Source organism: Rattus norvegicus, chromosome 3 (assembly GCF_021556685.1).
Source record: "Rattus norvegicus strain SHRSP/BbbUtx chromosome 3, alternate assembly SHRSP_T2T, whole genome shotgun sequence".
NCBI classification, from domain to species: domain Eukaryota; kingdom Metazoa; phylum Chordata; class Mammalia; order Rodentia; family Muridae; genus Rattus; species Rattus norvegicus.
The window spans coordinates 131,349,059-131,418,765 of record NC_141536.1 but is presented as its reverse complement, the minus strand read 5'-3'; the positions used below and the strand labels follow the sequence as shown (position 1 = coordinate 131,418,765).

Below are 69,707 nucleotides of genomic sequence, written 5' to 3'. Positions count from 1 at the left end.
CCCGACTGCTTTTCCAGAGGTCCTGAGTTCAATTCCCAGCAACCACATGGTGGCTCGCAACCATCTGTAAAGAGATCTGATGCCCTCTTCTGGTGTACTTCTATATAATAAATGAATAAATCTTTTAAAAAATATATCCTTTATAGGTGAGCCACCATGTGGTTGCTGGGACTTGAACACACACACACACACACACACACACACACACACACACACACACACACACACACTCTAGCGCCCCCTGGTGCTTTGTGTGATCCGTGAGGGCATCAGTGAAATGGTAAACCTTTCTGTCTCTTGAGACAAGGTCTTACTAGTCAGCCCAGGTTGGCCTTGAGTTCATATTCCTGCCTTAGCCTAGTGCTGGGATCACAAATGTGTGCCACCACACCCAGCTTACAGATTACTGTAGTGCGCCAGTCCAGGTGCCACTGCCGATGCCTTTTTTGAGTCAGGGTCTTGCTCTGTTGCTCTCTCTGGCTGGCCTGGAACTCACAGAGATCTGCCTGCCACTGGCTTTGAGTGCTAAGCACTGGGAGTAAAGGTACATTCTGAGATCTTCTGTAAGAGCTACGATACCATGTACAGCCCATACTCTAGGAAAGGAAGCTCGCCCCTTCTGAATGGGGGAATGGTTCTTGGTGAGCTTATGAGACTGTGTGTGTTGTAGTAGCCATTTTTATAAAACATAATTTGTTCTCCTTAAGGAGAAGAGGGTCTGACATAAAGTGGAAATAGTGATGGGGACTGGGTACATTTGACCTGAAGGAAATGAAGAAGCCCTGGGGCTACCTTAGGAACTCCTATTTCTGTCAGAGGGGACAGCAAAGACACAGGCCAGGAAGGCTGAGCTATAGTGTGTGGGATGAGAAGAAAGGGGAGCCATGTAGACAGATGGAAGCAGATTACTGCCATGGACAGACTTCAGTCTTCCTTCTGGATGAATCAAACTATTAACAGCCTTCACATTACCATAAGGAAATTCCCGAGACACTTAATTTACCAAGTAGAGAGGCTTTGCCAAGCCTGGTGGTTCATTGCTGCAACCTTAGCTCTTGGGAGGCTGAGGCAGTCATACAGGCTTGCCTGGGCCATATAGTCAATTTCAGGGTTGGGAGCAGGTGATGGCGCAGGTAGGCAGGGTATAGTGATTTAGGTCGTGCTCCAAGATAAGGTGGGCCCATTTAGCTGGGCCTTGGGTGGAGTGTTGTTTGGGAAGTATGACCAACACAGCAGAGCAAATAGTTCACCTCACAGCCAGAAGCTAAGAGAGAAAGAAGACCGGCAGGGTCCTACAAGTCCCCTCAGGGCACAGCTTCAAGGACCTAAGGATCTCCCACAATGTTTCATCTCATATGAAACATCCATAAATGTTTCATCTCACTATGTTGGGGACCAAGTCTTTTTCCTTTGTGAGGGAACACTGATTCAAACCAGAGCCCAAACCATGGAATGCTCTGAGCAGAGGGCTAACGTGTTCTTGTTTATGTTTTAGGGGACTTGCTCTGGATGCTGAGAGAACAGATTTGGGGGTAGGAGGCAAGGGTGGAAGTGGGGAGACCAATTAAAGAGCCTTTGCAAAAAATAAAGCGGGAACAATGGGTGCTTGGACTGGACGGATGCTGGAGGAGGTGAGAAATGGCCGGATGCTGGCTGTGTTCTAAAAATAGGACCCACTGGGTTTGCTGATGGGTTGAATATGGGTTAATGGATAGACCATACATTGTCTGGGGGTAGTTCTGGTTTATGTAACTGTGCGGTTACCCTGGTTATGAGAACAAGAACTCCAGAGCTTTGGCCTTCCACTGGAAGCTATCCTAGGAACCAAGGCAACATGAATTGAGAGAGAATGATGAGGAGGCAGGTTAGCTGAGGTCAGGAGGATTTCTGAGTTCCAGGCCAGCCTGGTCTGTTGACAGAGAGGCCTACACGGAGAGACCCTGTCTCAAAACAAAAACAAAAACAAAAACAAGGACGAAAAATCCCTTAACTTACATAAAGTCATTTTCTTAGCTCTCCTGTTTCTAGGTAACTCCAGTTTGTGTCAAGTTGACCAAAAAAACCCAACCTGGACAAGAACATGCTTTGTCCAACGATGTCTGCTGCAACAGAGCGTGCACCTGTGCACAGAGCTACTATCTCTTCCTTTTGAATATTTTTTTCTTAAACGTGTGAGAACCCGGAACATAGTTTGCTCTTTTAAATGTGTAACGGAGGGTATAGAGATGGCTCAGCTGTTGAAAGACTCGCTGCTCTTGAAGAAGACCGGGGCTCAGTTCCCAGCATTCCCACTGGGTGGCTCGCAAAGCCACCTGGAACTCCAATTTCACAGGATCTGACACCCTCTTCCGGCCTCCAGAAGCATCAGGCACACAGATGGTGCTCCTGCCTAGGTGCAGGCACTCCACATACACATGAAAAATTTCAGATGCACTATCTTATGTGTGATTGTGAGTAAGGTAACGAACCCAGGTGATAGCACACACTTCAAGCTTGATAGAGGCGGAGGTAGGAAGATTTGAGGCCAGACTGGGTTACCTGATAAGATCCAGTCTAAAAAACAAACAACAAACAAACAAACAAACAAACCGTGTGATGATGGACACAGATGCAAAGTTTTCAGGTCCGACCCCTGAGGTCCCCAGCTGGCTCGCCTCACCTTGTGGCTCTAGATCAGTTGGCTTGGATACAGAGTCTCCTGTTCCCATTTTTGGTTTCTGTTTTTCACTTGCAGGCTGTGCTCCTCGCCCTGGCCCCTCCTTCTCCAGCCAGGGCTTTCCAGGTTATGCTGGATGTTAGCTATTCCTTGCCAGCTTATCAAGTGTACCCGAATCATGTGAATGAGGGTTTGTCCTGTGACCTTTAGACACTGTTTGAATGGCTTCCAAGGCCTTCTCTCTCTTTTTCTCTTTCTTTTGCCCTGCATAATTGCTTACTGGACAGTGCCTTCTGTACAAGCTGAGCAGAACTATAAAAGTCACCCTGTTGCCTCTGAGCTAATTCAGACTGATTCAGTATTGGCTGAGGCCCTTGCGCACACCAAACATTGTGACAGGCTCAGCCAGGCTGACGGAGGTGGACTGGTCAGCTCAGCAGTTCGTCATTTGTTGTGGGCCCACAGACGAAGCAGACAAAGGTCCTTGCCCACTTAGCATTTACACTCTAGAGGGGATAGGCAGATAGTCAACAAGATAGACCCTTAGACTATGTAGCACGTACCCTGTGCAGTAGAGAACGCTTCAAGCAGAGGTATATGGAAAATCACAAGAGTAGGCTGCAGGGGGGTCTCGGGAGGTCTACATGACAGCATCGAGGGTGAGGACAGCGGGTTAAGCTCCCTACTGCTTCCTGCCACACTAACAGTAGCATCTCCTTCCATGGCTTATAGGATCGAATAGTGGATTAAGGCTCACCCGCTTCCTGCCACACTGACAGTAACTCCAGCATCCTTTTCCATGGCTTGCAGGGCCAAAGTGGTCCAGCTCCTGGCTGCCTGCTGAGCTCATCACCAGCTTCTCTCTAGCCTTTGCTCACTCAGCTGGAACACCACTCTTTCCTCACGCATCCTAAGTACATCCTAATCTCAGGCCCTCTTCATACCGTCTTACTGGCTTTTCTCTTTATTCTGACCTCTGGATACACAGCAAAGCTTGCTGGATGGTGATCCAGAGTAAGTCATGGCTTCTAGTGCTCCCTGCCCTGTATGGCTGTCCCCATACAAACTGTAAGGTAGCCCTGTAACTCAATTCAGCCAACGGAATACTGCAGAAGGCAATTCCAGGCGTGGTCTCCAGATGTCTCGGGAGCTCTGACTTGGGAACTGCTAGGTAAGAAGTCTAGCCACTGCCAGATGTGGCTACGCGTGCGTACAATCCCAGCACTTGGGAGGAGAGGCAGGAAGATTGTGAGTGTGAGGCCAGCCTGGTCTAGTGAGATTCTGCTTGTACACATACACACACACACACACACGCACACACGCGCACACACACACGCACTCACATGGAAGTCTGCCTACCGTCCTAGAAAGTCCCCATGGACTGGCCCTGCAAACACGGAAGGCAGCAGGCAGCACAAGGGTCCCCAGTCCCAGCTGAGCTACTTACCAAACATCTCTGCCAATACCTCAGAGGTGAGTGAACCACCAATTAAGATCCAGGTGACGGGCTGGAGAGATGGCTCAGCGGTTAAGAGCACTGACTGCTCTTCCAGAGGTCCTGAGTTCAAATCCCAGCAACCACATGGTGGCTCACAACCATCTGTAACAGGGATCCGATGCCCTCTTCTGGTGTGTCTGAAGACAGCTACAGTGTATTCATATACATGAAATAAACAAAATCTTAAAAAAAAAAAAAGAAAGAAAAAAAATAGAAAAAAAAAAAAAAGATCCAGGTGACACCAGCCCTCAGGTGAGCCCAGTTATTCTGTGGCATCCCGAGATGAGGAGACAGCAGGTTCTCAGACGGTTTATCAGAGAGCACACCAGGGAGTCGGCCCTCTCTGACCACGTCTCCAGATCTAGGCTTCCTCTCCACTTCCTTCCTTACCCTCCTTTTTTCCATCCTTCCCCCTCTACCTTCCCTTTCTTCCTTTTCTTCTAAAGCAAGACACAGTCTCACGTCTTGGTCTCAAACTTGCTGGGTAGGTGAAGATACTTGATTTTAGGTCATGCTGGGGGTTGAACCCAGGGCTGTACGCAGACTAGTCAAGTGCTCTCCCAACTGAGTCACGTGCCCAGCCTGTTTGGCTTTTCTTCACAGCATGTTCAATACCCTTACATCTATAGCTGTATTTGTTAACTCCCGTCTCCTTGCTGGACTGGATGCTCCCTGGGGACGGGGAGCTTAGCCCTGCTTAACCTTGCTGGAGCCCTGGACAATATGTAGTTCAAATATTTGGTGGATGAAAAAAAATGTGTAACTATCTAGTCTAAGATCCAGACAGCCGTGTGTTTAGAATGACCTTTCCCTGGGAGAGAAAACACCAGATTTCTAGTCCTCAGAGTGGACATACATTGACCTAGGGGGCACCTCCTACAACTGGCCTCAAGTTGAGAATTCACACATTTTTACTCAACTACTACAAGAAAGGCTGGCCAGAACACCGACAGGGGAACAAATAGCAACTGGTTATTTAATTTTGGGGCAATAAGGTCTTGATATGTAATACAATTTAGTTTTGAATTCACCATCCTCCTGCCTCTGCCTCCTGGGTGCAGGGGATTGTAGGCCTGTCAATATCAAAGCAAAGCACTGCTCTTGCAGAGGGGCAGGAAGCAGTACCTGAGGTAAACAGTTAGTACTGGGGAAGGACTAAGTTCCCAGGTGCCCCAGAGGAGATGCTGGGAAGGCCCTGAGCCAGCAGCTAGATTCCCAAAGCTCCCTCCAAGTCCTCTCCACACAGGCCCAGGAGAGGCCTCCTGTGCTCCCTCCACCCTCTCCAGAAGGGTAGATTTGTGTTACCACCACTGTCCACACAATTGCTATTTTGGTTTTCTTCTCTCTTCTGCCGGCCTGACATTTCCTCAGCCAGTTCCAAGCCCAGCGTACCATTTTAGCTGACGTGGGTGAGTGTTCCTCAGGGACAGCAGATGGATGGAATGACAAATAGCAGGATGGTGGGGACAGCTGAGAAATGCTTTTTCCTGTGCTAGGACTGTTGGCTGTGCACGTGCTCCTACGTAGTCTAGACACGCTGTGGGAGCAGCCGTGTGTGGCAGGGGACAGCCGGTGGGTTGGCTTGTTCTTTACTGTGAGGCATACTCATCGACGTGTTGAGGCAATAGGCAACCCATTGTATTAGTTTGAGGCTTCCCCAAAGCTAACTGAGTATAGTCATTTGTTTGGTCCCAGGCACTATTAAGGGAAGATTAAGCCACAACAGGTGGCCAATGAGTGGGTCATTGCTGTTGGCACCCTTGGGTGACTACGGAAAGAGCATGGCCCAAAGCTGGTCTGGTCTGGGTCACTGGCTTTTAGTTTTTATTGGTTGAACTTTGTCTATGTGGGCAGGAGAGATAGCTCAGCGGTTAAGAACACTGACTGAGCCGGGTGTGGTGGTACATGCCTTTAATCTCGGGAAGCAGATGGATCTCTGTGTGTCTGAGATCAACCTGGTCTGCAAAGTGAGTTGCAGGACAGACCAAAAAAACCATTGATTGATCTTCCAGGGGACCTGGGTTTGATTCCCAGTTCCCTACAGTGGCTCATAACTGTTTGTAACTACAGTTCCAGAGGATCCAACTCCTTCTGGTCTCTTTGGACATTACATGCATACATATGTACGGGCAAAACACTCATACTCGTAAAATAATGAAATAAAAATAAAAAGATGGGGGAAATGGGCCTGGAGAGATGGCTCAGTGGTTCAGAGAACTTACTGCTCTTCCAGAGGACCCAGGTTCAATTCCCAGCACCCACATGACAGTTCACAGCTGTCTAGTGCCAGAGGATCCAGTATCCTCTTCTAGCCTTCGAGGACACTAGGCACATATGTGGTATATAGACATGTAAGCAGGCAGAACTCCTGTATCAATGAAATAGAAAAGATTAAAAAGAAAATAAAGATCTGGGTGTTGTTGCACACCTGGCACTTCAGAGGCTGAGGCAGGCAGATCTCCGTGACTTCAAGACCAGCCCTGTTTACCTAACAGGCTTTAGGACAGCCAGGATGGTGTAGAGAACATAACAGACAACATAACCATATGTCTGGGGGTACTGATTCCGTGGAACTGTGGCCTTATCTGTACCCAACAGAAGCCCTTCAGTGGAAATTCTTGGGTGCATGGTAAGAGGCTGACATTTGGATTGGTGATTGTTGGTAAAGCATTGTTTTATGTAGGGATGTGTGTGGGGTGCAGCATTTGAATCAGTGGACTAAGGATGATCCACCTTTACTGTGTGTGTGTGTGTGTGTGTGTGTATGTGTGTATGTGTGTGTGTATATATATATAGAGAGAGAGACAGAGACAGAGACAGAGGGAGAGAGAGAGAGAGAGAGAGAGAGAGAGAGAGAGAGAGAGAGGTATAAAATGTGGGGTGGGGTGGGGCTGGTGGATGTAGGGAAGCACTGTCCAGTTGTCTGGATGGCCAGCACAGAGTCAAAGGCTGAGGAAAGCAAGCTCTCTGTCTATCCTGGAGCTGGGAGCTCTGTCCTGCACCATCGCTCTAGGCTCTCTGGCCTTGGGACTGTAGGATGAGTTTCCATGGCCCTGGGTTTCAGACCCTCAGCCTCAGACTGAGTTTCCCTGGCTCTGAGGACTTTGAACTTAAGACTGAGCCACAGTTCTGCCTTGGTTCTCTGGCTCACGGATGGCATACTGTGAGCTTTCTTAACCTCCCACATCATGTGAGCCAGTTCCCCTAACCGATCCTCTCATATGTGTCTATGTGTCCCGTTGCTCTGTCACTCGAGCCAATCGTGACTAATTTCCTATGTAACTCACAAGACTGTGACGTCCAGCATCGTGTCCCTCTGATATCTCTAGTCCGGCACGTACCTTCTAAATCATTGTGTTCACAAGTGATTCATCCGCAGCCTCTCCTACGCACTGACCAGCACCAATCACATGACCCCTGGTTTGTTTGCTCCCTCCCTTGCTCCCTCCCTTGCTCCCCTTCCTTTCCCCTTCCTTCCTTCCTTCCTTCCTTCCTTCCTTCCTTCCTTCCTTCCTTCCTTCTCATCTGCATTTATGCCTGTGCACCACACACATTCCCGGTGCCCTCAAAGGCCAGAAGGGGGCATCTGATCATCTGTGACTGGAGTTACAGATGGTTGTGAGCTGCCACAGGGATGAAGGGAATTGAAGCTGAGTCCTCTGGAAGAGAAGCCAGTGCTTGAAACTCCTGAGCCTCCTCCAGCCACTTTCATTTTTCTCTTAAGATCCTGTTCTATGTAGCTTTTGGCCATGCCAATCCTTTGCTTGACTCTGAACTCAGAATGCACCCAGGTCTTTCATTCATTCATTTATTTTTGTCTTTTAAAAAAAGATTTATTTATTATATATAAGTACACTGTAGCTGCCTTCAGCCACACCAGAAGAGGGCATCGGATCCCATTACAGATAGTTGTGAGCCACCATGTGGTTGCTGGGATTTGAACTCAGGACCTCTGGAAGAGCAGTCAGTGTTCTTAACTACTGAGCCATCTCTTCAGCCCCCAAGTCTTTCGTTTATGACCACCTGTTTCCTGTGACACATTCTGTAGTTATTCAACTATATTTTATTTTTAGTTTCATTTTATTGTTTACACTTGTTTACTTATTTATTTAGGGTAGCAGGTGCACCCTGCCGCAGTTCATTCGTGGAGATCAGAGGGTGATTTTGTGGAGTCAGTATTCTCTTATCTTGTGAATGGTTCTGGAGGTTGAACCCTTCACACACTGAGCCCTCTCAGTTGCCCATTATTCAAGTTTTAGATCATGAGCACACGGACACAGACACACATACACACACAGACACACATACACAGACAGACAGACACACACACACAGACAGACACAGACACACACATGCACACAGACACAGAGACACACACACATACGCACGCTGATTATAGAATAGAAAATGACACACGCACACACACACACACACTGATTATAGAATAGAAAACGACACACATGCAACACATACACTGATTATAGACTAAAAAACGACACATGTGCACACACACACACACTGATTATAGAATAGAAAACGACACACAGGCACACACACACTGATTATAGAATAAAAAAACGACACACAGGCACACACACACTGATTATAGAATAAAAACGACATACAGGCACACACACACACTGATTATAGAATAGAAAACGACACACGTGCACACACACACTGATTATAGAATAAAAAACGACACATGCACACACACACACACGCGCGCGCGCGCGCGCACACACACATGCTGATTATACAATAGAAAACGAAGCTTGCACGTTGGGTAGTGCATGCAGCAAACAGTGCATGTGCTGATGAAACGGTGCATTTACCTAGCCCTGTAGACATTTCCCATGCTTGGGAGGCCTCGTACACACCTGCAACGGTGAAGGGGCAGAGGGTAGAACACAGAAACAGTGTAAAAGCACTGGCATCAGTAGAGTTCAGTGAAGATCCAGCCAGTTCCAAGAAGAAAGGAACACATCTTTTCCCAGTGCCATTCATCTTCCCGTGTTAAATAGATCTCAGCAGCGCTGAGGTCAGAGTCTTCCTAACTCAGCAGTGGGAAAACAGGTACTGAGAGATGAAGTAACCCGGCATCACGGGGCTGGGGTTTGAGCCCCTGCTTCTGCAGCTCCTGCCTTCTGTCCTCCACCATCTTGTTTCCAGATTTGGGGCAGACATAGCAGGTAAGACTGGGCTTTAGGCTCACTCACATCTTACATGGTCAAGAGGTTAATGAACAAAAGGAGGAGGGAAGGTATTCTAGGCAAAGGCACCAGCATGTGGGTTGGAAGGCCAGCTCGGTGGTTAAGAGAGCTCGCTGCTTTTGCATGGGACCCTGGTTCCCAGAACCCACATGGCAGTTAACAACCCAGTTACCAATGGCCCCAAACTGCTGCTTATTTTTCTTTCCTTTACTCAGCCTTTTAGTATCCCATTCATTTAGTCGCAGGACTTAAAGCTTTGTTACGTGAATTTTGGCCACATCACTTTTGACGTCTTACTTTCCATCAATATTTTTGTACAAATCTTTAAACATGTATCTATGGGCCAGCAGGACATCTCAGTGGGGAAAAGTGACTGTGGGCGAACTCACATAGTGGAAGGAGAGAACTGACTCCTCCATGTATACTATGTCACGCAGGTTCATACAGACACTGAACACATACATGTCAAGTGTGTCTGTGCCTCTGATTGGCACCTACCATTTAAGCACTCTTGGATACGTTCAGACTATACGATATGGAAGTCTTTGCAGCAGATAGGCTTGGGCCAATTTGGAAGGGTGTGAGCCGAGCTTCCCTGAGAACACAGCTCCTGCCTCTCCACAGCACTCTTGGCTGTGCCCTACTGGTAGTCTCCCATTTGCAGGTTAGTGGTGCTCAGTGACAGTCCACCCTGGTGGGAGCGGCAGACTCCTGCTGGTTAGGTAAACAGCCTCATACCTAATTGGTTCCTGGTCTGAGCTGTGACCCAGATGCATTCATTGAAGGAGGTCTCACCAGATTTTCAGACAAAACTTCCCTCATCTGAGACTTAGAGGAAAGGCTTCACGTCACCATGGTAGAAAAATGAGAAGTACAGCTTTTTTAAAAACAGAAAAGAGATGACAGAAAACTCATTTAGTTCCTCTTATGCCAATCAGAGAGCTGGTCCTTGTGGTGGATTCAGATGTTTGACACAGAAAGATTAGTAGTTTGAGACTAACCTGAAATACTCTATGAAACAAAACAAAAAGGTAAATAAAACCAAACCAGACCTACATTATCCACCCAGTTACCCAGAAATATCCAAGATCTGCCCATGTCTGGCTCCTGCACCATAATTGCAGTGCAATTTGGCACCACTAGATGGCACCACCATCTAAAGCGGATTTCATCCAAGCAATTCTGTATTCTTCCAAGCAGTTAGTATTTCAAATGGATTGTTCTCAACCCATAAGGTTAGCAACTTTTCTGTTAATGAGAATGTGGAAAGTCAGAAAGCACTAGACTCTGCTTGTGGGTGTTTAGGTTGATAATGCTAGTTGAAAAGAAATATTTTAATTATTTCTTTTATTTTTGAGATTATAATATATTTATAACATTTCTCCCCTTTTCCCTCCAAATATTTTCTTTCTTTCTTTCTTTCTTTCTTTCTTTCTTTCTTTCTTTCTTTCCTTCTTTCCTTCTTTCTTTCTTTCTTTCTTTCTTTCTTTCTCTTTTTTTTTTTTTTTTTTGGAGCTGAGGACCAAACCCAGGGCCTTGCGCTTTCTAGGCAAGTGCTCTACCACTGAGCTAAATCCCCAACCCCCCAAATATTTTCATATGCCCCTCCTTGCTCCCTTTCAAATTCATGGCCTCTCTCTTCATTAATTATTGTTACACACACACACACACACACACACACACACACACACACACGATATTGATTTGTAAATAACCTCAGTATATCTAATGTTACGGGAATGTTTTCAGGACTGTTTTGGATATCTGGCTGGTTATCTTCCCTGGGGAAGACTGTTTCTCCTACTCTCAGCGTTCCTTAGTTGCCTGTAGTTCTTTGTGGAGGGTTGAGGCCTTGTGATCTTTTCTCCCTTGGGAAGAAATGTGACAGTAATGTTCAGTTCGCTTGAGCAAAAACAGGTTTGACCACTGGAGGCTGATGACATTTGTTCCCACTGTGTGGCACTCTGCCCTAAGGGCTTACCTCACCTCATCCTCACAACGGTTCAGTAGTAGTAGTTTCCTTCAGCTCACAAATGAGAACACTGACTGGTCTAGGCTGGGAAACTCGTCCAAGGTTACAGAGCTAGGATTGGACAGAGCCATGACTAAACTCCACTTTCCACCGTTCTGCATGCGCTTTGCATGTACTGGAAAGCAAGTACAGTGTGCTCGCCGAAGCACTGTCGACCCGGTCAGAGATAACCAATACTTCATTAGTATGGCAGTAAATCACGAGTGGCACTAAAGATGTGACATGCACCTTTAATCCCAGCACTCGGGAGACAGAGGCAAACAAATCTCCGAGTTCAAGGCCAGCCTGGTTTATGCGGTGAGTTCCAGGATAGTCAGAGTTGTGTACAGAGACTGTGTTTCAAAAACAAACAAACAAAACAAAACAAAAAAATATGCATTATATACAGATGTAGTAATCCTGGATAGATCTCAAATTGCTAAGGGGTAGGCACTTATGCAGAACGCACAAGGCCCCCAGTTTAATTCCCAACACTGAGAAAAGATTTTTAAAAAAATCTAAAATTGAAATAAAAACACAGCAAAACTTTCTTATTCACAGGGACCAGGACATGTCATAAATCTATAAAAGTATATGCTAGAAAGATCCAAGCATGCTGGCTGGCGTCTGTGTCCTTGAGGAGGGAGCACACTGGACTCGCTGTTACTGTTCTTGACACTTCTCACCTATTATATAAAGACAGCTCTTAAGCAAATGGGAGAACCAACTCAGAATGTCGTTTAATATTTATCGGATGCGTCGGGAGCAGGGCAGAAAGAAGTCAGTTCTGCCCTATACTTAGGGTCGACTGCTTTAGAATGGTTTCCTGTAGGTACCAGCTCTTAGCACCTTAAGGGTTTTTTTGTTGTTGTTTGTTTTTTTTTTTTCTTTTCTTTTTTTCGGAGCTGGGGACTGAATCCAGGGCCTTGCGCTTCCTAGACAAGTGCTCTACCATTGAGCTAAATCCCCCCCCTTTTTTTTTCTTTTTTAAGTAGACATTTGGGTGTTCCTTGCTTCACCTTACTGTGTCTTGGGGAGGGCAGGGTAAGCTGTAATCAAATGTTAATTGCCCAGGTGGAAAACAGCAGCGGTTAGAACAAATTACCCCCTTCTAGTGCCTCTTACAGCGGGTAGGCAAATTGGTTACCTAGAAACAGTCTCACTAACCAACCCTCTTCCTGTATCTGCCAAGGTCAACACATAAAACCACAGGGTCATGTGCTGACAAGTTTCCCTACAATTTAAAATAGCTTCATAGAGGTTAATGTTCTCAGACCATCACGGGCTAATGGCTGCCATGGAGGGGTCAGGTCTGCAGTGGGGGAGAAGTGATTTTGTGCTTAATTAAGCTTGTTTTTTATTCAGTGCCTCCCCTAACGAAATGACTAAGAATGAGTAGAGTTACATCAGGTTGTTTTCATCGTGCTGGGGACCAAGTCTTTAGAGGCTGGGTAAATGCTCTACTATTGAGCTGTGTCACCAACCCTGAATTACATTGGAAAAGGGAATACAGTGAACTTTGTCTCGAAAGCTGAGGACTCCAAAAGCAGCATTCTTGTATTCCTGTAAGGAAGCCGAGATAGCTCAATGAGCAAAGACACTTGCTTTCAACCAGACAACCCAAGTTAAATAAGAGTCCCAGAAGTGGGGCTGGCGAGATGGCTCAGTGGTTAAAGTCACTTTCTGCTCTTGTAGAGGACCCAGGTTCAGAACCCACACTGGGTTTACAACCGCCTACAACTTCAGATTCAAGGCATCCTTTTCTAGTCTCAGTACACTCCTGTGGGTGCAAGTGCGTGACTTGAGTGCACGTGTGTGTGTGTGTGTGTGTGTGTGTGTGTGTGTGTGTGTGTGTGCGCGCGCGCGCGCACACGATTAAATAAAAAATCTTTATATTTTTATTATATTTTTCTATGTGTTTGGCCTGCACATTTGTATGTACACCACATGTGTGCTTGATGCCCGTGGAGCTCAGAAGAGGGCATCAGATCCCCCAGAACTGGTGTTACAGGTGATTGTGAAACACCATGTGGGGTCCAGGAAACCAAACTTAGGTCTCTGGAAGAGGAGCAAAGTGCCCTAACCACTGTGCCATCCCTTCAGCCCCTAAAATGTTGTAGATACTAAAGTTTTAAGTTATTATTTTTTTAAGGGAACCAATGAGTTTATTGGGCTTAAAGAATATGGATGGGGTGTTGCTTACAGGAGTGTGGGTGATCCCAAAGCAGCCACAACCATCGAAATGTCTCATGCCAGCATGGGGGATGATATCTGTGAGACCATGAGGCTACAGGCAAGGAGGACACAATTGTAACTGGCTAGGAGGTGCAGAAGGGAGGATCTGGAATCTCAGATAAGAGTCAAGTGACTCGGGGTTGGGGATTTAGCTCAGCGGTAGAGCACTTGCCTAGCAAGCGCAAGGCCCTGGGTTCGGTCCTCAGCTCCGAAAAAAAGAAAAAAAAGAAAAAAAAAAAGAAAAAAAGAGTCAAGTGACTCTCCCCTTTCCTTCCTTGACTGAAGTTGTTGGCTGTTCCACCCACCACAACACCCAAGGGCTATTCTCACCGCAGAGCCTGCAGCTAGGGGAGGAGCCTGTAGTCTGAGGCCTGCCTGACTTCTTGCTGAGCTACTTTGCCAGGCAGGTAGCTGCTTCCACAGCACTCAAGGTAGCTGCTTGAAAACCGCCTTGATCTAGGGTGTGAAGCCGGTGGATGGTGTATCCAGCACATCTGTCCGCAGCTGGGCTGGGTGCTTCCCTTCCTGCTGCAGCATTTTGGCTGCCCCCAGCAGGATCCGAGCAGCAATGCGGTGGGCCAGGCCACTGGGCATGCCCATTGACGGCACCTTCAGTGAGGGCCACACCACTGCCTCTGAAGTAGTCTTATCTAGGTAAGACTCAGGAACCGCTACGAATTGCCCACAGGTTTCCATCAAGTTCTATAGGAGCCTAGCGTCATCATTCCCAACATGGTGGCCCCGTGTTATCACTATAGCCCCCTCCTGAACTACGCAGGGTAGATTGAGAGAGACTCGCAATACTTGTGTTTGGGGGTGGGGGAAATAGCTCCTCCATAGAGCTCAGAGAGATCCCAGCATCCACAGGTACGATGATGTGCTCAGTGGTGACTACAGGGGCCACTTCTGCCAGAACGGCTGGCAGGACTTGGGGTTTGGTGGCAAAGATGACAAGTGGGCAGTTTTGCAGCACCTCGTGGTTGGAGTGACAACCCAGAGCCCTTAAGTGGCAGAGGTTCTTGTGCACTGGCCAGCACTTGATTAGCTTCTACTTTGCCTGCGCGGCTGAGGTCTTGGGCAATGGCCTCCATCATGCAAACTACACCCACAAAGCCCACACGCCGAGGTTCAGACATCGTAGCCGCCATTGCTTGGAGCTGGCCTTCTCTCCAGTTTTATGTTATTTTGAGACAGGGTCTGGTCTCCCTGTACAGCCAGCCCAGCCTTACTTTGAATATTCTATATAGCCATAACGAGTTGAGTCATGGCAATCCTCCTGTTTCAGTTTCCTGAGGATTACAATTGCAGGTGTGTATTACCATTCCACACTTGTGAAAGTTTTAAAGAAAAACGTGCTATCTTTTAAAACACTGTGTGTGGGATGGTGTCACAGGTGAGGCAGGTACAAGATAGAAGGAGGCCTGTCATTGGACGAGAAGGAAGGATGGGAGGGAGAAAAGTTTGAGGGAAGATGAGGAGACTGGAACAAAAAGGAGGATTAGAGGAGGAGAGAGAGAGTAGCTGCAGGGCAACATGGAGGCTGATGCTAAGATTCCACGCTGTACCTTTACAGGTTGTTATGAATGTTCTTAAAGGATGGATGTGGGGGTTGGGGATTTAGCTCAGCGGTAGAGCGCTTGCCTAGCGAGCACAAGGCCCTGGGTTCGGTCCCCAGCTCTGAAAAAAAGAAAAAAGAAAAAAGGGATGGATGTGTACCGGCCTTTGTATGTTTAGGTGGGCAATTATATCTTACCAATTGGATTAGAAGTTATTGTGTTGTATGGTCTTTTTTTTTTTTTTTTTTTTTTTCGGAGCTGGGGACTGAACCGAGGGCCTTGCGCTTCCTAGGCAAGCGCTCTACCACTGAGCTAAATCCCCAACCCCTGTATGGTCTTTCATGTCACAATTTAAGTGAAAGAAAGTGTGGGGCAGCTAGAAACACTGGGCCACAATGGAGTTGGGATGTGTGTTTCTGGCATGGAAACCTGCCTTGGGAACAAGATAGGTAGAGAGAGTGCTGGCAGGCTCAGAGAGAGGCCTTTGGCAGTGTGATATGGGATGGAGCAAAGTAGGTGAGAGGCTTTGCTGACTGAGACTTAAGATATCCAGCAGATATCTTGGGGCACCGCGGTGCCGGACCTAGTGGGAGATAAAAGACAGCCTTTTATTTTTTATATTTTTACAACAACAACTGTGTTGTATATGTGTGGATGCACAGACGAAATGGCACACACAGAAGGACAACTTTGTAGCATTGGCTCTCCATGTGGGTCCTGGGACTTGTTTTCCTTTTGAAAATTGTCGTAAGCTGACAGTATCTAAATGACAGCTTACAACTGTCTGCAACTCCGTTCCAGGGGATCTGACACCTTCACACATACATACAAGCAGGCAGAACACCAATGTACATAAAATAAAAATAAATGAATCATTAAAAATTAAAACCTATTTTACTGGATTTTAATATATGCTATTTTTAGATTAGTAGTTCTCAACTGGTGGGTTGTGACCTCTTTGGGGCCACCTATTTGATATCCTACATCTCAGACATTTACATTACAATTCATAATAGTAGCAAAATTAGTCATGAAGTAGCAACAAAATAATTTTATGGGGTTGGGGATTTAGCTCAGTGGTAGAGCGCTTGCCTAGGAAGCGCAAGGCCCTGGGTTCGGTCCCCAGCTCCGAAAAAAAGAACCAAAAAAAAATAATAATAATTTTATGTTTGGGGCTCACCACATATGAGGAGCTGTGTTAAGAGATGCAGCACTAGGAGGCTTGAGAACCACTGATTTAGAGGGAAAGGAGGCATCAAAAAATTTGTAATATTAGTTATTCAAGTTTGGCTTTATTGTTCTACGCCTTTAATAGTGATCGCTTCTTCTTGAGCATCTCACTGTTTCCCAGGCTGGCCCCCACCTTTTGGGTTCAAGAGCCTCAGTCTTCAGAGCAGCAGGGACTCTATCAGGTGGTACTATGTGCCATGGTGTCTGTTTTTCAAGATGGGATTTCCCTATATGCTAGAGCCCTGGCTGTCCTGGAACTCCCTCTGTAGACCAGGCTGGCCTTGAAGACACGGAGATCTGCCTGCTTTCTCTGAGCGCTGGGCTTAAAGACTTGCACCACCACCACCACCCAGCAGATTAAAAAATTAAAAAAAAAGTTATGCTTTTGTGCGTGGGTATATACATGTGCGTGCAGGTGCCCTGAGAGGCCAGAAAAGTGCCTCAGACTCCCTAAAACTGGAGTTAGATTAAGGTTAGGTGCCAAGCGTGTGCTGGGAAGCAACCCTGGGTCCTCCTGAAGGGCAGCCACTGCTCTTAACCAACAAGCACTCTCCAGCCCCTCTCCTTGTCTCCTAAAAATGTGTATTTTGGGGCTAGAGAGATGATTCAGTGGTTAAATGCTTCCTGCTTTCAGAGGACCAGAGTTTGGCTTCCAGCACACATGTCTGGTAACTCCTGCTGCCTGTAATTGCAGGTCCAGGGGATCTGATGTCCTCTTCTGGCCTCTGCAAACCTACGGCATATACTCTCAGAGACATACGTCCATCAGATAAATAAAAATTAAAGAAAAAAGTCTTTAAAAGGTCTATTTCCCTCCTGTGAGATTGAGATGGTGACTGGTGTGGTACAAGTTATCAGTACTGTGGATAAGCTGCGGCCTGTACGGAAGGAAGCCTGCCTGGAGTTGTGCTCTCACAGTACTAATTACCAGCACTACCATTTTCCTAGCTGGCCTTCAAACCGGGACTCAACACCAGAACTTTCCAGGGAGCACTGAGACTGTCAGCTCTGACAGGAACCGTGGAGGCGTCAGCTTTTGAGTGAGCAGCTACTGTGCCCTCTGGCCCTCTCGCATGGATCTCTGTTGGGCTACCGAGCCCTGGATTTAAGTCAATCCAGGAAATCTTCTTCTTTTTTTTTTTTTTTGGTTCTTTTTTTCGGAGCTGGGGACCGAACCCAGGGCCTTGCGCTTCCTAGGTAAGCGCTCTACCACTGAGCTAAATCCCCAACCCCCCAGGAAATCTTCTAATACATTTTCTTGTCTCACTTCCTCTAGAGAACCCTGTAGATAGATCTCTCTATCTACATCCTGCTGACTGTCAGGTTAACTATGGTTGAATTCACTTAGGACGCCTTCTTCGATGCATAAAACTCAGCAAACTACTGGGTCTGCGATAAGATTTTGGATTTAAAATCAAAGTGCAATGATCAAGGGGTTGGGGATTTAGCTCAGTGGTAGAGGGCTTGCCTCACAAGCACAAGGCCCTGGGTTCAGTCCCCAGTTCCGAAAAAAAAAAAAAGAAAAAAAAAAGTGCAATGATCAGACACAAAGCATGTGCCAAGGGTTTGATCCCCAGCACCACAGGAAATATTTAAGCAAGTGAAAATCAAGTCCAGCTCTCTCCTCCAGCCGAGCAAGATGCCCCCAAGGAAAGAAGGCCAAAGGGAGAAGGTGGCCCTGCCCCTGCTGTCTTCAAGAAACAGGTCCAAGTTGCCTGGTCCACAGGAAGACATGCACCACTGTTGCCTTCACACAGGTTAACTGGGAAGACAAGGGTGCTCGGGCTAAGCTGGTGGAAGCTATTAGGACCAATTATGACAAATAAGATGAGATCCCCTGCCACTGGGGAGGCAACATTCTGGGTCCTAGGTCTGTGGCTCAAATTACCAAGCTGGAGAAGGGAAAGTCTACAGAACTCTCCACTAAACTGGGTTAAATGTACACTAAGTTTTCTGTACATAAATATAATTACAAAATTAAAAAAATAAAGTCCAAACAATTTTCAGGTCCATGAAATTATCCTATAAGCATTTAAATAAAAACAAGGATTGCAGGGGTTGGGGATTTAGCTCAGTGGTAGAGCGCTTGCCTGGGAAGCGCAAGGCCCTGGGTTCGGTCCCCAGCTCCAAAAAAAAAGAACCAAAAAAAAAAAAAAAAAAAAGACAAGGATTGGGGATTTGGCTCAGTGGTAGAGCGCTTGCCTAGCAACCGCAAGGCCCTGGGTTCGGTCCCCAGCTCCGAAAAAAAGAAAAAAAAATAGTAAAAAAAAAAAAAACAAATACAACACTTTATTACTTTTTCTTTTAAATAAGCTCATTATTGCTCGAAGCATACTGTAGAAGAGGGGGAGAGACTATGGTAGGAGCCAGAGGGGCCATGAACACCACAAAACAGCCCAGAGAATCAACTAACCAGGACTCATAGAGGCTCACAGAGACAGAATGGACAATCAGGGAGCCTGTACCCCTACTAGGTCTCCTGCATGTTTATGGTTGTGTAACTCAGTCTTCTTGTAAGACCCCCTAACAGTGGTAGCAGGGGTGTCTCTGACTCTCTTGCCTGCTTTTGGGGCCCTTTCCTCCTATTGGGTCGCCTCCTCCAGCCTTATTATGAGGGGAGGTGCCTAGTCTTATTGGAACTTGATATGACATGTTTGGTTGATGTCTCTGGGAGGCCAGCCCTTTCTGAAGGGAAACTGAGGAGTGGACCTGAGGGAGAAAGGAGGTGGGAGGGGGGACTGGGAGGAAAGGAGGGATGGGAAACTGTGGTTGGAGTGTAATATGTGAGAAAATAATTGAAGATGAGAGAAGTCAGGGAAAAAGCTTGTTATTCATGAGTCTGTCTGTCTGTCCATATGAGTACAGGTGTCTTCAGAGTCCAGAAGAGGGTGCTGGATCCCCTGGACCTGGCATTATAGACAGTTATGAGCTGTCAGACACACGCACTGGGACAAAACTCTAGTCCGCTGAAAGACGAGGAAGCATGAACTGCTGAGTCAGTTAAACAGCTTTGATATTTTTAATAACTAATGAAAACTGAATGTGATTGTAGACTTACAATCTTAAGTCAGTAGCTGTAACTTAAATGCTACTAGATTTACTTTATACAATAGAAAACCCTCTCCCAAACCCAAGAACAGCCAATGGTTTTTATTACCTATCAAACACAGAAAAAACCAATGGGTTATATCAGTGTTCCTCGGTGAAAAAGTTCCACAACAGTATTTTTTGTAGTGCATGGCCTGCTGACACCAGAAACAGATACCCAAACTTTAATGGTGGTGACTTCCACACTCAGGCTTCCTACTGCTGGGGCTTCTCTGGTAAGGAAAGGGACCCAGCCAGTGATGTGGTGAGTGCCCCAGCTCTCTTGGCAGCCAGCTTTCCTCAGGCCAAATAACAATACCAATGAATTTAAGACATTTCCCCTTAGACACAGAGTCCCAGTATATAAAACACATAGGAAACTGCAGTGGTGATCCCTGATGTGCTTGCTTTCCCTCTGTACACCCTGGGGGTGCAGGACCCTCCCATCCCTGAGAACCCAGGAACACTAGTGGCACATGATGCTTCATTGGCCTTCTGATCTCAGTTCAAAGACTGGGCATCCTTCCAGGGACACGAAAGTTCTGCAAGGGAGTCCAGGAGTCCCTGGGCAGCTGCCAATCTGAGTGCCCTCCTCTCAGGTAAGAAACAGCCAGAGGTCGTGCAGCTGGTGAGTCAAGGGCTGACCTCCAGACTTTCTGGCTTCTTAGTAGGTACGTCCCAACTCACTACACCTTCAGCTTGTGTTAGTGTAAACCTCAGATTCTTGGTGCTCCTCTCTAAAAACTCGGTGGGCAGCAGTGCATCTCCCAAACAGAGGGGCATGCTCATCATTTCCAAGTCATCCTGGCTCTACTCTGGCTTTGGAATGCTCTGGTTCTTCTGCTTTTCTGTGTATTCTTCTAGTCGAAGAAGCCACTTGGCCCAATACTTGGAACAGAGCTCTTCATCCATGAAATGAGGGTGGGCAGGGGACCCGTCCTTATAGGCCACCACAATTAATCCACATTGAACCTAGAAAGAAACACAGTACAGTTCCAGTATTTCCTCTCGTTCCAGGGCAAATTAGCCAGTGTTAAGCATGCTATAGCAGTATTTGCAAATCCATTTCTAAGATGAGCTGGTTAAAGACTGCACCAGGACACAGGAGAGAGAGCACAAAGATGGCAGATAAACACTGAAGAATGGGCTGTGTCATTAAGCAACAAAACAAGGCAGAAACAAAAACCTAACAGCAGCACAGCTCAGGGAGGACAGTGCTCTGTAGTGAGAGAAGGCTAAAGAGCAGTAAGCCGTGCTTTAAATCAGAGTAAAACCCAAAGCACCAAAACAAGCTTAGCATGCAGGAGCTCAGTGTTCTGACCTGAAAACTGTAGTTGGCATCATGGTTCACAGCACCCATGTATGCCACAACTTGTAGTGGGTTGTCATATGTATTTCGAATGAAAGGTTTTGGTTTTTCTGATGTCTTCCAATCGATCACACACAGCTTGCCCCTAAGGAGAATCCAGAGGACTTCTTTGTAAGAGTTCAAATTGAAAAACTCGGGTCAGCAAGATGGCTCCACAGGTAAAGGCACCATGCTGCCAAGCCTGACAACCCAAGCACAGTGCCTGGGACTCACATGCAAACTCCCAAGGTTGTTCTCCAATCTCTACTTGCAAACCATGGTGTGAGAATCTACACATATGTACACACGTAGACACCCAATAAATGAATAGATAGATGTATGCATGTATGTAATTTAAAAATCCTCTGAAACAGAAAAACTCATAAGTTAACTCTTGTCTTATGTATTTTAGTTCTGGTTCCTCCCACTTTCCAAAATAGGCTTTACCTCTCACGGTTAGAAAGCATGGCAGGCGCAGTCTTCATGCCTATAATCTAGCAGCTAGGATGTGGAGGCAGGACAATAACCATGAGCTCAAAGCCAGCCTGGGCTAGAGTGGGCTCTTGCCTTAGGAGAAAAGCCAGGACAGATGGGACTGAGTGTGGCTGAGCAACAGAGAATCCACTACACACAAGGTACTCAGGAGGGGCAGGAAGCACATTGTTGGTTCAAACAATTCTCTTTATTCCTTGTGACTCCTTTGAAGCTAACAGTAACTGAGAGAGATTACACTGCTCATGGTTTTGGGTAATTTTTTGGAAGCAGAATATCTCAGTAGTCAAGAACTCCTTATGGACTGATGCATGTTATGGCTTCAACACAGAAGCTGAGTTCCATCAGCAGGAACCTATGATATGCAGACATATAAGTAAGGAAATCTGGACCCTTGACTAAAGGTTTATATGTACTCAGACTCTACCCATTCTCATGACGCTATATACACTAACTTTATTTATTTATTTATTTTTCTTTTCTTTTTTTCGGAGCTGGGGACCGAACCCAGGGCCTTGCGCTTGCTAGGCCTAGCAAGCGCTCTACCACTGAGCTAAATCCCCAACCCCACCCACTAACTTTATATATTTAGAAGATCAGAGTGTATAGCCAGGCTTGGTGGTGTAAGCCTTTAATCCAGGCACTCGGGAGGCAGAAGCTGGCATATCTCCATGATTTTGAGGTCAGTCTGATATGCACAGTGAGTTCTAGGCCAGCCAAGGCTATGCAGTGTGACCCTGTCTTTAAAAAAACTAAAAAGTGTTGGCAGGAGGAAGAGGGAGGGGGAGGCTGAGGCGGGGGAGAGGAGGGGGGAGGGAGAGGAGATAAGGGGGGCAGGATCAGGTACTGGAGGGGACAAGAGAGGGATACAGAGAGTCAGGAAATCAAATAAAAACATGTATCAGGGGGATGAGGAAATGGGGATAGCCACTGGAAGGTCCCAAACACCAGGGAAACAAGAGGCTCCCAGGACCCAACTGGGACGCTTTTAGCAGAGAAGGGGAGATAGAACCTGTAGAGACCACCCCCAGTAGATAGGCACGGTCCCTGTTCAAGGGATGGGGCCATACACCAATCTCTTTGGTTTTTAACCAAGGGAAGAACAGGGACAAAATGAAGTGGGGACTGAGAAGGGGCCATCCAGGGACCATCCCACCTGGGGGTCCATTCTGTCTGCAGACACCAAACCCCAACACTGTTGCTGTTGCCAAGAGGTGCTGGCTGACAGGAACCCCTGGTGTGGCTGCTCCTTGGGAGGTTCAGCCAACCACTGACCTCAGAAATGACCTCAGTACATGGGCATCCACAAAAGTTAAGTTCAGAACTAGGCATGTGGCACATGCCTTTAATCCCAGCACTTGGGTGGCAGTGGCAGGTGGATCTCTGGGAATTTGAGGCCAGCCTGGTCTATGTAGTGAGTTCCAGGACAGTCAGAGTTACATAGTGAGACTGTGGTCTCGAAAATCTTACTACCAACCAGAGGTTCAAATGTCACAGATTCCGCAGTCTTCCCCCACATCCTGTTATTGCTCACATGCTTTGTCTGGAATGGAGTATCTGCAGACGATAGCAACTCTCGGGATCTGGGGTGACTAGGACGAACAATAGTAGCTGCATCTTAGAAGCCACAGGAGGCTTTGGTTCAGAGTCCTTATCATATCAGCCACTGCCTGGAAGCCAGGAAGAGAGCTGATGCTCAGGGCCAACAGATTACTGTACAATCTTTGGGAAAACAGGAAAAAGGCAGGGAGGTGGGGAGAAGAAAGCCAAAACACAACAGTGAACAAAGAGGAACTAGAGAACAGCATTCAGGAATCACATCAGGTCTTAGACAAGAAAAGGACAGGCTGGCAGATAAGCTGCACCTCTGGTCCCTTTGATTTCCGTATTGGCACAGAGTAGGCGGCTTTCCTCCATATGTCTCTCCTACCTCCTGCTCTGTTCTCACATTTTTGCCTTAAAAAGATGGAGGCCACAATTCCTTAGGCATGCCTTGAAGCAGGAGTTAGGAGAAACCACCCCACAGATATCCCTGCACCCCCCACGGTGGAGGAAGTGCCTGTACTTACTGGTACTCAGCCACACAGTCCAGTAGCCCCACGTACTGCAAGGCTTCATGTTGGACAGCACTTTCCAGAGCTTGAACACTACCGATTTCTTTCAGAATATGCTGGACGCTTTTGATGTAGCCACACTGGGGGTGCTCCTCTCCCCCTTTTAAGTTCTCCTGGGGTGAAAGTATGCTTTCCAAGGCTTCATGGAACTGTTTGCCTTGTAAAAACACATCTAAGAAGAAAATCAAGGAAAAATAAAAACTGAACCAACCAAAACCAAACCAAAATTTAAAACTGAGTACTAAATATTATATAGAATATAACTTAAATTATACAAAATTATCTTTAATTGGAAACCCCTTAGACATAAAATTTCATCTTTTTTTTTATTTTGTAGGCAGGGTTTTGTTTGGATTATAGGTTAGCCTTGAACATGAGATCCTCTTACTTAAATTAAGCCTTATGTGCTGGTATGGACAACTATGCCCAGCAACATTCAGTTTCCTGTGAAACCCAAGAATGTAAATTTTTTTTTTTTTTTTTTGAGGCCTCTCTCATTATGTAGTTCTGGCTTTCCTAAAACTCACTATGTAGACTGGGTTGGTTTTGAACTCACAGAGAACTCTGCTTCCTGAGTGCCGGGATCAAAGGTCTGCACCACTATGCCCTGGCTAATCTTTTAAAAAAACTTTTTTTGGGGTTGGGGATTTAGCTCAGTGGTAGAGCGCTTGCCTAGCAAGCACAAGGCCCTGGGTTCGGTCCCCAGCTCCGAAAAAAAGAAAAGAAAAAAAAATTTTTTTTTGAGTTTAGAAGAAAAAGCATAGGACAGGAAGGCTGTATTTTTTTTTTAAGTGTGTAAGAGTATTTTGTCTAAATTTATATCCGTGTACCACTTGTGTGTACTGTTGCCCAAGTAGACCAGAAGAGGACATCAGAACCCCTGGGACGGGTTACTGATGGTTGTGAGCCACATGGGTGCTGGGAATCCAACCTGGGTCCTCTGGAAGAGCAACACACGCTCTAAAACACTGAACATCTATCTCTCCTGTACCCAAGTTCTAAATCTTGGCCGCTGGCCAGAGGAGAAGATGGAGAGGAAGAGGGAGGGACAGACATTTCTTTCTGAGACAGCCATGGAGGTTTGGCAAGCAGACATGTGGAAAGAGTGAAAAGGCCAAAAGTACCAGAAAAAAACTTACATAGGCTATAGTCAGAGTCCAAAACAGACCAAAAAACAAGTTTAAAAAAAAAAAAAAAGGGAAATTTATGCCTTTAGTCAGGACTCTGAAGGGTGTCAGACCTAACAAAGCCTTATGCTGCTTCAATCCTAATTCTGAGGAGCCCTTGGGCTTCTGGGAAGGAAAAGCAGATCATTTCATTAAAGGGATACTTATTTCTCTCATCTCTTAAGTAGTTAGGTGACTATACCTTCCCGAGGAGCAGTCTCAGGCAGCTCAACTGGACCAACTCTTAGTGTTTTGGCTGTAATATTAGATCTCCACTCAAGCTGGAGGGAAGAGGTCATTCTCTTGAGCAGAAGCAAGTAAGTTTCACTTAGTAGGCCTTAATGGAGCCCTGACCAAGACTGCAATGACAATGTTGGTGAGGTACTCACTTAACCAACTAAGCCATCTCCTTAGGCCTCCTTACATTCTTTAAGGAAACCTAAACACACTCAATAAACACAAGAAATGCTGTATAGCAGAGAGGACGAGGGCAGTGTTAGGCTAGGTAGTGGCCTTGGTACTGTCAAACATTACTCAGTTGTCAAACAGCTCAGCAAGGTGATGAATGTGGCTCCTCCAGCAGCCTTGGCTGTCCTGTTAGTTTACCCAAAGCACAGGCACTCTGGCTCAGGTCGCCTAGCAGCTCAAGGAGTTAAGCTGCGGGAGCATTATCTAGACACACATACAAGCACAGGCTTGCAGACAAACCCATAGGAAAGAGGAAACCAATCTCATCCGAATGGGGTAATATAAAACCATATTATGTTTGCCAAATTTACAAACACTTGAAAGGTCAGTTCTACATTAGCAAAAATTAAAACTGCTTCTGGAAAGTTACTTGGGAATTAAATGGGATTCAAGTTAGGAGGAAAATTGTTCTACTTCCTATATTCTTAGCCCTGTTGAAATTATCTGCATGTGAAAGGCTTAACAGAAATTTAACCCTGCTGGAATGAAAATTTAGAGATGCATGTTAGCCTACAGACTACTTAATGAATCAGAAGACAAAAACTTGTTAAAAATAGGAAGGGGTAGTTAAGTAGCAGAGTACGTATGTGCCTAGCATACACAAGGCTGAGCGCTATCAAGTAATAAAAAATTACTTCACCTGCTGCCATGCAATTTAATTCCCAGCTACAGAGCCATCCTGGCTAGATTCTTCACATGTATGTAACTATGAACATCTAGATTTGAGGACCCCATGTACTCAGGAACAGAGGCAGGCAGATCTCTCAGAGTCCATCCTCGTTTATAGAGTTCTAGGACAGCCAGGGCAACAAAGAGAAACCCTATCTCAAAAAACTAAAAAGGAAAGCAGAGACTAATTTAATACACCTCATGTTGTAGTGACCCCAACCATGAAATTATTTTCATTGCTACTTTATAACTCTAACTTTGCCACTGTTATGAATCGTAATGCAAATTCTCCAATGGTCTTAGGGGACCCTGTGAAAGGGCTGTTGGACTGCCAATATGATCAAAACACACTGTACCAGTAAGAACTGGTAAAACTTTTAAAAATAAGAGAGTTGAAAGTTGAAGGTTATTTAACCAGTTTCTAGTCAAGAACATTTGATCAGTTTAATTTACCAAAATATAAGCAGGGAGTGTTATGGATTGTGGCTAGCAATTGATATTGATTAGTAGAACAATGGGTAATTATTAAATTCTGAGCAAAAAAACTTTAAAAACTAGACTTTTGTCAAGAGATGGAAAAGAGTTGATAGGTTGTTTATAAATTATGTGAGTTTGTCAAATAAATTGATCTCTGTATTTCCATTTCTTTAAATGTACACTACAGTCAACGGTATCCATGAGGAGGACTGAGCAAGTTGGCAGACATGAAATGCTGTTTAATGCTATTTGAAAGTACTTCCTCAGTGAGTTTTTTTTTTTTTAAAGCCCCATTCTTTTGGCAGGCGCACTCATCTCCTAAAAACCCATGACCACATATAACCAGAAGTAAGAGAATTACTTGAAGTATATTCTGCAAATCCATCTTCTCCCAGCTCCAGAACCATCCGCTGTTTCCACCTCTCCAAAAAGAAACTCTGTTCAGATGGCATGGTATGCTGAAGGATGCGGGTCACACTGGGTATCATGTTTCTTTGCAAAGGGATCTTCAAAGGACTTGAAGAACCATTTGTGTGTGGTTTCCCGTTTTTCTCTTCATTGAAGATAGGAAACCAGTGTTGTGGAACTCTTGCCTGCTGCTCTTGCTCTGGAACTTTACACTTACTCACAGGACCATAGAGTACATCATCTTCCTTGAACAATGACTCTGGAGTCTGGACTGGGCCTCTGGACAAGACAGAACGTACTAAACGACAGTACTTTGCTTGGTCTACTGCTTCGTAAGAGCTTTTTTTCTTTTGGCTACACAAATAAGAGGAAGTGGAGAAACTCACAGGAGGGCTTGGTTTTACAGGAAATCTGTTTAAAAGTCTAAGCAGCCTGCAGATGGGCAGAAGCGGTTTCATTTTTAGACTTCGCCCCTCTTACTTTTCTCTAGTCTGTACTGTTTAAAAGTGTGCTGTTCTTATCTAAAAAAAAAAAAAAAAAAAGAGGTGGAGTTAGGTTTAAGACGTTTGATATATCAGAACCATCAAATTGAAAACCACACAAAAACAAACATTTAAAGTGCAGACACTAAACTTTTGACATTTCAAAATACAAAAAATTCATTCCCAAGAAAGATTCATCAAAATCAGAAGCAGCAGCATTTGTTTCTTTCTTTCTTTTTTTTTTTTTTCGGAGCTGGGGATCGAACCCAGGGCCTTGCGTTTGCTAGGCAAGCGCTCTACCACTGAGCTAAATCCCCAACCCCAGCAGCATTTGTTAAACGTTAATGTGTTGGCTGTTTTGGACGTGATACCCTAAATCTTTCATCTAAATATACGTGACAAGACCTGGAGGCATAGGCCAGGAAATTTAGTACTTGGGAGGCTGAGGCAGTATGAATTTGAGTCTTAAGGTTAGCTTGGCTTTGTCTGTAGAAACAAAGCAACTACAAAACCCCCCCAAACAAAACTCACAAGTCTCAATTAACAGTTTACCAATATCTATATACCAAACTCTTTACTAAATATTCTGAATGGGCATCTCTCATCTATTCCTCACACTCTTTAAAATGGGTGCTTCTGTGACCCCGTGTCGCAGGTGTCTGTAAGGCCCATCACCATTGATTCCGGAAAGTTGATCTCTCTGCAGGTTTCTCCCATGGCTGGGACAGAACAACCGTGGCTCTTCGTGCGGGAATTTGGACAGAAAAGAGACTATTTAAATACAAGCTCGGCCTGCTGCAGGGTTCTATTTGTACCTGAGATGCCACCATGCTTTTACACCCACACCGCAAACAACCTCTCGGGACCCGTACTTTTATCAGTCCCGCGCTTTCCCAAAGCGAGGCGGCCCCAGCATGCACCGCGGCGTTCACGTCTCACCCGAGAGGCGCTCTTCCTCTGAAGCAGAAGCGTGGGCACCGTCAAGCCGCGCGTTTTCGCTCTCACGAGATCTTGCGTACGTCACCGCCGGTCGCCATCTTGGACTCTGGCTGAGCAATAAATTCCGCTTGCCGCTGTGCGCGCTCTTTCTCGAGGCGTGCCTCGCTGGGAGAGGGTTCGGACCCTGCGTCCCCGTCCCGGCCCTACAGTGCTGGTGTCCGCGTGGCACGGAGCGAGGGTAGGCCCCGCGTTGCTTCTTTGCCCGGCTCCAAGATGGACGGAGCGGGGACGGGGGAGGCCGCTCTGGGGGAGCACGTGGCGTGCTACTGGCCTGCGCCCGGGGCTGCTGGGATGGTGGCGGAGTCCAGCGGCCTCCAGCCGCCGTCCGGCAGGGAGGCCGGCGGAGGCGGGGCCGCGGCCGCCCCTGAAAGGCGCCCCGGCGGCGGCCCAGCCTCTTCTTTCCTCGCACAGCCAGACGGCCCCTGCTCGAGGCCCGCGTCGCCATGGCCGCGGTTCCCGAGTTACTGGAGCAGCAGGAGGAGGATCGCAGCAAGGTGAGATCCTCCCTTCCTGGTTAACTGGGCTGGAGGTCCTGCTGGCCTCCCAGGGCTGGTTGTCCCTTTTCTGGGGTTCGGGCTGTTGGCGGTCCACAGCAAGGGAAGGGTTTGCAAGACCCGGAGGTTTTCCCCCACCCCTTTATAAATGCTTTCCAGTGGTGTCTCAGTTCACCCTCATTCTCTGACCAAGGAGAACTAGACGAGTGGGACCCCACTTCTTGAGCGCTTGACAGACGCTCTGCCAGTCATTCGACTGAGGCTAATGCTCTGAAATCCTTAGGAGCGTGTTTTTTAAAGGCTCCTAAAACTTAAATCGACTTGGTAATTGCAAAGTGGATCGGAGTTTTGTTTGCGGTTCCTGTCTCCTTTTAAGAAAATGGTTTTTCCGTTTAAAATAGTGGGGAAATTTCAATCGACAATCTGTAGCATGTTTTTTTGCAACTTAGAAAACCTAAATGTGTCTTCGTGGAAGTTGTAATTTTTAGTAAATCCTGTCTGTTGATGTAATCCTCAGGCTGCAGATATCTTGAGGACTAATGCAATAAACGGAGATTGCTATATAGGTAATAAAGGATTCTACTTTTATTGGCCTTTAAATTTGAATTTTCCCATCCGTACAGGTAGGTTATGGGTCAGTTTGTGGGCAAAATTGTCAGTAATGCAGGATAATGCAGGAGTTCTTAGGTTTTTCATAAGGACTGAATTTAGATTTTTAAAAAGTATCTTTGAATGAGCAAACTTTTTATCTAGTAAGCAAATTCGGGTCTGGAGCACCGGTTGGATTGTTCCAACAAGGGTATTGTATTGAAATAGAGCTTTGTGCGAGATGTTTTATTTCTTTACACTAGAATTTTCTTTCCCCTGGCGTGTATAATAGGTACTGGGGAGGGAGAGGCCCTGATGGCTGTTTTTTCCTCCTCCTTTTCTGGTACCCCTGTTTGTGTAGGTTGGAGCAGAATCATTTAGCTATGTAAAATCACTTGATCTCTACATTAACTGCCAGTAGAATTTTTTTTTTTTAAGTTCATCACCGATCAGCAAAAATGGACATTATTACAGGGGAGAAAATTACAACTTTCGCTTTTTCCTTTTGAGTTAAATATTGAGATAAATTACTGGTTTTAGCACATGGTTTCAATTTTGTTATCTGGTCTCTACTAGACTGGCAGATCATGTCTAGATGGCAGAAGTTATTTGAAGGAAATTTGGTATGTGTCAAAAGGGAACTGGAGTCCAACTTGGACAAATTTGTCAACTAATATATTTTGCAATTTTATTTAAATGCTCAGATAGATTATTTAGCTTGGAAGTTTTATGAAGATTGGATTCTTGAGGTTGCTCTAGTGACCAGGATCTAGTCCCTGGAGTTAAGTGATTCTAAAGACTTTGGGGTGGTAGTGGTGGTGAGAATAAAACTCCCTTTATCTCTGAGCTAGCACTGAGGATTTTGAATGCTAGTAATGTGCTTTGGCAAAGTAGGAAGGCCTAGGAGTAGAGAGTTGAGTCTGATCTAGACATTTGAATTACTGTAAAATCTTTTACCCCAAGGTGTCCTCTCTTTATACGGTGCTGGCATATGTGTCTTAACATAGAAAGCCTGTGCACTGTCAGCTCTTTAATTTGGTTCTTAGTTTTCCTTTAGTGTGGTATACAGAAGTAGAGATTTACCAAGTCTAGCTGTGATGAGGTATGTGTGTAGGTAGGGTTTCCATAGACTAGGTTGAGCATTCTCTGACAGTGTGTGTCTTGGGTTGTTTTTTTTTTTTTTCTCCCCCCCACCCCCAGCTGGGGACCGAACCCAGGGCCTTGCGCTTCCTAGGTAAGCACTCTAACCACTGAGCTAAATCCCCAGCCCCATCTTGGGGTTTTTTGAGATCAATTAGTCTAATGACTCTAATTTAGGGTAAATCAAGTGTAACAGCATTGTTTTGTGTTGGTATTCTGATTGTTCTGGATTTTCTTTCTTTTTTTTAAGTTTGAAAAGCTTGAATTTTTTTTTTTTTTTTTTTTTGACTAGATGGAATCCAGCATTTGGAGGGTGGATTTCTGGAGACCATCGTGGTTGTATGTTCCCAGGACAGCCAGTGAGAGACCCTATTAAAAAAAATCCTCTGAAAATAAATTTTCTGAAAGTTGAGCCCATTTTATAGCTCTTGTCTAGGTCTACATAATCCTACTCTAGCCATTTCTTTTTAAACTAGGGATTCTTGTTAGAGGGTTGGTGGATGTAGGAGTGGTAGCTGGTTTGTCCAACTTGAGCCAGACCTTGAACTCAGTCCTCAGTAACTACGGTCATTTGACTTTTAACTTTCACTAGGTGGTTACATGGACTTAGTGAAGGATATTTGCTCAGATTTAGTGACAGACAATTATAAATGTAACTGCTGCTGTTTTTGCCATAGATGCTGCCTTTAAGAGTTTAGACAACAGCCTTGGACTTTGATCAGTACTGTAGAAAGTCTAAGTTTATCTTTTTTGTGTGTGCAGTGAAGTTTTTCACTGTAGTCATATGACTCAGGAAGTGTGGCTTCTCAAAGCTGCCCACGCCTTAGTTCTGGATCAGCAACTTGCACATTGTGTCTTAGTGTCTGTCCCATTTGTGAATACTCTAGCAGGTTATGATGTGTTCAGTTTTTGGCTGCTGAAACTAGCCTACCCACTTAGAGGATTTTCTGGGTTTGATTTACTGTGATCTAAGTTTAATTGTTGAGATTTTGTAAGTGACAAACTCAGGCTTTCTGGCAAACCCAAGCACTGGTGTTTTGGAAGCCTGTTCTTTCCATACTAGACCTCTAACAGTTTTACTGGAGGTGGCAGTAGCCACCTCTCCTCTGTAAACATTGTCAAATGTTTGCACTAAACAGATTTGCCCTTAACGGGCTTTCTAAAATGGGGTGACATTTGCTTGCAAGGGTTTAAGTCTGATAGTTTGTGAAAGGGGAGGTAGTGTGCTACATGAAGTTTCAACTGTTGAGCATCTTTGTCCTTATCCAGATATTATGAGGAACTTTATCAAAGGAGGGTTTCTTCAAGTTCTGTCCACTTAGTGTAGCTGTTAAAACAGTACAGCTGTGTTTACTTACTGTCTTTGGGTGATGTGGGTGGTAAGTTTGGACTTTGGGAACCTGAGGTTCTTTTTGTTATAACATTCACAAAGCATTGTGAGAATTGCTATTCACCTAAAAATAGAGTAATGATTGGGTTTAAAGTCTGGTGAGTTAAAGTTGGTGAGTGTGGCTGCCTGAAATGCCTAGTATACTACTCAGGTATATATATATATAGGTGTTTGATATATATATATCAGCCTCCTAGAATAGTAGCACTGCACCACCCCACCCCACTCCCTTTTAAAATTAAGCTGTCTGAACATTGTGCTGTGTTATCAAACCTGTTGCTTGAGTAATTAAGTTAGAACGGTTTTGTGGGTATCTTGAAATAGTAAGTGTTCAAAGATGTAGTGTGGTTACAATCTTGTGACTATTTCAAGTGTTTGAGAAGACAGTTTTCATTCTTTGGGATCAGAAGGGAACTATAGGACAGTTGTAAGCTTAAGTGTTATCTAATGGAAACATTTTCTGTTTGATCTGACTTTCCAAAAGTGACTTTGTTGTTAACATATTACCCCCCCTTGGTTTCTGTTTGTTTTCATTTTTAAGTTTGTGTTGACACTTAAGGGAGTTTGTCTTCCATGTGAGTCCTGGGGATCTAAGCAGGCTTGGCCACAAGTGCCTTCTTGCTGGCCCAAACACCTATTTTCTTTTTTAAAAGATTATGAATGAGTGCTCTAACTGCATGTACACCTGCATGCCAGAAGAGGGCATTAAAACTCGTTATTGATGGTTGAACTTAGAACTTTTAGTCCCTTCTCTTAACTCTTCCCTTGGGGACCCCATTCTGGAATTGGGATATTTTATGATTATTTGAAAATAGTCCAGATAGCTAAGATCTCTTGATTACTTAAGTCAGCAATTCAGCATAGTACCCGGGCTTGCAGCCTTGTGAAATGATGATTCTGTTTATCCATTCGCTGAGTACGCTGCACTGACCTTCTTCCCAGTCCCAGTTCCTGTTCTGGGAGCTTGGGGCTGAGTAGCCTCCAACCCTGCAATCTGCAGTGTTCTACTGTGGATTGCTTGTGTGTTGGCAGACTACTACTGGTAAGAATGGCTAGTGTCGGCAGGGATGGCTCCCTCTCTGGGTTCCATCTCACCAAGATGAGTGGTGCAAATCTGATCACTTCCTGCAGCCCTTCTAGTTCCTTGTTCAGAAGTTATTTTTCACACTTATCTATTGTGTGAGTTTGCACTTCCCACTTGTTGAGGTGCAAGCATAATGGCCTGACTTGCTGAGCCATTTAAAGGGAGAGTTAAAGGACAGGGAAGGTTAGGTAGTAGAATTTTTCATAAGACTATTCCTAAGTATTATGTATTTCATAACTGTCATGTAGGTCTTTCATATCTGAATATCTGTGACAAGGTGCTTTTATTTAGATTTTACTTCTTTACTAATAAGTACTTCCTTTGGAGAAAAATTTGACTCATGAGATATCTGCTCCTTTCTAAGAAGAAAGACCATTCATAGACGACTTGGCTTCTTCATGCTCCTTGGCAAAGATTTTTCTTGGGCAGTAAAGGACTCCTTGGAGTGAACAGAATAACTGAAGGGAGGGTTCATTGTTAATATGTGCTGGGTAAGCACATTTTTCTACATTAGTAATAAGAAATGGGGAAAATCATTGAAATAGAAACAACTACTTTTTCTTTTAAGGTAAATTTCTTTGTAGTGACCAAATAGAAATAATGATTGATATTTTATACATGTCCCCCACCCCCACCAAGGTTTCTCTGTGCCACTTGTCCTAGACCAGGCTGGCTTCTGAACTCGAAATCTGGCTGCCTTCTGTCTTCCTTGGTGCTGGGATTAAAGGAATGCCACCACTGCCCGGCTCTGTATGGCTTCTTAACACTGTAAAATGGGACTAGATAACCAGCGCACTTCTGTTTATACGGCACTAGTCTAAAGCAGAACTAGAAAGCACTGTGGTGATGGAAGCAGTTTCCGGGTCTTTTTTTTTTTTTTCCTTCTGTTTTGAGGTTTTGAAGTAATGGCTTTAAAACATTTTATCGGGGCTGGGGATTTAGCTCAGTGGTAGAGCGCTTACCTAGGAAGCGCAAGGCCCTGGGTTCGGTCCCCAGCTCTGAAAAAAAAAGAACCAAAAAAAACCCAAAACATTTTATCTACTTGATGTTGGCTGGCCTCATCCCTGGTCTTTTGCGACATCCTTCTAAGTGTTGAGATTATAGACATGCACACAAAAACTTACTTTTTCAAGAAGCAATAATTAAAAGCCAGCCTGATCTGTGTAGGAAGTATGAGACCTTCCTCAAACCATAATTAGCAATGGTAAAACCCCTCACTGTGAGGTAATAGCCAGTAACTTAGTGTGCTCCAAGATTGAAGGAGAGGGACTGGCTCAGCCTGGAACAGTGCTTGCTGTTCTTTCAGAACGTAGCAGTTAAGTTTCCAGCACCCACGTCCATAGCTCATGCCCTTGACACCAGCTCCGGGGAATCTGATCTGGCCTCAGCAACAAAAGGACATACATAATAAAATTACTTTTTCTTTACAGGATTTTTGGCTATCTGAGCTGACAATACTCCAGAGTCACTAACAATCTAAAAACAAAAAACTTCAACACCAGAAACCTGGTTCTAAAGTATGCTTAACCCCTTTGAGGGGTTAATTGGGGGTGGTCTGAGACTCCTAAAAACATATAGATTGTTGTTAGTGCCCTTGGTTGTTCTAGAGGTGGAAGGTAAGTCTGTACTACTTCTGAAAACACCATGTAGTTGAGACACAGGGCCCAGAGGTCCTCTTAGCTTGAAATGACTGGAATGGAAGGAACCTCTTAGAGGACTAGCTTTCCTGGTACCATACAGATTTCCAAAAGGAGGAAAGCAGTCAGCATTCCTACAGTCATGATGCCTGTGAACAGCTTTGACCAGCATGGCATGATAACCCTGAGTGCAATATATTGGCTTGCATAATTTACTAATGGTTCTTTAGTTAAACTTAGGATTCCCTGGAGAAGGAAACAGTGCTTGAGATTGGAAACCTAGCAACATACCCAGACCTAGTGAAATCATAAATCTTGGGAAGAAAAACCCATAAATGATACTTAACTACATTCGAAATATTTTTTCCTACTAACCACAGGTATGTGTAGCTCTCACCCCTATGCAGTAGAAAGACTTACAGAAAAATCATAACTAATGAAAATGCAGAGTTATGGAGGCCAATCACAACTGCTACATCTGCAATATAACTAAGGCTCTTGGATTATTGCAGAAAGGGGGGCAACAAGATTATAAGAGCCAGTGGGATGGGGGGTATGTATGCTGTATGTGAAAAACTACACCTGTGAAGTCTCGCTAGTATATCTGCTTAAATATGATCTGAACAATAGGCATGCTAACAACAGGAGGGAATTTCAGGAGCCCTCAACCCTACACAAAGAAGTTCAGACAACTAAGGAATGCCGAGAGTGGAATAAATAAATATTCCGCCCTGTGGAGGAAAACACCAAATGGCCAGCCCTGAAAACATAAAAGTAACATGCGTGGATAGACTGAGCAAGTTGTGCTTGTATTTAGGAGTGTATGTAATGTAACAATAATGAAAAGGGTGGCCATTAATATGAATAATAAGGCGTATTATAGGAGTGTTTGGAGGAAGGGGGGAGGGGTATAATTATAACTTTAAAGATGTGTGAGAGAAGGGTGACAGGAAGCCTACCACCCTTTTATCCTTTGGCCTGGTTTATTTAGCAAAAAGGCTTTGGACTGCTGGGTGTTGGCTTTGCTGACTAAGCATAAACAGGAATGCTGAAGTTTTCATCCTACTTGGTGATTCCAGAATGAGGATACAAGTGCTGACATAGAAGATCTAACACTGCACAACTTTACTGCTGGTTGCAGCTATAAGTGGTAGGAGCTATATAATACACCCTTTTGTGGTTGTCTGTGAGAAGATTAAAACCAGATGGTAGTTATTCAGTGGCGGGCACTTCATTGTCACTTTGCCTGTAGTACTTAAGAGAAACCTGCTCCCTGTCCCCTTTGACCTACTATATAATTCCAAAAGTAGCCCGTGAGTTTCTATAGACAACTGAATTTGCTTGGCTAATATGAGCAAAAGTGAATGAATTATCAGCATATAGCACTGTGATTCTCAGCCTTTGTGGTCTCATCAGAGAGTTATATTACAATTCATAATAGCAATGTTAGTTATGAAATAATGATGGAATAATTTTATGGTTGGGGGGTCACCACAGCAGGAGGAACTGTATTAAAGGATTGCAATTATAGGATGGTTGAAAACCACCCATATAGCATATTAACTAAAAAGGCTAGAAACTAGGTTTTCTAACTTATTTAAGGGTGAGGAAATAAAAAGTTAGGCTGGGAGGTACATACCTTTAATCCCATGCCTTTAATCCTGTCAGAGGCAGGTGGATCTGAGTTTAAGGACAGCTAGGACTGCTACACAGATAAGTCCTGCCTCTAAAAACAAGAAAATAAGAAAATGGATATTCAGAAGTATGGACATTATTGCTGAATTCTAGAAAATACACTGTAGCCTGACTGCCCTGTCTATCTACCAGTGCTAACATTTCTAAAGCCTGACATTTGGCTTTATTCCTCTCCATCTGACTATAACAATTTGGAAAGATGGAGTGGCCAGTTTGCCTTTGCAATTTGTATATTACTTTTTAGAGGCTGTATCTACTTAACACTTACAAAAGGAAGGTTGCTTACCATAAGTGCCAGAACTAAGCAAAATTGTGATCCCTTGGCCTTCTGACTTCCAAATATGGCCAGCCTCTTAACATTATTATCTAGTTATCAGGAAATTCATGTTTTATAGGTAAGCTTATGGTTCTGTGTTGGTTCATATATGTATATGTGTATGTATGTATATATATATATATATATATATGTAGAGCTGTTTTGATGTGCATGTTACTTAGCCACAGGTTGTCTACAGGAATTTTATGTGTTTGGGAGACAGGTTTTCTCTAGCTCTGGCTAACCTTGAACTCAGAGATCTTTTGAGTGCTGGGTTAAAGGCTTGTACCAGCGTTTTGATCTTTAGAGGATTTGACCTGTAGTTAGCCTGCCATGGGTCACATCATTGAAGAATACTTGCTGGTTCACCTTCTCCAGTGGGAAATGATTTCTGAACATGAAACTAATATTAAAATGTATTTCAGTTGAGGTCTGTGTCTGTGGACCTGAATGTTGACCCATCGCTTCAGATTGACATACCTGATGCACTCAGTGAGAGAGATAAGGTCAAGTTTACAGTTCACACCAAGGTGAGTGATGAAAATGACTACTGGTGCTGGGCCCATTTTTAGCAGGGTGGGAGAAATTTTTTTCTCTTTTTTTTTTAAAGATTTATTTATTATATATAAATACACTAGCTGTTCGGACACACCAGAAGAGGGCATCAGATCTCTTTACAGGTGCTTGTGAGCCACCATGTGGTTGCTGGGATTTGAACTCCAGATCCCTGGAAGAGCAGTCAGTGCTGTTAACTGCTGAGCCATCTCCAGCCAGGAGATTTCTTGAGCTGAAGTGGCCACTTCCTAGGCACAGTGTGGCATACTGCTGAGAACTTGAACTTCTATCTTGCTTGGGACCTCCATGTGTGCTGTGCTTCAGTCCCTTCTGGAATGGAGCCCTCAACAGGCAAATGTGCAGCCAGTTTGCATTTGCACATGAGGCAAATCACTGGTGTGAAAAGGAAACCAAGGACAATTTCCAGAACCATAGTAAACTGTACTAAGACACTGGGAAATATGGTACTTGCTGTTCTGTTTTTTATAACCTGGGGGAGGTTCAGGCTCAAAGTTGTCTCTTACTAGTATAATCTTCATATACAGCAAGCTTTAAAACGCCTTGTGGAAAGAATTTCCTAGAGGTATGAATGTCTAAGCTTACCTAGGGTTATTAACTTTAGATCATATATTGTTGTACTCCTTGGGTTTTGCTGTGTCTAAAGCCATTTTATATCTCTTTACAGACCACACTGCCCACATTTCAGAGCCCAGAGTTTTCTGTTACAAGGCAACATGAAGACTTTGTGTGGCTGCATGACACTCTTACTGAAACAACAGATTATGCCGGGCTTATCGTGAGTTCATTTTAGAAAAGAAATAAGCTATTTTCTTGTGCCTTTTTGAGTAAAGAGGCCACATATTTTACCATGGTTTGAATTAAGTGTATGTGTCTGTCCAGGTGAGTGGGTGCCTACAAGTCAGATCTCCTGGAGACAGTGATTTCTAGCAAATGTCAGAATTGGAACATGCAGTAAAATGCCTCAATAGTACTTAGGGTGAAGGAGACAGTTGGCAGAACTTTTTGGCTAGTTTTTAAATGAATTCAAATAAACAAATGTCCTGCTGGGCAGAATTAAGAATCTGCCCAGTAGTGATTTCTGATTCTTTGGCATGAGATTTCATGCCCCAAGATGACCTGAATTTGAGTTTCCTCAGAATGGTGTTAATTCTAAAATAAATTTGTTTTTGTGATATGGAGGATCAAACCTAGGGCCTTAAACATTAGATAGGAGCTGCCTCTAATTTGGATCTCCAGCACCAATACTCAAATCTTTGGAAGTAGGGGGAAATTCCTGTGGATGTGAAGGCTTGTTCTGATTTAGTTATTCATTGTTAGCATTAATTGTACCTGTTTTAAGCTGACAGCAAAGAAATGTATGTGCACTATGAAGTTTTGCCAGTTGTCTAAAACTGAAGAGATAGCAATTTGTGCTCAAACATGGGAGATTGTTTTTTAAGACAGGGTTTCTCTGTATTTGTGGCTGTCTTGGAATTTACTCTTGTAACCAGGCTGGGCTGGCTTTGAACTCAAAGAAATGCCTACTTCTGCTGGGATTAAAGGAATATGCCACCATGCCCAGCATGGGATAGTTCCTTTTTAGAAAGTCAGGAAGAATAAGGTTTGCATGAAAAGAGCTGACTTAGCTCCAGTGGGGTGGCCATATGAACTGGCAGGTGAGGTGCAGCCACCATCGGCACTGGCTGGGATAGGGCACTCAGATTCCTTGCCTCTGCTACAGATCCCTCCTGCTCCTACAAAGCCAGACTTTGATGGCCCTCGAGAGAAGATGCAGAAACTGGGAGAAGGTGAAGGATCTATGACAAAAGAAGAATTTGCCAAGATGAAGCAAGAACTGGAAGCGTGAGTAAATTTTCTTGAGCTTTGCCTTGTGAAAAATACATATTCAGAAGAAACAGTTGAAAAACCTGATATTAAAAATGTAACCATTGGTTGCCTCATGCTGGTTCCTAAAACTACATTTTATAGTTTGACCTGTTACATGATGTGCTTTTGGAACTTTGCTGATGGATTGTAGCAGATGCTGTTTACAAAGTGTTCTCAATGACCACATAAGAGAGGGGGCATGTTGACAAATTACAACAGATCTTAAACTTTGCACAAAAAAGCATTCAGGTAGTTATGAAACAAAACATAGTATAATGCTGTTTAACTGTCTGAAAGGTTAAGAGAAAAATACTGTACACATTTTCTCCTTAAACTTTATATATATACATTTTTTAAAAGATTTATTCATTTATTATATATAAGTACACTGTAGCTGTCTTCAGACACACCAGAAGAGGGCATCAGATCTCTTTACAGATGGTTGTGAGCCACCATGTGGTTGTTGGGAATTGAACTCAGGACATCTGGAAGAGCAGTTGGTGCTCTTAACCGCTGAGCCATCTCTCCAGCCCTTTTTTTTTTTTAAGTGTGTATATGTCCGAGCACCTGGCTCAGAAGTACTCTTTCAACTATTAGCCTGCTATAATCAGTGCCTTTTCGTCAGGCCTGCGCTAACAGTATGTTCATGTCCTTGAGAATGAAAGGTTTCTTTTTTATTTAACTTTTTAAAAAAAGTTTTATATGGTAGTACACTGTGGCTGTTTTCAGACACACCAGAAGAGGGCATCGGATACCATTAACAATGGTTGAGGGGTTGGGGATTTAGCTCAGTGGTAGAGCGCTTGCCTAGGAAGCGCAAGGCCCTGCGTTCGGTCCCCAGCTCCGAAAAAAAAAATGGTTGAGCCCACCAACCGTGTGGTTGCTGGGAATTGAACTCAGGACCTCTGGAGGAGCAATCAGTACTCTTAACTGCTGAGCCATCTTGCCCTTGTGGATCATAGCAGTAATTGCATGTAGGTTTAGTTTCTCAGACTTAAAGCAAATTGGATTACAGTGGCTTTTTTTTTTTTTTTCTTCTTTGGTTCATTCCACAATTACCAGGTTGTTTAAGTCCAGTCTAGTTGCATTGTTTTTCCAGTGACCATGAGCAGAAGAGTGGGATTAAATAAGGAAGTGAGCTGTATTGGACAGGAATTGAGCAATGCAAGCTGAGTTCTTTGCACATGTCTTTTCAGTGAGTATCTCGCTGTCTTTAAGAAGACTGTGTCCTCACATGAAGTCTTTCTTCAGCGGCTTTCTTCTCACCCTGTTCTCAGTAAAGACCGAAACTTCCATGTTTTCTTGGAATATGATCAGGATGTAAGGCAATTTTTCTGTTTTCATGCTTGAAAATAATGAGCTTCTTGTGTTTGCATTTATTGTTACAGAAAAAGTGGGAAAAACACCTTTTCTTCCTTTTTAGATACATTAAAGTTCACTTTCTAAAAACTACTGAAAGAACATTGACCCACCACCCACTACCCCGCAAACTGATTTTCTTCCTTCTGTTTAATTTGTTGGAAGAAATTGAAATATATGTATCTTTACTTCAGGTTATTGGCTTTTTTAAAAAAGATTTATTTGTTATATAATAAATACGCTGTATTTATAAGTAAATGTATAGTTAAATAATATATAATAAGTACCCTATAGGTGTCTTTAGACACACCAGAAGAGGGCATCAGATCTCATTACAGATGGTTGTGGGCCACCAAGTGGTTGTTGGGATTTGAACTCAGGACCTCTGAAAGAGCAGTCAGTGCTCTTAACTGCTGAGCCATCTCTCCAGCCCTTGGCTTCTTCCTAACATGCCTTTTCACATATGAAGCAAGCCCCAACTTCCACATGACTTTAACCCCAGAAGATCTGTGAGTTGGAGGCCAGTTTACATAGTGAGTTCTAAGGCAACTAGGGCTACAAGGTGAGACACTTTCTAGAAAAGAATATCTTTAAATTCTTGTGCCCAGTAGTAGTGGAATCAAGCAGTAGCTCTTCAGAGACCTCTGGGTCTTGGTGCCACCATGATTCAGAATGTTGGGCTAGATGCTTGAAATATGATCTGTATTTGTTCTTAGCTACTTAATATTTTAGATGTTACTTGTGATTACTTGATTAAAAGATGCTAACAGAAACAGATGCCATGTCATAAAATGTTTTGGAATTTCCTTCCTTAGCTAAGTGTTAGGCGGAAAAATACCAAGGAGATGTTTGGAGGCTTTTTTAAAAGTGTTGTGAAGAGCGCTGATGAGGTCCTTTTTTCTGGAGTTAAGGTAAGGCATGGGCAGTTTCAGGAATTCTTGCTTTCATAGAAATAGGTAGCTTTTATTTGGAGGGGAGTGTTATATAACAGGTGTTAACTCTTAGGAAATGGTTGCTTTTATCTACTTTTGCTTTTTCCAGTCCGAATTTCTCTGTAGCTCCTGGAACTCTTTTCTTTTAAAGATCAGAGTGGCCTTGAACTCAGCTCCACCTACCTCTGCCTAGGGGGTGCTGGGATCAGAGGTGTTCACCTCCATGCATGGCAACTTTGATTTCTTTCCTCAGAATACTTTCTCCAACATGGAATTTGGGGGTGAGGGGGTCCTTGAGTCTTGTTTTTTTAGGATGTAGGGTGCTCATTTATGAAAAAGAATAAGCATGGACTCAGGTCTGTGAACCTTAGTATTAGGTGAAGGTGGCCTGTTTCTAATGAAAACAGTAAGGGTTGGGGGTAGCTCTGCCTCATGCCTGCAAGCCAGAGTGGGCTGCCAGCCATGGGTGATGTGGAAATGTATGGCTTAGCTGACAAGTATTAGAACTGATCTTTCTGAGATGAGGACTCAACTAGGCAGCCTTGGCTGGCCTGGATCTACCTGCTTTTTCCTCACAAGTACCAAGATTAAAGGTGTGTGCCACCAGACCTTGTGGGATAAGTCTTATTTACATGCTATGAACTTGGTATAAAGAAGAAGTGTTTACTAATGGTATATTAAAGTAGTGGTTTTTAGATTGTGTTAAGATTGAAGTTAATATTGTGTGCTTGGCCTTTTGTTGAGGAATGTAAAATGATTTTGACAATTATCTGGTATCTGGACTTGATTAGTGGAGCCCAGAACACAGGTGCTAAGTCAAAAGGGAAGGTTGGAAATGGTGTTTCTTAGGCAATATTTTATGGGTTTTGTGTGTGTGCATTGTTGGTTTGTTGCTGTTGGCAAAGACTTACCAGGAATGCCTAATTGTTAGTCTCAAATCAGCCAAATTAAAAAGAAAAGCAAGCCCATTGGACACACATGGTATCAAAGCTAGGTCAAGGAGGCAACGTCTCACCTGACATGCACTAGAGTAATTATTGGCTTGTGGAGGATGTCCGTATTTACTTGCCATTCGTAAACTTAAATGACTTCTGTGCCAATTTAATCTGTTAGCCCCTGATTGTTTTTGTCAGTTGTGTTAGGATAATCTAGTCTGTACAGGTTAAACTTAGGTGACCATTTTGTTTGGTTTGGGGGTAGGTTCTCATTGTTCCATCCAAGGCAGACTAGATTCTTTAGTCACCTCCTCAGCCATGAATGTGCCAGATACCTGTGTTTTCTCTAATATACATATCCCCCTTTTCTTTTTTTTTTTCCGAAGCTGGGGATCGAACCCAGGGCTTTGTGCTTGCTAGGCAAGCACTCTACCACTGAGCTAATCCCCAACCCCTTCATATCCCTATTTTTGACATTTTGGTTCACGCCCTTTTTCCTTCTTTTAGGAGGTGGATGACTTCTTTGAGCAAGAGAAGAACTTCCTTATTAACTATTACAACAGGATCAAGGACTCCTGTGCTAAAGCGGACAAGATGACCAGATCTCACAAAAGTAAGTAATGCCTTTACTCACTTGGTTACTTACACAGCTGTGATGTGTGCCTACTGTGCTCAGATACAGTATCTGCTCATTTCTCCAGATGTTGCTGATGATTACATCCACACTGCAGCCTGCTTGCATAGCCTGGCCTTAGAAGAGCCCACAGTCATCAAAAAGTGAGTCTTGTGTGCTGAGGTGTAGGTGTAAGCAGAGCACTTCCCTAGCTCACGCAAGGCCCTCAGTTCAAACCAATGAACTCACTAAAGGTGCACGTTCCTGCACGTCTTACCCAGGAGGCAGGAGAATCAAATACTCAAGGTGATCCTTGGTTGTGGCAAGTCTGAGTGAGCTATATGAGACCCTATCCCTTTTTCCTTTTCATTTGTTTTTTGAGGCAGGGTTTCTCTTAGCCCAGGCTGACCTCAGACTTAGATCTGTCAGCTTCTACCTCTCAGTAGCTTGTTTGAATATTTATCCTGGAACACAAGATTAGCAAATGTGGTTTCCAAATCTAGTTTCTAGCATCCGAGGCTCAAGCGACCTTCCCTTGTTCATGAAGGTGTTCTTTGGTTATCTTTGGCTCTTTGTTTGGTGCTTTTTAAATTTGTGTTTGTCCTGGGCTTTTTGGGTGTGAGATAATATTTTTTCTTACACTTTTTGTAACCTTAGACTTGGAAGTTTGAGACAATTGAATGACAGGCGAAATAAGTGCAATCTATTGTTTTGTGGCACCTGTCATTGCAAAATCTTTGCACTGATTTTGGTTAAAGTGACATTTTGGATTGGATCATCTCTAGACAAGATGATTGAGGCTGATAAGTAAACTATTGTAATATCCTCATTCTTTGCTGTTTGAAGTAGCTACTCTGGTAAATTCACCTGTTCAGGTTTTTTTTGAGACAGTTTCTGTGTAGCCCTGACTGTCCTGGAACTCATTCTGTAGACCAGGCTGCTTCTATCACCTGGATGCTGGCATTAAAGGCATGTACTACCAGTGCAAGCCCTATAATTCTCGACTGTAGTGGTCATCCGTGTTTTAAGAGTTTTGATAAGTTTATTTATCATAGAGAGCTAAGACCTTGAACTGTGACCTTCTGTATACTTTCAGGTACCTGTTGAAAGTTGCAGAGCTATTTGAAAAACTTAGGGTAAGAAGTTTTGTTTTGGCCTTGGTAGCATTTAGTTAAGGTACATAGATTTCTGCCTGGGTGGTGACTGGTGACCTTTGTTTGTTTAAAATAGAAAGTGGAAGGTCGAGTCTCATCAGATGAAGATTTAAAACTGACAGAGCTCCTCCGATACTACATGCTCAACATAGAGGCTGCAAAGGTAAGGTAGAATTATCCAGCCCTTAGCACTAGTTCATCTTGCCATGACCAGAAATTTAATGCTTAAAATAATCCCTTTGTGTTAGAAAGGAATGTCGCTTTATTTCGAGGTACACTTTTTGCAGTATTTCGTGTGTGCATGTGAAGACCTGAAAACAAACAACCTTGTGGGTTTTCCCTCATTGCCACACAATTTTTACTCCCTAGTAAAACGGGTCATTTCCTACATTTCAGAAATTTTAGGTTTTGTGTTATATTAGAAATAAATATTTCCTTATTTCCAGCTAGGTGGTTCCTTGGTACTGATTTCCAAAAATGGGATTTGTGGGGCAGGCTCTTGTGTTCCTCTATCTAGGTCATGGCTCAGTGGCATTCTCCTGAACACCATCAGCAGTAAATAAACATGTTTGAAATGCTGAGTTTCATTTTCTGAAATATCTTCAGTTACTGATTCAACTAGAAGGAAGTTTTTGTGTAGATAAAGATTATGAATGATCTTTAAAACGTCAAGAATTCAGTAACCTCATTTTGGAGGTCGAGTTTGTTTTACTATTTCCCTCTCTGCCCCTGCTGCTGGGGACCAGACCCAGAGAATGCTAAGAAAGTACTGTATTAATAAGTGATACCAGTCTCTTGTGACAATTTAAGATTATCCTGGATAAAGGGCTAGAGAGATGGCTTAGCAGTTAAGAGTTTGATATTTTATACCCATATCAGGTGCCTTAGAAACAACTGCCTGTGCCTCCAGCTCTAGGGATCTGGTGCCTCCAGACTCGTGTGTACAGTTATTTCCACATAGTTACAAAAATAAAATCTTTATGCAAGATAGAGAAATGGGCTAAAGTCTTGCCATTTGCCATTTCAAAACTGTCGACACTATGGATGCTTTCTAGACTTTAAGTGCATGTGTCTATTGTGTACATATGTCTAGACATTTTCAGTGTGTGATTCTCTTTGTTCTTTGGAGATTTTTACATCATGACTTCAATCATTTTCTTTCCAGGATCTCCTATACAGACGCACAAAGGCCCTAATTGACTATGAGAATTCAAACAAAGCTTTGGACAAGGCCCGGTTAAAAAGCAAAGATGTCAAGTTGGCAGAGACTCATCAGCAGGAATGCTGCCAGAAGTTTGAACAGCTTTCTGAATCTGCAAAAGAAGGTTGAGCATTTCTTGTGTAGTTAGTTCTCATTTGGGAACGAGTAGTATGAATGTAAAACCCCATAGGCTGGGGTAAGAGCTCTAATAAGCAGCCTCCCTAGCATTTGTGAGACTAGGCTTGTTCCCAGCAACACAGGAAAGATGGATTATAACACTAGAGAAAACTCAACTGTTTCTGTTGGGGGTGGGGGCTGGAGAGTAGGCTTCAGTTGACGCCCCTTCATGGTCTGAGCATGGGCAGGAATGTGAGTGCATAAATGCATGCACACAATAATGGGGTAATCATAAAGGACACTAGTATATTAGAGTTATGAACTGAGGAAAAGCAATGTGGGAGGTGGGAGAGAATTCATGCTTCAACATCAGAGACAATAGTGGGTAATCTGAAAGGAATCAGTGAGGCAGAAATGGGATCTTCGATTAACATGCTTCCCAGATGAGATCCTGGTCTGAAGATGTGATACCAGCAATGTTGAAGAAAGGCTAGAATGTGAGGGTATGGTCTTTTCCTGGGAGGATCTCATGTATCTTGCTTGGGTGGACATGAAACAAAATTAGAACAAATACTAGATTTTCCTCATGTATAGATGTAATTATGATAGGACAGTGAACTTGACTCGTACCCTCAAGTTGTATAAGAAAGCATGGTCATTCGTCTAACCTGGCAGCTGTGATGAGTACTGCAGCTCTGGGCAGTCTTGAGCTACAGTGGTTCTAGTGTGTCCTGCCTGGCATCAGGTCATTTGTGAAAGGGGTATTTGGGTGCTGTAATGGGTGGGAAAATTGAAATTTCTTGTAGTTTGGTAAACTTTAACTCTTTGTTCCCATAGAGCTGATAAACTTCAAACGGAAGAGAGTGGCAGCATTTCGAAAGAACCTAATTGAAATGTCTGAACTGGAAATAAAGCATGCCAGAGTAAGTTGGCTGTCACCACACCCACAGGCCCGACAGCCCCTGCTCTGGTTATTGTTAGTGATCTCTAGTTAACCGTGTGTGGTAGTGCAAACCTTAGCATGCTGAACTCACTGAAGCCCACTTCTGCCTGTTAAGTGTTAGGACTGAGAGTAAAAACTAAAAATGCTGTTCATTTTCCTGTGGGGCATACTCACTGGTGGCTCAGCTAAGAAATAGCACATGCTTGATCCTGGTTCTTAGTTGAACTGTGGGTTAAAAATTGTGATATCTGCGAAGGTTCTCAGTGCAGGACATAGGTTTGGTTTCCAGTATCAGCAATCCATGGACGGAGGTTTTTGACAGTTACTGGCCTTTTTAAATATTGTGCAATACAGCACCAAGTGCTTAGGCAAATTTGTAATTGGGGTCTTGTAGAAATGGGTTTGGGCCTGGAAACCTCTGCCTGGCAGGGTGTGCGCAGTGCTAGGTAGTTGTACCTTGGAATTTCATGGAGAATTTGTCGGTCTGGTTTGGTTACTTTTCAGATTCAGAGTTCATGAGGAAAGCTGTATCTGGATTTATTTCACTCATTTCTTTCCCCCTCCCCCTTTTTCCTAGAACAATGTCTCCCTGTTGCAGAGCTGCATTGATTTATTCAAGAACAACTGACCTGTCTTTACTCTGGAGGACGCCAATGTGAAAGCCAGCATCACTTGCACTTAAATCATTACTGCTAAAGAAATAGCTTTGACTAGTTTAAAATCATGTGAATAAATATTTTGATTTCTAAAAATCTTAACACTTAACCATGTTGGTTTAAAAATATTTTCATTGCATGTTACTTGGACATAATTAATCCTTTTCTTATGCATTTAATACCTCAGAGTAGGTAGAATCTAATGATTCTCCTATAGATGTCAGGAATGACTGATAACTGGTATAGAGATGTGTGCCTTCTGGGATTGAGAAGCAATAGCCTGGCCCTTGTCTGTCTCAATATTTCCTGTGCCCCTACAGACATGTCAGGTTCGAATTACAACACATGGGAACTGTTTGTGGGCTGGTGGTAGACACTCTGTTCTTTAATTAGGTAGATTTTGCGCCCTCTTGTCAAGATCACTTCAGATGCTTGTACAGTAACAAGCGAGAAGACCTGATGTCTTTATACATCCTTACAGCTCCATTTTTGTAACTGGGATATAAATAACTTGAGAGAAAAGGAGAATCTAGGGTTCTTAACACTCCCTGATGGTGGGGCATGTGTGTTTGTGCTTTGGATGTTTTTATAAAGTATGTAATAAAAATAATCCATGTTACCATTTGGAGTGTTTTTGTAGAAAACTAACTAGACCATCTCAAGGATGCCTGAACAGCATTTCAACAGGTAAAAAGGGCTCATTATCTGCCCCATCTTGTAACTTACTAATCCTTGGATTGAGCCAGGGCTTTGTGTAAAACCTTACCATTGAACAGTGTTCAGCCCTCTTCCTTACCTGTCACTCTTAGACTGCTCACAATTGCACACACAACTCCATTTGGGTGGTTCGGGTTCCTGCACCACAGCCACACAAGTATGTGAGTACCTGTGTGAATATTGGCCTTGTTCCTCCAACAGGATTGGTTGTTGCATGTAAGTTAGAGTCCTAGCTCGACCTCCTTGCCTGGTAGGCAACCAGCTGAAGCTTAGTTGGTTGAAGCCTTACACAACTGTAGGTTGACTATGCAGTGTCTCCTGGTTGGTCCAGTAGGCATAGAGGGGGCCTTAAGTATACCTGAGACATGAATACTACTCAGGCTGCCTTTGGGTGAGATCTCAGTGCCAGGATGTCACACAGTTCTGTGTCCTTGTTTTGCTGCATTGGAGACAGAAAACCCTGGGTCTTCTGTAAAGTAGTGTATCCATTGAAAGGTATATTTCAGAGGGAAAATTGTGTGTTGTGTGTTTAATTTTCTGCCTATAGACAGCAGGCAAAGCCCAGTCTAGAACTGGGTGGTCTTGGCCTGAGAACTTGAGCTCATTTAGCTAAAAGGTCAATCAACAGGAGGGAAAATGCCTAATCATCTCTAGTACCAGAGTAGTGAGACTGAGTTCCTTGTCCAGAGCCTTCCTGGTTGAGGCCCTTGTGTTCTGTAATTGCAGCTGTGAGGAAATATTATTCAAGGATAGGCCTTGCGGCCTGTCTGGAGCATAGCTGAAAGTGAGGTCCAGGGACATTCTCCCCTCCACCCAATCTACCTCAGTACTTACATGGCTCTTGTCTGCCCGGGGTTGCCTAGTATTTCCTGCAGATTTGGTTAACTGAGAAATAACTATTTATATTACATATTTGATTGGAGCAAATTTGAACTAAAAGTAAAAGACCTGTTTCACTGCAGGAAAAGGTAACAGTCAAATATTCCTTTTGGAGCATTTCTGGATGTTTACAATTTCTCTTGGGGAATAGAGTGCTTTGGGAGAAGGTTGGAGATCACACCCTAGGCCAGTGCCTACCACTGAGCTCTGCTTCTACCCTCCCCATGGAGTAGTCCCCAGAATGTTTCCAGAGATTTAGGAGATTATATTTGAATGTTACTGAGTAGACTTAGCCCTGTGTGTCACACACAATCAGAAAACGTAGGATGTTGGGTGTCCTTCCAGCTGTGGGCTTTGGTGTGCTGAACAGAGGTCACTGGGCTTTCCTGAAAGCACTTTTACCAGCTGATATTCTGCCTACTTGTACTTTTTAAATTGTTTTTGTGAAAAACTCTTTAGTTTCGATGGTTATCAGTTCTTGCCCATGTGCAGTAATTGGTCTGATGAATGGAAAGGGCATCTTTTTGAGAGGTTTCTAATATCTAGGGTCACGGGTTGTATAGAGTTCGAGCTTCCACATGACATGTTTGGTGATAATGTGTATGAATGGCCACTTGTTAGGACTGTTGACTGCAACTGGTCTCCTATCATGTGGATGGGATTAGAAGTGGCCTGCGGCTTCGTGGTTTGCTTATCCCGGCTCCTTCATGTTGCAAAATCATATAGGAGGGAACAATTTGAACTCCTGATAGCCCCAAAATAAGGCAAAGTCTACTGCAGCAAATGCAAACTGCTATCTGGTCAGCTTGGGTGTCAGTAACCCAGGCCCAAAGCTGTTCTAAGTCACCTTGCCCTGCTTATTCAGGGAGGTTCTTGCAAAGCAGTTTAGAGCTTTACTGGAGAGTAGTTACTTCAAGCTAGAGCCAGCTTCTTTGAGTCCAGCTGGATCCAGTTGCAGTCACAGTTGATTGTATAAGGATCCTGACTTGGGATGTGAGAGACCATGGAGAAAGTCTGGCAAGAATAGATGTCTGAAAGGTATTCTGAAGAGACAAGAAAGGAACCAATGAGAGAATGTATTTAGTCTGCGTGTAGAGAGTCCGGTGAAGTGGATTTGGGCCTGGTGTTGAGTACTGGGCAAGGACTGCTGCCAGCTTGCAGTGAATCCCAGAAGTCTGGGGATTCTTGGAAGTCTGTTGGAAGTCAGCTGGCTATCTGCAAGGCGTTGTGACTCCTTTGACATAGTCTGAAGTGTCATACCAGGAGGCAGTGCAAGGAATGAGATCTGAGGGCACTTGCTGCTTGGAAGGGCCCTTGGGCTGAGCTAAAAGGGGACTGAATAGATCTTCATCACCAACAACTTGACTGGAGTCTGAGCTTAGCCTACGACTCCATTCAATCTCTAGCCCTCACTGTTGGCCACTCTAGAATCTGGGTCTGCTCTAGCCTGAGTGCAAGCCATGAAGGGCTGGTGCTGAGTGACAACTCCCAAGTACAGAGCAGAGGAAAGTGTTGGGGGTTCCTCTTGGAAACCAGCTCCAGTTGAATGAGAAGCCAAGCACAGATATCCTGTCTCTGTTAAGTCCCGGCCTCAGGTCATCTTGAATGAGTGATGAGGTCTCCATAGCAGAGTCCATTGAGTCTGTCAGTTCTGTGATGAGGACTTGGAAGGTAGCTAGTGCAATTGAGGGTCGGAAGTTTAAAGTTCATTTTCTTTTTTTTCCCCCCCGGAGCTGAGAACCGAACCCAGGACCTTGAGCTTGCTAGGCAAGTGCTCTACCACTGAGCTAAATCCCCAACCCCCTAAAGTTCATTTTCTAATACTTAATTTACATCCTAATTTTGGAAGCATTTGTGCACATGCTTAAGCATGCATACATATGTTCACTAGGGATCAGAAATCAGGACCTTCTGCTTGCTGATTTGATTATATGCACAACCATTGAGCTATATTCCCAGCCCCAGATCCAGGCACACTCAGATCCTATGTTTGTATTTTCCTAGCTAAAGGCCCCCCCAGCACTGAGTGACATAGATGATTCCACTGTCTGGCCTCCTCGTGCTTGACTAATGAAACTGCTGGTTTCATGCATCTCGTTCTCAATGGCCTATACTCTGCAAGTGGAACTGGGAGTCTTCAGCTCTCCCTTCTGTCTGCCCCACCCACACTCCCATTTTTGTCTGCCATAGTCTCAGGTTCCTAAGATCCCTCATGCATCTGGGCCTCCAATACTTCCCAGCCTTAAAGATTAAATTTCCGTAGGAGTAGAGACAGCCTGGGTGCTGATATTTTGTTTATAATTTGATGGGTTTTGAGCCAGAGTTTTGTTCTGAATACGTATGTTCTTGTGAGCTCATCTATGAGTTGGGATTGGTCAGCTTCATTTTGCAACTGAAGAAGACAAGGTGGAGAGACTAGGCCGGGGGTTCAAGATCCCAGTTGCATCTCGGACTATCCCTTGGAGTCCCATCAGTGAGGGACAGGACCTGAACAATATGGACCCTTAGGCTTTAGAGGGACTCCCAATCACCTCCCCTCTTTCCCAGGTATATAACAACCATTTCCTTGGCTTTCCTCCCCATAGCTGGGCCTCTTTCTAGCAGGTTGAGTTAATGAAAGGCTCTCAGGCCTGTGACTTCACTTCTGTAATTCATTCACAGCGCTGGTCTCTACTTTCATTGCGTCCTTAGTGTCTCTTCCTACCAGGAAGCTGCTCTCTGGCTTGAGGGGTCAGCTCTCCTGCTGCTAGTTGCCCAAAGGGAGAGGCTTGCTTGCAGAGCCCACAAGAACAGTATGGTAAAAGCAGGAGACTACAGAGTCGCTAACCGAGAAATGCTGTTCTAAGTACCTTCTTCACACGTGAGGCAAGCGTCCCTGAGCCCTGAGCCGTGTCCTCAGCCCCTCTGAGTATGTCTGTAGACACTTCTTGAGGAGCTACACTGAGTCGTCAAGGGGTTTCTTAGAGGGCAGAAGGTGAGTTGTCCAGAGCTGTGTGTGGATCCTGCCTCTGGATTTTGCCCTTTCTTGTCCTGCTGCCTTCCCATTGTGGTTTAACATTTACTTATTTTCTGCAAGGTGTTTCCTGTGCCTTCGAGGTGGCTCCTGAAGAATAGGATTCAGTGAAGTGTGCAGTGTTCCTATCATCTAGACTTCCTATCACTGCTTCTCTCCCTGACGCCAGTGAGCCATGTGGAGTTTGTCCCTTTCTGTATTCTAAGTACAGAAAGAGTGTCAGGGTGTGAGGGGTGTGATCCCTACTTGACACTGTCCTATTTCAGGCTAGAGTATAGGTATGTCTGTCTCACTGAAGGAGCTGTGAGCTTAGAAGGAGGTAATCCACAGAAAACCCCAGCCGTGGCTGCAGAGAAGCTTCAGTGGTTAACGGGCCTGTTCTTCCGGGGGACCTGGCTTGGATTCCTAGCTCCTACAGGACAGTTCACAACTAACTACAGATCCAGGGGACCTGACACCCTGCTTTGGCCTCTGTGGACCAAAGCACACACATGGAGCTCAGACATATGTGCAGATAAAACACTAATACATGAAGAAGCTGCAGCTATGACTGCCACCCCAGCAATGCTTAGGGAGGGAAGTGTTGCCATTACACTGGCACTGCATACACTGGACTGCATCTGCTGAGTACGAAGGCAGAGCACAAACAGCCAAGATGGGGAAGCTGGGGAGAGAGATCCACCTGCAGCCAGTGAGGAGAGCTAGACCAATGAAAAACAAAACAAGAAAGCTCCATTCAGGGAGCCTGAATGTAGCCATGTAAGATTGGGCCATTTATGAGCATGTCAATGTAAGGACTTCATTGCATTAAGGAGATCATTGCATTAAGCAAAATAAACCAGACTCAGAAAATACTGTGCTTTCTCTCAAGGAAAGTCGATAGAGGGAGAGTTTGGTCTAAAGCAGGCAAAGATGAGAAAGGAAATAGAGGCTGTTGGTGTCTGCAAAGACAGTCTCCACAGGGTGTGAGTTCAGAAAATGAGGGCTTAAAGGGGTCTTTCAGGGTGGAGTTTGGGACCTCTGAGGACAAATGCCCACTTGCTGGATCCTACACATGCCCAAGGATAAATGGCTGTTACAAGTCCTCCAAATTCTCAATGACATGTAAGCAGTGGTTTCCAGGGTGACTACATCTGAGGTATCATCCGTATTAACTGATGGCATATACTGTAAAGCCTCTGACATGGAGAAGAGAGAAGCTCCAGAAGGGAGTGAGGTTAGCTTAATTCTGCCTTTCCTCACATCCAGACCCTTATCCTTGGTCTCATTGTGTCTGAGTGGAGGCACAGAGGCTAAGGCCCCAGGCCCCTGCCCTTTTCCTTCTAGCTTCTCTACATAAAACAGCATCAAAGTTAGTGTGCTCAGAGTTTGGGGGTGTCTGAGGTTCCCGATTCTGGGGGAGGGCTCTGTGTCTCCTATATTAGGGACATGTCAGACCTCCATGCAGATCTTGAGTTGAAAAGTCTCAGACTGCACTCTCCTCCCTGGGGAGGTGGAAGGGCACTGTAAGATGCTCTATAAAATACTTGTCTATAGATTGGGGAGGGAAGGTAATAGGAGGTAGGGTTGAACCCTCCAAGAGCATGAGCTGAAATAAACCTTTCCTCCTTTGTAAGTAATAAGAAAGGCAGAGACCTCGCCTGCATCTCGCCTTCAGGTCTTTTATATTCTGGGAGGCACATTACAGTTTCTTTCATCTGTTGTGTTGTACTGGAAAGTCCTGGTAGCTAAACTCATGCCATTACAACTTGAGGTCTGCTGAGCTTTGCTTGTGGAGAGTGACGTCTCTGAGCTGGCAACAGCCGTTCCATGTGAACACTCAAATTCGAGCAGGCTATAATAGGGTGGTGCTTCTACTCAAAGAAGATGGGTCAGATTTTGAGAGCAAGGAAGGCAAGCGGCAGGAGCCTTCTAGTGGGTTCTAAGCAGGCACATAATCCTTTTACTGCATTCTGCTAACAAAACAGCTTTGAAAGTTGGTCAAGGAGAAGAAAAACAAACTCCATATTTTAATGGGAGTAACAGCAAGGAAAAGATTAAACTGCCACTGCAAGTGATGTCATCTCCCACAGTCTGGATAGATAGCATTAAAGGTGGAAGCCAACCCATGACCACTTTGCTTCAAACCTTTCCTGTTTGACTGTGTGCGCCTCTTCCAATATGGTCTGCCTGCTGTCCAGGTATTGTCGTTTGGTTTGACCTTTTGAGACAGTCTCACTCCTGTCCTGGAACTCACCTGTAGACAAGGCTGCTTTCAAACTTAAAGAGATCCCTGCCTCTGCTTCCTGAGTGCTGGTGTTAAAGGAGCGCACCATCATGAACTGTTTGCCTTTCTTTTCTTTTCTTCTCTTTTTCTTTTTCTTTCTTTCTTCCTTCCTTCCTTCCTTTCTTTCTTTCTTTCTTTCTTCCTTTCTTTCTTTCTTTCTTCCTTCCTTTCTTTCTTTCTTTTTTGAACTGTGTTGCTTTGATTGGCTCAAGTAATTCTCCTGCCTAAACTCCCAAGAAAGTAAGATTTGAGGATTGTGCCACTGAGTCCGGCTTAATTCACTTTAAAAAATTTTAAAACATTTTGCTGGCCTGTAAGTCTGTGTACAAATATACATGGAGGGCCCACTGAGGCCAGAAGTGGGCATTGAATCTCTTGAACCTGGACTTAGAGACAATTGTGAGATGCTGCGTGGGTGCTGGGAATTGAACCTGTGTCTTCTGGTCTTCTGTCAGCCCACATGTTCTTAACCAGTGAATCATCTCTTTAGCTCCCAGCTTAGTTTTCTTAAATTGTTCTGGTTTCTCTAAATTTATAATTTAAGGTAGAAAATATGGAAAGCCATAAGGTTACCACTCTATCAGGACTGTGTGGCAAAAATGACAAATATCTTCTAGCCTCTTATCCTATATACATGGCACATGGATCTGCACTTCCCAGCCCAAATAGGTGTGCACGCACATGTGCACGCACGCACGCATGCACACTACTCTTTCAAGTGTTATATTCTTTATTCTATGCAGCAATAAAATAAAAGAGTTGGGCTGGAGAGATGGCTCAGAGGTTAAGAGCACTGACTGCTCTTCCAGAGGTCATGAGTTCAATTCCCAGCAACCACATGGTGGCTCACAACCATCTGTAATGGGAATCTGATGCCCTCTTCTGGCCTGCAGTCACATATGCAGGCAGAATGCTGTACATAAAATAAATAAATAAATCTAAAAAAAAAAAAATGAAAGAGTTGAGGGGCTGGAAAGTTACTCAGTGGTTAAGAGCATTTGCTGCTCTTACAGAAGACCTGAGTTTGATTCCCAGCACCCACATGGCAACTCACAACTTTAACTTCAGTTACAGAGCCTCCAAACCCTCCTTGTAGCCTCCACAAGCACCAGGCAAGCATGTGATATGCAAATATACAAGCAGGCAAAATACTCATATGAATTAAGTAAAATTATAATAAAAAAAAGAGGCTGGGGCTGATCTGGTGGCCACACCTTCAATCCCAGCATTCAAGGCAGAGGCAGGTGGTCTCTTTGACTTTGAGGCCAGCCTGGTCTGCATAGGGAGTTTCAGGACAGGGAAGGCTATAGAGAGAGACTTATTTGAAAATACATGCATGCATGCATACATACACACATACATGCATGCATACATACATACATACATACATACATATATACATACATACAAACATACATACAATAAAAAGGAGGGGCTCAGAGATGGCTCAGCAGTTAAGAGCACTGACTGTTCTTCCAGAGGGGCCAGGGTGGATTCCCAGCACTACCGTGGTTCACTGCTACAGCTGAGGTGGGAAGGGTTTGAGGTAGTCTAAACGCCAGTCCTGGGGATTAGATGACCTCTTTTGACTTCATCAGGCACCAGGCACATGTGTACCAGACGTACATGTAGGCAAAACACTCACACGCATAAAATAAATAGAAATAACACTAAAATTAGAGGCTTCAGGTGAGGAGTACTTGGTCCCTGAGTACAACTCTCCTTTTCTGCTTTCCTGCTATGAGGTGATCAAAATTCCTCTGCTATGGTCTTCACCATAATGGCGCCGTCACCCTGCCATAGGCCAAGAGCACTGGCGTCAACCATGCATTGGAGCAGCCCAACTTGTGAGCCGAAGGAAACCCATTTCTCTGCATTATAACACTGCTGCAATGCTAACAGCCCAGCTCTATATCGTTTTGCTTTGTTTGCTAACAGAATCTCTTTTCGTAGCCCTGGTCTTGGATCTTGCTATGTAGACCAGGCTGGCTTCAGACTCACAAAGGTCCACCTCTGCCTCCTGAGTGCAGGGATTAAAGGCGTGCACCACATGCCCAGCCCATCGTTTTGAATGGAATAATGGGGATGCATTTCAGGGATTGAGTAGAGGTCATTCGGTGTGCGGGGAAGTTCAGGTGGCTGGCATGGGGGGATGAATTTTTGTGGAATCCATAATATAAATATAATATATATGAAGAAATGAGAGTGCAGGGCCAGCTGTGCACAGCTGGAAGTGGTTGGGGTTTAACTTAGCTGATGGGAGTCATGAGAGCAGCCAGCAAACCTTCAGAGCTATCTGGAGAATGAGGCAGAATTACGATGTGGTAGACAGGATAGAGGGGGAGTTTTGACTCGGTTTCTGAGAGCCTTCTGGTTATGAGAGTGGCTAACTTGAGTTTTGGGCAGAGCTGTGAGGCCTGCAGTGGGCCAAGGCTGGGCTAGCTGACTCAGGAGTTGTCCTGCTTGAGAGGATAACCCCCTGGACCCCCCGGGGTGCCTCTCCCTTATTCCTAGTTCCTGTCCTGGTGGTACAGATTTCACCCTCTGCACACAGGTGAGGTCAGAACACGGCCTGGCCCTGTGCCAGGTGTGTCACCCATCAAGCCATGAAGAGGCGCCTGTGCCGGGCCTGTGGACATAGGATGTGTTCCTGCTGTGTCACAGCTGCAGAGAAGGTTGGGTTTGGTGTGGTGCTGCAGAGGACAGAGTGGCAAAGGCAGGGTTGACATCCTGAAGAGATTCGTGAGGGCCTCCCTCAGTCTTCTGTGTCCTGTGCTGGCCACTGTGCTGGTATGGGACAGACTTGGGGAAGAGTAACACTTAGGGGAGCAGACCCCAGTCCCAGCTCTGGAAAGAGGCCTCACAGAAGTGAATGGGGTGCCCAAGCAGAGAGAGTTCATTCCCCAGGGTGAAGCAATTCTGATTGCTTTTAGGTGTATGAGGCCAGAGAGCAGCTGGGGCACCAGCTCTGAGCCAGTCCACTGCCTCTCACAGCTTGGGGAACTACAGAAAGTTCTGGCCTCTCTGCACTCTGGCCCCTTCTTCTAGGCCCTCTGTTAATGGGCCTAGAAGCCTCCTAGTCAAGAAGGCATTTGGGAAACTGCTTCTTCTGGGGTGCATCCTGAAGCATGTTGAGTTGGGTGGGGACGTTCAGAAATATATCTTCTGACTCAGCAGCCTGGGGCCTCTGATGAGAACCCTGAGTCCTCCTGAGGCAGGGTCTGTGGGTGGGGGGTACACTCGTTGCTCTCTAGCAGGACAGGTTTATCCCAGGGCCTTCTCACCACAGCAACCCCTAGAGATTCTGGGTGCCACACACCTTTGCCCAGAGTAGCAGCTCAGTGTCCAAAGGCACTGAAAACATCAGTAAGAGAGAGGTCCCTGGGGCGTGCTGGTCAGACATCAAGTTTCTTCTGGGCTCTCCTGGGACATCCTTTAAAAGGACCCAGTCCCTTCCAGCAGGCTCTTTCTCCTTTTGTCAATATTTATTTCTCTTCTGGCCTCAAACAGCTTAATGATTGTGTAAAGGGCAGGTCAGACATGGCCGCCCTTCTTGTCTTGGAACAGCTTCCTGCTGGGTATTTTGGGGAGCTCTTTGCTCTCTGCATGGGGGCTTCAAATCGGGCCTATCTTTCTAGACTGGATGCCTTGAGAGAGAGAGCTTTGATCTGTCTGTCTATCTTTTTTTATTTATCTTTTTTTTTTAAGTTTTTTTTTTTTAAGATTTATTTATTTATAAGTACACTGTAGCTGTCTTCAGACACACCAGGAGAGGGCATCAGATCTCATTACAGATGGTTGTGAGCCACCATGTGGTTGCTGGGATTTGAACTCAGGACCTCTGGAAGAGCAGTCAGTGCTCCTAACCGCTGAGCCATCTCTCCAGCCCCTTTTTTTATTTATCTTGATTCAAGGTCTCACCTTTTAGCCTTGGCTGGATCCAGGCTAGCCTTAAACTCATAGATATCTACTTGCTTCTGCCTCCCAAGTGCTGAGATTCAAGTTGAGTGCCTCCAAGCCTGGCTTGGACTATTTTTTAAAATAAAATTATTAAATGATGTAAAGTTATTTTAAGAATATTAATTTTCTTTCATGTGTGCGTGTCTGAGTGTATGTCTCTATACTATGTGCATGCAGGAGTCCTGGAGGTCATGAAAAGCATCTTGACTGTTGAGGCAGCTATCCAGCCCCATACCCCATACCCAACCCCTGACTTTTGTGTTTTACTATATAAATCATGCTGGCCTTGAACTCCCAGAACCACTTGCCTCTGTCCTTTCAGAGCTAAGATGAAAGGTATATATCACCATGCCAGACCTAAATTAAATTTGTTTGTGACTTAATAATGGTTGATTTGTATACCTATTTTAAAGATTATATTTTTAAAATTATATATATATAAATATATAAAATTATATATATAATTATATACATAATTATATATGTATGTATATATATATGTGTGTATATATATATATATATATATATATATATATATATATATGCATGTGTTGGTATGTGGATTTGTGTACATGAATACAGTGTGGGTGTAGCCAGAAGAGGAGGTCAGATCCTCTGGAGCTGGAATTCAGGTAATTGTGAGCCTTGATGTGAGTTCTGGGAACTAAACCTGGGTCTTCTGGAAAAGCAGAATTCCCTCTTAATCTTGAGCCATCTCTCTATCCACCACTTATACCTGTTTTATATACTTTATATACCAAGGGTCATATAAAAAAATTCTCAGGACAAAAAAAAAAAAGCTTTTTCCCAAGCTAAAGGAATTGTAAGTGGAAAAAGCCTGAGAAGCTCAGCTCCAGCCATGTGGCCTAGAATAGAGGTTCTCAGAATACGCCTAAGAGCCCCAGAGACACTGCTGGCTGCAGGACAGGCTCTGGATCCAAATTTGAACAAGCTGCAAAGAGGCTGCGGCTATGGACGTGCAGTTACAACAGATATGCACATCACCGTCTGCAGACCAGAGCCTGGCGTTGTTTGACTTCGGGATGTTGGCTGACGCTGGGACGTGGCCTGACCCAGGACTGTGGAGTCACCCGTGGTGTTGATTAAGTGAATGACAGGCCCCGGGCCAGTCCTCAGCATCTTTGCTGCTCTATCCATTCAGCTGGGACTTTATGAGTTTGCCTCTCCCAAAGCTCAGGGAGAGATCTTAAAGAGAAAACGCTTCAGCTCTGACCTCTTCTCTCCCACATTCAAAATATTTTGAGCGCTGTTGCCCTGGTGTCACACTCAACACAAACAGAGAGGCACTGCTGGAAAACTGCGGCAAGGCTGTTGGCTTTTCTCCCTCTTTTCATTTCTATTGAAGACATAGTAGTATAAGAAGTCAGGTGAAGGTTGGAGATGTGGTCAGTTGTATAACCTTTGCCTGGATTTCATCCCTGGGGCTGGAGAGATGGCTCAGGGGTTAAGAGAGCTTGCTGTTCTGCAGGAACCTGGGTCTGTTCTGAGCACCCATGTGCTGGGGTCACAAAGGCCCAGGGCTTTGGGTGCCCTCTTTTGGCCTTCACAGGCACTTGCACACAGATTGTACACACACACACATACACACACACACAAATAATAAATAAATAAATAAATAAATAAATAAATAAATAAATATTTTAAAGAAAGTAAATAAAAATAACTGGGTGGTGGTACACACATTTAATCCCATTGTTGGGAGGCAGAGGCAAATAGATCTCTGAGTTCGAGGCTAGCCTGGTCTGCACAGTAAGTTCCAGGATAGTCAGAGCTATATAGAGAAATCCTGTCTCTAAAAACTAAAAACAAACAATAACAAAAAAAAGAGAGGAGGAGGAAGAGGAGGAGGAAGAGGATGGGGAACAGGGGAGAAGGAGGGAGAGGAGGGGGAGGAGGAGGAGAAGGGGGAGGAAGAAGGGAAGGAGCGGGGGAGAAAGAGGAAGAGGAAGAACAATATAGCATTTTACCCTATGCCTCTTAGTCACACAGAACAGGAATATGGTGAGGTCCAGGTAAGGACTCTTGGTGTGGTCCCCTTAGTCAAACCTTGGCCCAGTTTTCCCACTACCATCCTTTTCTTACACCAGGGTCCATGCAGGAGTCTACCTTTGCAACATAGTTAATTTTGTGTCTGGGCTCCTGCACTTGCAGTCTTTCCTTTGTCATTTTGGTAACTTTAGGACCCAGATATCTCTAAGCAGAAGAAATTTGTTCTGCACATCCTCTGCTTGGGTCCCCTTCATTATGTACCTGCATCCTGCCATGCATTGCAGATGTGCAGTGTGTCGGGAGGCATTGGTGTTGCACTTCTGTGGTGATAGGATCACTCGCTTCCTGGTCAGGTGGTCTCCTCGAGGCTTCTGTTTCTACCTGCCCTTTGCCCTGGCCACTGCTGTCAGCAATCACCAGGGAGAGATAACCTGGGGCTTTGTAAATCACTTTTCTCCTCAAATCTTCTTGCCTCCAGCCACTGTGCTTTGCCTAATGCCAATTTTCCCCTCCCTTCCAGCCTTCCACATTGGCTGATTGAAATTCCACCCCAAAGATGAGCTGTCACATCTCTAGCAATTTAGCTAACCAAGTATTAATGGATCTCCGTATGAATTCATGGCTATGTATTTTAGTCTGTGGGTTATGGTGTGATGTTCATTCATTTTCTAGCTCATATCTCTCTAGCCCCAACTCCTGGGAGCCTCCCCTGGGCCTTTGCCTTCTTTAAACAAACTCCATCCTTTCCTGATTCCACCTGAAGCCCCAGGATTTGCTACAAATGTGACTGAGTTCATTTTTAGTTAATCCTCTCCAGGTTACGGGTCATATTCACTCACTTGACAGAGAATGTGTCACCCAGCCTCAAAGCTGCTCAGCACATCGGTTAGCCCTTTGGTGTATGGGGCTGGCATCTTTGAAAGTCAGAGGCCGGAAGTTATGGCTCTGTTGGGAGCCATTTAAGTTCGGCAGGAGCCAGGGCTCCACCTCTGAGTTATATGCCTAATCTCCATGTTTTATTGCATAAGTCCTTCTTACTTTAAGGTCTGTACAGAAGCATCATTGATGGGAAGCCCCTGAATAACCTCTCAAATAGACCTGTGGCTCCTTCTGCCCACACACGGACTAGTGCCAAGATTTCAACCACACTGCAAGAACATAGGGAAGTCCCTTGTCCCAGAAGTTAACCCTGTGACAAGAATTCAGGTGCAAACACTTTGTGCTTACTCTATGCTCTCCCCTCTTATGTGGAAGGGGTACGGAGGGGCTCGTGGGGAATTAAAACAACAGAGGTACAGCTGTGATCAGATACGTCATCGCTATGAGCAATGGGAGCTCAGGCTCACTGGCGAACGGGGGGAGCCCATGTAGACCGCTTTCCTGACCCCTGCCTGACCTTGAGAGTCTAGGAGTCTAGGAGTAGGAACCAAGCTCCTCTTGGTCCCTACTTGGTGTCGCCCTGGAGCATGCTGGATCTCTCCTGACCGTGAGCATGAAGGCAAAGTTGTGCATGGGCTGGGAGGGGTCTGCAGCATCCTGGGGAGGCACTGACGGCATCTGACACAGACTCCCATTTTACAAACTGAGAAACTGAGGTGTCAAGAAGCTAAAAGACGGGCTTGGGGATTTAGCTCAGTGGTAGAGCACTTGCCTAGCAAGCACAAGGCCCTGGGTTCGGTCCCTAGCTCCGGAAAAAAAAAAAAAAAAAAAAAGAAAGAAGCTAAAGGACTTTTCCTGGGGTCTCGAAATAGGACAGAGCTGTCCTCAAATCTGTAGATTTGGGTGACAATCGGGTTAGATGACTGTGTTTCTGCCACATTCTCAAGTATTCTCCACTGCCCTCTTCATTTCTTCTGGCATGTGTCCCTGTCTTGTGTCCAAGGTCAGACAATGGATACACATAGACAGTGACTTTATCCCTTCTCCCTCTATCTGAATTGATGAAGAGGATCTCTTTGCCCAGTCCACTTGTAAATGCTAATCACTTACAGAAACACCAAGGAGTTAAGTTTTGCCAGCAGCTGTCTGGGCAGCTCACAGCTCAGTGAGACTGACATGTAAAAAGAACTCTTAGGAGGCCAGAACACCCAGGTTAATGCTGGATCTTGCTTATATCTTCTTTCCGATCAGTTTAAAGACAGTTTTGGCTGAAGTTTTACTTTAAAATATTAATTTTACTAGTAACTTAAAAAAACAGACTTATTTTATTTTTAGTTATGTGTGCACGTTAAGTGTTGTATGGATGGAGGCCAGAGACATCAGATCCTCGTGCAGCCTGGAGTTACAGGCAGCTGTGAGCTGCCCCAAGTGGGTGCTAAGAAACAAACCCAGGACCTCTGCAAGAGCAGCACATTGCTTCTTCACTGAGCCAGCTCTCCAGTCCCATGAAGTTCTCCTTTTTTTTTTTAAATATTGTTTTAGCTTCATATGCTTCCATTTTATGTTTTTCAATTGACATTTTTATTTTGACATAAATAAACTGGACTTACATATAGTTCTGAGAAACAACACACAATGGTCCTATGTATTCCTCCTTGTGGTGGTAGCACTTTCTTTTCCTTTTTAAAGAAAATGTTGGGGCTGGGGATTTAGCTCAGTGGTAGAGCGCTTACCTAGGAAGCGCAAGGCCCTGGGTTCGATCCCCAGCTCCGAAAAAAAGAACCAAAAAAAAAAAAAAAAAAAAAAGAAAATGTTGAGCTGGAGAGATGGCTCAGTAGTTAAGAGGACTGGATGGTGTTCCAGAGGTCCCGAGTTCAATTCTTAGCAATCACATGGTGGCTCACAACCATCTGAAAAGAGCTCCGATGCCCTCTTCTGGTGTCTGAAGACAGCTACAGTGTACTTATAATAAATGAATAAATCTTTAAAAAAGAAAGAAAGAAAGAAAGAGAGATAGAAAGAGAGAAAGATAGAGAGAAAGAAAATGTTGCTGGGCAGTTGGAAACCTGGCTTCCCTTAGTAGAGTCTTAAAGGGACTCTTAAATTTCCTTAGAAACTTCCCAAGCCAGGCCTCCATCGTCTGAATTGCTCTCAATATCCTTCTCTTCCAAGCTTCCACAGAATAACTCACCAAGCTTTGAGTATTCGATGACTTTTCTAGCCCAAAGTTCTTCCACAATACTCCCCCAAACAATATGGTCAAGTCCGTCACAGCAATGCCCCACTCCTGGTACCGATTTCTGTCTTAGGTAGCGTTTCTATTGTTGTGATAAATCACCATGAGCTCTTAACCACCGAGTTATCTCTCTAACTCCTGATTATTTTTCCACTTAGTGTAATTCTCTGGAGAGTCTTCCAGGCTGTCAACAATCCCTTCCTTCTCACTGCAGAGTAGTATTCTCTGACAGGGACGCACCGATGCTCCTCTAACAACTTGCCTCCTCAGGGAGGAAGGCTCATTTCTAAGTCCAAATAAGGCTTTTTGAATTAACATTACTACATAGTTTATGCTTGCATACATGTTTTTATTCTCTAGAATAATTACCAAACGCACAGTTGCAACTCTCCTGCTTCTGCCTCCAAATTGTTGGGGTTAGAGGAGTGTATATTATGCCTGGCACTTGAATTATTATTATTTTTTATTTAAAAAACATATACATATTTAAAGATTTATTTATTATGTAAACAGTATTCTGCTTGCATGTATGCCTGCAGACCAGAAGAGGGCACCAGATCTCATTATATATGTCTATGAGCTAACATGTGAATGCTGGGAATTGAACTGAGGACCTTTGGAAGAGCTCTTACTCTCTCCAGTTCATATGTATTATGGTATTTGAATATACTTGGCCTAGGAAGTGGCACTACTAGGAGGTGTGGACTTGTTGGAGGAAGTGTGCTATTCTGAGGCTGGGCTGAGAGACCCTCCTCCTAGCTTCCTGAAGGCAGTCTCCTTATATCTTCTCCAGCGCCATGCCTGCTGGGATGCTGCCATGCTCCTGCCTTGATGATAATGGACTGGACCTCTGAACTTGTAAGCCAGCCCCAATTAAGTGTCCTTTATAAGTGTTTCCTTGGTCATGGTGTCACTTCATAGCAATGGAAACCCTAAGACAGAAGTTGGTACCAGGGACTGGGGTATTTTTTTTTCTTTTCTTCTTCTTTTTTTTTTTTTTTTTTCCGGATCTGGGGAAGGAACCCAGGGCCTTGCGCTTGCTAGGCAAGCGCTCTACCACTGAGCTAAATCCTCAACCCTAGGGACTGGGGTATTACTGTGATAGGCCTGACCATTTTTTTTTTTTTGTTTGTTTGTTTAGATAAAAGTTTCCTTGGTCATAGTGTCTCTTCGCAGCAATAAAACCCTAACTAAGACATGTACATATATTTGTTTATTTGTTTGTTTGTTTGTTTGAGACAGGGTCTCTACACAGTTCTGGATGTCCTAGAACTCACTACGTAGAACAGGCTGGTCTTGGGCACAGAGATTCACCTGTCTCTGCCTCCCAAGTGCTGAGATTAAAGGTATGTATTTGTGTGCGTGTGTGTGTGTGTGTGTGTGTGTGTGTGTGTGTATGCTCATTCTCTATAATGTTACTCACCACCCCACCGCCCCCAAGACAAGGTTTTTCTGTGTAGCCCTGGCTATCCTGGAAATCCCTCTGAAGACCAGGCTACCAAGAACTCATAGAGGTCCACCTGCCTCTGCCTTCCAAGTACTGGGATTAAAGGTGTGCACCACCACTGCCAGGCAACGTTACTTCTATGAATGTATTTAAGGCCGACCATTTGGTATTGTATAACTGATTGGTGTGCTCTTTCCTGGAGAAGTCTTTTCTCCTGGTCTCAACATCCAGAGTTAACGGTAGTTTTTGGTGTAGGGTTGAGGCCTGTGGACTTCCCACCATTCATGTGAATGTGTCTACGGCTGTCATCCTTGCTCAGGTCATGTCGAGGCAGGCACATTAGTGAGGTTTCAGGGGTATAGTTTCTAGGAAACTCAACCTTACAGCAAGCTCCCAGTTCCTCTCGCTCTTACAGTCCCCCTTCTGCAATGTTCCCCGAGCCTTAGGGGCAGGATGGTTTATATATGAATCCATGGGGACTGAGCTCCGGAACTCCGCATTTTTATTGGTTGTGGTTTTCTGTAAAGGTTTCTGCCTGCTGCAAAGAGAAGTTTCCTTGTCGAGGGGTGAGGAACACACCTACCTGTGTGTTTTAAGGACAAATACAAATGTAGCTAGTTAGGGATTGTGCTGGTTTACTGAAATGACAGTTGTAGGTTTTCCTCCAAGATCTGTGACTTCATTAGACTTGGTGGGTCTCCGGGACTAGGCATGGTTTTTCTCTTACTGAGGAGGGGCATTCAAATCCTTTAGGGATTGCCGCCTGTTTTCCAGGGGTGGCTGTTCACTTTACAGTCACATAGAGCAGCAGCGTTTGCCGGTGTCTCAGCGGTTTCAATTTGCATTTCCCCGGTGGCTGACAGTGCAGAACATGTTTTGATGAATCTGTTTTCTGTCTGGGTGTCCTCTGCAGAGAGGTGTCTGGGAATTTTGGTTTTGTGTCTAATTGAACTGCTGGTTTTGTACTGTGGAGCTTTGTGAGTTCCTCCTTCGTTGGGTAGGTGGTTTGAAACATTATCTCACAGAGTTGTTAGTTTCCGCCAGATCCAGTTTCCACTGTGGTTGTCGAGTGCTGAATCCCAGAGACATTTTGTGCTAGCTTTGAAGTATTATGGTTTACATTTTGCACATAAGTTAACAGCCCATTTTTAATTTCTTTTTTTAAAAAGATTTATTTATTATATATAAGTACACTGTAGTTGCCTTCAGACACACCAAGAGAGGGCAATAGATCCCACTATAAATGGCTGTGAGCCACCATGTGGGACTTGAACTTAGGACCTCTGGAAGAGCAGCCAGTGCTCTTAACCACTGAGCCATCTCTCCAGCCCTTTTCATTTATTTCTTATACAGGGTCTCATGGTGCAGGCCAAACTACTCTTGAATGTCACGACTCTCCTCCCCGGCCTCCTGAGTGTGACTGCTGTTGTGTTCTGACACCTTGGCTCTACATCCGTGTTGGGTTTTGCATCTTTGCCTGTGGATGTCCGTTTGCTCCCATTTCGCTGTGGCTGTGCTAGGCAGGCAGCCGGTTGCATCGCTGTGCTCCACACCACGGTCTACCATTTCTCCAATACCGTTGTAGGCCTTCACACTGATTTTGTCAATTCCTCCAACTTTGTTTTTCTTGGAATTGTTTATTATGCTTCCTTTGTCATGCTATATAAAACATAAGATAATCTTGTTCATATCAGTAAAATCCTGGCTGGAGTTCCAACAGCAACTGACTACTATTTGGGGCTGTCTAATTCACAAATATTGTGGCCCTCCATTTCTTTACATTTTCTTTGAAAAAAATTTTGTTACATTATTGTGTGTGTGTGTGTGTGTGTGTGTGTGTGTGTGTGTGGTACACAGCATACATGTGGAGGTCAGAGGACAACATGTAGAGTTAGTTCTCTGTCTCTTTTTTTAAAGATTTATTTATTTATTTATTTAATATACAGCATTCTGCCTGCATATGTGACTACAGGCCAGAAGAGGGCACCAGATCGCATTACAGATGGTTGTGAGCCACCATGTGGTTGCTGGGAATTGAACTCAGGACCTCTGGAAGAGCAGTCAGTGCTCTTAACCACTGAGCCATCTCTCCAGCCCGAGTTAGCTCTCTTTTTGTATCTTAGAGCTCCAGCTTAGGTCTTTCCATATTAGTTTTAGTATTAATTTTCTTTTCTTTTCTCTTCTTTTCTTTTCTTTTCTTTCAGATTCCTTGGGGTTTTCTACATAGACAATCACATCATCTACAAATAGGGACTCACTTGCTGTGGATGAAACCCATGGTCTTATAGATATTATTACACAAGCAATCCACCGCAGAGCTATACTTACAGCCCAGGGTTCGTTCTCTCTCTCTCTCCCTCTCTCTCCCTCTCCCCCTCTCTCCCTCTCTCCCTCTCCCCCCTCTCTCCCTCTCTCTCTCTCTCTCTCTCTCTCTCTCTCTCTCTCTCTCTCCCTCCCTCCCTCCCTCCCTCCCTCCCTTTCGGATTTTTCTGTTTGCTTTTGAGATATAGCCCTGGCTGTCCTAGAACTCACTCTGTAGACCAGGCTGGCCTCAAACTCAGAGATCCGCCTGCTACTGCCTTGCAAGTGCTGGGATTAAAGGCGTGCACCACCACATCCAGCTACATTCTGTAACTTCCATCTCTCATGTCCCTTTCTTTGGTTTCACCTTACTTTACTACCTAAAGCTTCTCACAGTGTTGACTAAGACCATGGAGTTCTGTCTTTCTCATGATCCTATGGGGGAAACCATGTAGGTAGCCATTTAATAGAATGTTTAAAAAAGACCAACTTATTTGTATGTGTGTGTGGGTATGCTTATCTGGCGTGTGCTGATCCCAGAAGAGGATTAGGTGTCTGCTTCTGTTGCTTTCCACCTTTTCCTTTGAGGCAGAGTCTCCCCGTGAACCTGGGGCTTGAGTTTTCTCTGACTGTAAGCTAAACCTATGAGCTCTACAATGTTCCTGCCTTCAAACCCCTTGGAGCTAGGGTTGCAGACCAAGCAGGGTACCCAGCTACCTATGTGGATGCTGAACTCCACAGTGGGCCTCATGATTTCACAGCAAGCACTCCAGCCCCCTGGTCACTTTAAGTCCATTTATCTTATTATCAGAGACAGAATACGATATTTTATGCTTTTTGAGGACTCCATCTATGATGGGCATTTAAAAAATTTAATTATAAATTAAAAGTCAGACTTGCTGGTTAGCAACTATAATCCTAGCACTCAGAAGGTTGAAGCAAGGGGATCATGAGTTTGAGGCTAACCTGAGCTACTTAGAAGAGTCTGTCTCAAAAGAGAAAAAATTTAACAGGTTCTCACTGTGTAGTCTTGACCAGCTATGTGGACCAGGCTGGCCTTAGATGTACAGAGATCTACCTGCCTCTGCCTGGAGAGTGCTAGGATTAAAGGTGTGAGCCACCACCATCTACCACCATTCTTTTTTATTAAATTTTATTTTATTTTGAGAAGTGATTTCATATGCAGGTCAGACTGGCCTTGGGTTTCCTATTCTCTTGCCTCTGTCCCCAAATGCTGGCACTGCATGTGTGCCCCACCGTGCCTCCCTCTGTAATAGCTGATCTTAATAGGCAGCTTGATTTGATGGAGAGAAACTGAGGAGATTCACAAACCACATCCTTGGGAGTGTCTGTGAGGCTTCCCCTGAAACGATTAGCCACCCTGAGTATAGGCAGTGCATCCAATAACCTGGAGGCTCTGGTCCAATGAAAGAGGAAAGGAGCCAATGAGCACAGCACATTGTTTCCTGTTTCCTGGTTGCTACGAAGTGAGCATTTTCTGCCCCACCATCCTGTTGCTGTGATCTCCAGCCTAGCTTCATCCTCAAAGCAATGAGTCCAGCTGACTGTGATGGGAGCCTCAGACATGCTTAGAAAAAGTGTCTGAGCGGTTGTTACAGGGAGGAGAGGCTGAATAACATGCCGAACATCTCACCTAAGTTATCAGAGTCATGCGTGTACAGCCGTGTGTCATACATGTGCAGCCGTGTGTCATACATGTATACTATCTCCTTGTCGTTATTTGTTTACTTAAGGATATCTGGCTTCTGGGGTTGAATGAATCATTTTCCATGGTTGCTCTGGTCGTGTCAGACATGTAAGTTATTGAAGGCTAACTGGTTCCCTTACCCCTCCCTCCTCTGTGACATGGCTGTAATAAATGACAGGTCCCTCCCACTCCTCATGACAATTTGGGCTCTGCTCGTGCTGGACTCTGACCCTGTAAGTAAACACTGAGCATTCCTCAGAAACCTTGTAAAATGGGTTCTGTTTGTCAGGAAGAGCCATTATCTTATCTGCTTTTAACAGTCCCCAACCTCCGGAGAGGGCCTCTAGTTCTCTGTCAACTTGAAAAACCATCCAACAGGTCAGAATTCTGTGTTTGTTCCCGGGCGGTTCCTGCTAACCTGCCCTCCTCTCAGACACCTGTTTTCTTCATAACCCTCCAGATTTCTCTGTCCTGCCTCTCTCTGCTTTTCCTTTGAGAGGTAGCCTTGGCAGTTTGGAATAAACTTTTCTATTCCACTCATGGAGCAGACACTCCGGCCGTTTCTTTGCTGTGCCTTGGCACGCTCCATTTACACCATAAGAGCTGCGTTATTTCCATTATTCTATTTAAAAGCAGGAATGGGAGTGAAGTGAGGTGTGTGTGTGTGTGTGTGTGTGTGTGTGTGTGTGTGTGTGTGTGTGTGGTGTGTGTGTGGCACTTTACTCACTGCACTCTCGAGAGGCAGAGGCAGGTTGATCTCTGAATTTGAGGCCATTCAGGTCTACAGAGTGAGTTCCAGGATGGCCAAGGCTACACAGAGTAACCCTGACTCAAACAAACAAACAAATAACTTAATTAATTACATAAAAGCATCTGCAGAGAGACTGAGGTATAGAGAGAGGGCTGGACAGACCTTAGGTGGGACCGTGTTTACTCATTGGGAGGGGGCATCTTGTCACATACCTGTGTGCAGATGCCCAAAATGCTCAGAGAAAGAAATGGAATGCAACAGTTGACAGGGACGGAAACAGCTCCTGTAATCTGCATGGGAAGTGTAGTCTTTTAGGAGGAGCCTCAGTGTCCACTCAAGTGTCAGACATAATTTAGGAGAGGAAGTAGTCCATTGTGTTTCCCCAAACGCATTTTGCTTGAGGTGTTTTTCCTTTTCCTGAGCGAAGGGTGTTTTTTGTTTGTTTGTTTGTTTGTTTGTTTGTTTTTTTGTTTTTGTTTTTGTTTTTTTTTTGATCCATTCCTTTTCATTAGAAAAATTCCTTTCCAGGCCTGCCAGAAAATGTGCCATCTTCGATGATTGTCTGTCGAAGGCCTTGCCCCCTTTCTCTTACTGACTTCCACCTCATCATTTAGGGTTTACTGTGATGTGTCTCATGGATTTCTTTGGGTTTATCCTGTTTGGGGTTTGTGGAGTTTTTTTAAAAGAGGTTTTACTTTTAAGTGTGTGTGTGTGTGTGTGTGTGTGTGTGTGTGT

The 69,707-nt window shown here is 44.5% G+C and overlaps 2 protein-coding genes, 1 non-coding gene and 1 pseudogene across 20 annotated transcripts; 2 read left to right on the top strand and 2 right to left on the bottom strand.

Moving 5' to 3' along the window:
• Window positions 1-13,863: 13,863 nt before the first annotated feature.
• Window positions 13,864-14,821, bottom strand: Pycr3-ps1 (pyrroline-5-carboxylate reductase 3, pseudogene 1; annotated as a pseudogene).
• A 4,574-nt stretch (window positions 14,822-19,395) lies between these two features.
• Window positions 19,396-28,397, bottom strand: Mgme1 (mitochondrial genome maintenance exonuclease 1). Of its 14 annotated transcripts, none has more exons than XM_087651011.1 (6): window positions 28,050-28,377; window positions 27,015-27,149; window positions 26,582-26,907; window positions 23,396-23,612; window positions 20,808-20,940; window positions 19,396-20,458 (listed from the first exon to the last, which is right to left on the bottom strand). In XM_087651011.1, the coding sequence occupies exons 3-6, from the start codon at window positions 26,706-26,708 to the stop codon at window positions 20,297-20,299; spliced, it is 639 nt and encodes a 212-aa protein (XP_087507137.1). In that variant the 5' UTR covers window positions 26,709-26,907; window positions 27,015-27,149; window positions 28,050-28,377; the 3' UTR covers window positions 19,396-20,296.
• Window positions 28,195-47,427, top strand: Snx5 (sorting nexin 5). 5 transcript variants are annotated; one of them, XM_087651004.1, is made up of 15 exons: window positions 28,195-28,287; window positions 28,521-28,603; window positions 29,121-29,169; window positions 36,879-36,983; window positions 37,694-37,804; window positions 38,750-38,871; window positions 40,092-40,215; window positions 41,070-41,165; window positions 42,629-42,734; window positions 42,823-42,898; window positions 43,831-43,870; window positions 43,965-44,051; window positions 45,054-45,213; window positions 46,044-46,129; window positions 46,727-47,424. In XM_087651004.1, exons 6-15 carry the CDS (start codon window positions 38,798-38,800, stop codon window positions 46,775-46,777), a joined length of 900 nt encoding a protein of 299 aa, XP_087507130.1. In that variant the 5' UTR covers window positions 28,195-28,287; window positions 28,521-28,603; window positions 29,121-29,169; window positions 36,879-36,983; window positions 37,694-37,804; window positions 38,750-38,797; the 3' UTR covers window positions 46,778-47,424.
• Snord17 (small nucleolar RNA, C/D box 17) lies at window positions 32,605-32,843 on the top strand. The gene has a single exon (XR_015685128.1). It is a non-coding gene; the product is annotated as a small nucleolar RNA SNORD17 (small nucleolar RNA).
• Window positions 47,428-69,707: the final 22,280 nt, after the last annotated feature.

What these genes read in the sequence shown, in the direction of transcription:
- Mgme1 (XM_087651009.1), bottom strand. Translation starts at nt 27,086, where the DNA reads ATGAAACCGCTTCTGCCCATCTGCAGGCTGCTTAGACTTTTAAACAGA. An exon ending in ATTTGCAGAATATACTTCAA is followed by an intron (nt 23,613 to 26,581) that starts GTAATTCTCTTA and finishes TTTTCTTCTTAG; the next exon opens with ATGTGTTTTTACAAGGCAAA. An exon ending in GACTGTGTGGCTGAGTACCA is followed by an intron (nt 20,941 to 23,395) that starts GTAAGTACAGGC and finishes GATTCTCCTTAG; the next exon opens with GGGCAAGCTGTGTGTGATCG.
- Snx5 (XM_087651004.1), top strand. Translation starts at nt 38,798, where the DNA reads ATGCAGAAACTGGGAGAAGGTGAAGGATCTATGACAAAAGAAGAATTT. An exon ending in ATGAAGCAAGAACTGGAAGC is followed by an intron (nt 38,872 to 40,091) that starts GTGAGTAAATTT and finishes ATGTCTTTTCAG; the next exon opens with TGAGTATCTCGCTGTCTTTA. An exon ending in GATGACCAGATCTCACAAAA is followed by an intron (nt 42,735 to 42,822) that starts GTAAGTAATGCC and finishes TCATTTCTCCAG; the next exon opens with ATGTTGCTGATGATTACATC.